The sequence below is a fragment of the Aegilops tauschii genome, chromosome 6 (assembly GCF_002575655.3).
Source record: "Aegilops tauschii subsp. strangulata cultivar AL8/78 chromosome 6, Aet v6.0, whole genome shotgun sequence".
Lineage (NCBI taxonomy): Eukaryota > Viridiplantae > Streptophyta > Magnoliopsida > Poales > Poaceae > Aegilops > Aegilops tauschii.
In genome coordinates this window covers 406,498,286-406,570,374 of record NC_053040.3, presented here as the reverse complement: position 1 = coordinate 406,570,374, position 72,089 = coordinate 406,498,286, and the positions used below count along the sequence as shown (strand labels likewise).

Sequence of the window (72,089 nt, the reverse complement as noted above, 5' to 3'; positions counted from 1 at the left end):
GACTCTAGTGCAAGTGGGAGACTGTTGGAAATATGCCCTAGAGGCAATAATAAATTGGTTATTATTATATTTCCTTATTCATGATAATCGTTTATTATCCATGCTAGAATTGTATTGATAGGAAACTCAGATACATGTGTGGATACATAGACAACACCATGTCCCTAGTAAGCCTCTAGTTGACTAGCTCGTTGATCAATAGATGGTTACGGTTTCCTGACCATGGACATTGGATGTCGTTGATAACGGGATCACATCATTAGGAGAATGATGTGATGGACAAGACCCAATCCTAAGCATAGCATAAAAGATCGTGTAGTTTCGTTTGCTAGAGCTTTTCCAATGTCAAGTATCTTTTCCTTAGACCATGAGATCGTGCAACTCCCGGATACCGTAGGAGTGCTTTGGGTGTGCCAAACGTCACAACGTAACTGGGTGACTATAAAGGTGCACTACGGGTATCTCCGAAAGTGTCTGTTGGGTTGGCACGGATCGAGACTGGGATTTGTCACTCCGTGTGACGGAGAGGTATCTCTGGGCCCACTCGGTAATGCATCATCATAATGAGCTCAATGTGACTAAGGCGTTAGTCACGGGATCATGCATTGCGGTACGAGTAAAGAGACTTGCCGGTAACGAGATTGAACAAGGTATTGGGATACCGACGATCGAATCTCGGGCAAGTAACATACCGTTTGACAAAGGGAATTGCATACGGGATTGATTGAATCCTCGACACCGTGGTTCATCCGATGAGATCATCGTGGAACATGTGGGAGCCAACATGGGTAGCCAGATCCCGCTGTTGGTTATTGACCGGAGAGGCGTCTCGGTCATGTCTGCATGTCTCCCGAACCCGTTGGGTCTACACACTTAAGGTTCGGTGACGCTAGGGTTGTAGAGATATATGTATGCGGAAACCAGAAAGTTGTTCGGAGTCCCGGATGAGATCCCGGACGTCACGAGAGGTTCCGGAATGGTCCGGAGGTGAAGAATTATATATAGGAAGTCAAGTTTCGGTCACCGGGAAAGTTTCGGGGGTTACCGGTATTGTACCGGGACCACCGGAAGGGTCCCGGGGGTCCACCGGGTGGGGCCACCTATCCCGGAGGGCCCCATGGGCTGAAAGTGGAAGGGAACCAGCCCCTAGTGGGCTGGGCGCCCCCCATGGGCCTCCCCCCATGCGCCTAGGGTTGGGAACCCTAGGGTGGGGGGACTTCCCCCTTGCCTTGGGGGGCAAGGCACCCCTTCCACCCCTTGGCCGCCGCACCCCCAACCCTAGATGGGTTTTGGCCGGCCCCTCCTCCCAAGGGGGCCTATATAAAGGGGGGGAGGGAGGGCAGCAACCTACAGCCTTGGGCGCCTCCCTCCTCCCCTGCAACACCTCTCTCTCTCTCTCGCAGAAGCTTGGCGAAGCCCTGCCGGAGACCCGCTACATCCACCACCACGCCGTCGTGCTGCTGGATCTCCATCAACCTTTCCTTCACCCTTGCTGGATCAAGAAGGAGGAGACGTCGCTGCACCGTACGTGTGTTGAACGCGGAGGTGCCGTCCGTTCGGCACTCGGTCATCGGTGATTTGGATCACGGCGAGTACGACTCCGTCATCCACGTTCATTGGAACGCTTACGCTCGCGATCTACAAGGGTATGTAGATGCACTCCTTTCCCCTCGTTGCTAGTAGATTCCATAGATGCATCTTGGTGAGCGTAGGAAAATTTTAAATTATGCTACGATTCCCAACAACACCAGCCCAGTAAGGGGCTGTGCGCCCCTCCCAACCCCTCTCACATAACGTGGAGAGGTGGGGGCGCCTCCCCTAGGGCAGCCACCCCTCCCGGCTTGAGGGGCAAGTTTCCTAGTGGTGGGGGCGCCCAAACCCATCTAGGGTTTCCCCTGTGGCCGCCGCCCCTCCCCTAGGGAACCCTAGGGCGCCTCCTCCACCCCCTTCCCCCTATATATAGTGAGGGAGAGAGAGGGCAGCGGCACCCCTTGCCTGGCGCAGCCCTCTCCTCCTCCAACTCCTCCTCCTCCTCCGTAGTGCTTAGCGAAGCTCTGCCGGAGAACCACGAGCTCCATCGCCACCACGCTGTCGTGCTGCTGGAGTTCTCCCTCAACTTCCCCTCTCCCCTTGCTGGATCAAGAAGGAGGAGACGTCCCCGGGCTGTACGTGTGTTGAACGCGGAGGCGCCGTCCGTTCGGCGCTAGATCGGATCTTCCGCGATTTGAATCGCCGCGAGTACGACTCCATCAACCACGTTCTACTAACGCTTCCGCTTAGCGATCTTCAAGGGTATGAAGATGCAGTCCCTCTCTCTCGTTGCTAGCATCTCCTAGATTGATCTTGGTGACACGTAGGAAAATTTTGAATTATTGCTACGTTACCCAACAGTGGCATCATGAGCTAGGTCTATGCGTAGATTCTATGCACGAGTAGAACACAAAGTAGTTGTGGGCGATGATTTGTTCAATTTGCTTGCCGTTACTAGTCTTATCTTGATTCGGCGGCATTGTGGGATGAAGCGGCCCGGACCGACCTTACACGTACTCTTACGTGAGACAGGTTCCACCGACTGACATGCACTTGATGCATAAGGTGGCTAGCGGGTGTCTGTCTCTCCCACTTTAGTCGGATCGGATTCGATGAAGAGAGTCCTTATGAAGGGTAAATAGCAATTGGCATATCACCGTTGTGGCTTTTGCGTAGGTAAGAAACGTTCTTGCTAGAAACCCATAGCACCCACGTAAAACATGCAACAACAATTAGAGGACGTCTAACTTGTTTTTGCAGGGTATGCTATGTGATGTGATATGGCCAAAAGGATGTGATGAATTATATATATGTGATGTATGAGACTGATCATGTTCTTGTAATAGGAATCACGACTTGTATATCGATGAGTATGACAACCGGCAGGAGCCATAGGAGTTGTCTTAATTTATTGTATGACCTGCGTGTCAATGAAAAATGTCATGTAATTACTTTACTTTATTGCTAACCGTTAGCCATAGTAGTAGAAGTAATAGTTGGCGAGACAACTTCATGAAGACACGATGATGGAGATCATGGTGTCATGCCGGTGACGAAGGTGATCATGCCGCGCCTCGAAGATGGAGGTCAAAAGGCGCAAGATGATATTGGCCATATCATGTCACTTTATGATTTGCATTTGATGTTTGTCATGTTTACATCTTATTTGCTTAGAACGACGGTAGCATAAATAAGATGATCCCTCACTAAAATTTCAAGAGATGTGTTCCCCCTAACTGTGCACCGTTGCGAAGGTTCGTTGTTTCGAAGCACCATGTGATGATCGGGTGTGATAGATGCTAACGTTCGCATACAACGGGTGTAAGCCAGATTTACACATGCGAAACACTTAGGTTGACTTGACGAGCCTAGCATGTACAGACATGGCCTCGGAACACAAGAGACCGAAAGGTCGAACATGAGTCGTATAGTAGATACGATCAACATGGAGATGTTCACCGTTGATGACTAGTCCATCTCACGTGATGATCGGACACGGTCTAGTCGATTCGGATCATGTATCACTTAGATGACTAGAGGGATATCTATCTAAGTGGGAGTTCATTAAATAATCAGACGAACTTAATTATCATGAAGATAGTCAAAAGGTCGCAAATTATGTCATAGCTTACGCTTTGGTTCTACTGTTTAAGATATGTTCCTAGAGAAAATTTAGTTGAAAGTTGATAGTAGAAATTATGCGGACTGGGTCCGTAAACTGAGGATTATCCTCATTGCTGCGCAGAAGGCTTATGTCCTTAATGCACCGCTCGGTGTGCTGAACCTCGAGCGTCGTCTGTGGATGTTGCGAACATCTGACATACACGTTTTCATGACTACGTGATAGTTCAGTGCGTAATGCTAACGGTTTAGAATTGAGGCGCCAAAGACGTTTTTGAAACATCGCAGAACATATGAGATGTTCCAAAGATTGAAATCGGGATTTCAGACTAGTGCCCACGTCAAGAGGTATGAGACCTCTGACAAGTTTCTTAAGCCTGCAAACTAAGGGAGAAAAGCTCAATCGTTGAGCATGTGCTCAGATTGTCTGAGTACTACAATCGCTTGAATCGAGTGGGAGTTAATCTTCCAGACGAGATAGTGATGGTTCTCCATAGGCACTGCCACCAAGCTATTAGAGCTTCGTGATGAACTATAACATATCAGGGATAGACATGATGATCCTTGAGCAACTCACGATGTTTGACGCCACGAAAGTGGAAATCAAGTAGGAGCATCAATTGTTGATGGTTAGTAAAACCACTAGTTTCAAGAAGGGCAAGGGAAAGAAGGGATACTTCATGAAACGGCAAATCAGTTGCTGCTCTAGTGAAGAAACCCAAGGTTGAACCCAAACCCGAGACTAAGTGCTTCTGTAATGAGGGGAACGGTCACTGAAGCAGAACTACCCTAGATACTTGGTAGATGAGAAGGCAGGCAAGGTCGACAGAAGTATATTGGATATACATTATATTAATGTGTATTTTACTAGTACTCCTAGTAGCACCAGGGTATTAGATACCGGTTCGGTTGCTAAGTGTTGGTAACTCGAAATAAAAGGCTACGGAATAAACGGAGACTAGCTAAAGGTGAGATGATGATATGTGTTGGAAGTGTTTCCAAGGTTGATGTGATCAAGCATCGCATGCTCCCTCTACCATCGAGATTGGTGTTAAACCTAAATAATTGTTATTTGGTGCGTTGAGCATAGACATGATTGGATTATGTTTATCGCAATACGGTTATTCATTTAAGGAGAATAATGGTTACTCTGTCTATTTGAATAATACCTTGAATGGTCTTGCACCTAAAATGAATGGTTTATCGAATCTCGATCGCAGTGATACACGTGTTCATGCCAAAAGATATAAGATAGTAATGATAGTACCACATACTTGTGGCACTGCCATTTGAGTCATATTGGTATAAAACGCATGAAGAAGCTCCATGTTGATGGATCTTCGGACTCACTCGTTTTGATTGAGACATGCGAACCATGTCTATTGGTAGATATGCATGAAGAAACTCCATACAGATGGATCGTTTGGACTCACTTGATTTTGAATCACTTGAGACATGCAAATCATAACACATGGGCAAGATGACTGAAAGGCCTCGTTTTCAGTAAGATGGAACAAGAGAGCAACTTGTTGGAAGTAATACATTTGATGTGTGCAGTCCAATGAGTGCTGAGGCACGCAGTGGATATCGTTATGTTCTTACTTCACAGATGATTTGAGTAGATGCTAAGAATATATTTACTTGATGAAACACAGGTCTGAATTATTGAAAGGTTCAAGTAATTTTAGAGTGAAGTTGAAGATCGTCGTGACAAGAGGATAAAATGTCTATGATATGATCATAGAGATATCTGAGTTACGAGTTTGGCACACAATTAAGACATTGTGGAAATTGTTTCACAACTAATACCGCCTGGAACACCATAGTGTGATGGTGTGTCCGAACATCATGACTGCTCCCTATTGGATATGGTGCATACCATGATGTCTCTTATCGAATTACCGCTATCATTTATGGGCTAGGCATTAGAGACAACCGCATTCACTTTAAATAGGGCACCACACAATTCCGTTGAGACGACACCGTATGAACTATGGTTTAGAGAAACCTAAGCTGTCGTTTCTTAAAAGTTTGGGGCTGCGACGCTTATGTGAAAAAGTTTCAGGCTGATAAGCTCGAACCCAAAGCGGATAAATGCATCTTCATAGAATACCCAAAATAGTTGGGTATACCTCCTATTTCAGATCTGGAAGCAAAAGTGATTGTTTCTAGAAACGGGTCCTTTCTCGAGGAAAAGTTTCTCTCGAAAGAATTGAGTGGGAGGATGGTGGAGACTTGATGAGGTTATTGAACCGTCACTTCAACTAGTGTGTAGCAGGGCACAGGAAGTTGTTCCTGTGGCACCTACACCAATTGAAGTGGAAGCTTATGAGAGTAATCATGAAACTTTGGATCAAGTCACTACCAAACCTCGTAGGTCGACAAGGATGCATACTACTTCAGAGTGGTACGTAATCCTGTCTTGGAAGTCATGTTGCTAGACAACAATGAACCTACGAGCTATGGAGAAGCGATGGTGGGCCCAGATTCCGACGAATGGCTCGAGGCCATAAAATCCGAGAGAGGATCCATGTATAAAAACAAAGTATAGACTTTGGAAGAACTACTTGATGGTCGTAAGGCTGTTGGGTGCAGAGCAGATGGATTTTAAAAGGAAGACGGACAATGGTGGTAAGTGTCACCATTAAGAAAGCTCGACTTGTCGTTAAGATGTTTTCCGACAAGTTCAAGGAGTTGACTGCGATGAGACTTTCTCACTCGTAGCGATGCTAAGAGTCTGTTGGAATTATATTAGCAGTTACTGCATTATTTATGAAATCTTGCAGATAGGATGTCAAAACATTGTTTCCTCGACGATTTTCTTGAGGAAAGGTTGTATGTGATACAACCAGAAGGTTTTGTCAATCCTGAAAGATGCTAACAAGTATGCAAAGCTCCAGCAATCCTTCTAAGGACTGGAGGAAGCATCTCGGAGTTGGAATGTACGCTTTGATGAGATGATCAAAGATTTTGGGTTTATACAAAGTTTATGAGAAACTTGTATTTCCAACGAAGTGAGTGGGAGCACTATAGATTTTTGATGAGTATATGTTGTTAACATATTGTTGATTAGAAATGATGTAGAATTTCTGAAAAGCATACATTGTTATTTGAAAAGTGTTTTTCAATGGAAAACCTGGATTAAGCTACTTGAATATTGAGCATCAAGATCTATAAGGATAGATCAAAAACGCTTAATAGTACTTTCAAAGTGAATACATACCGTGACAAGATTTTGAAGGAGTTCAAAATAGATCAACAAAGAAGGAGTTCTTGGCTGTGTTACAAGGTGTGAGTATTGAGTAAGACTCAAGACCTGACCACGGCAGAAGAGAGAGAAAGGACGAAGGTCGTCCCCTATGCTTTAAACGTAGGCTCTACAGTATGCTATGCGGTGTACCGCACCTGAAGTGTGCCTTGCCATGAGTTAGTCAAGGGGTACAATAGTGATCCAGGAATGGATCACATGACAGCGGTCGAACTTATCCTTAGTAACTAGTGGACTAGGGAATTTTCTCGATTATGGAGGTGGTAAAAGAGTTCGTCGTAAAGGGTTACGTCGATGCAAACTTTGACACTAATCCGGATGACTCTGACTAGTGAACCGGATTCGTATAGTAGAGCAGTTATTTGCAATAGCTCCAAGTAGCGCGTGGTAGCTGCATCTACAAGATGACATAGAGATTTGTAAAGCACACACGGATCTGAAAGGTTCAGACCCGTTGACTAATAACCTCTCTCACAAGCGAGATATGAACAAACCCCATGGGTGTTGGATTCATTACAATCACATATTGATGTGAACTAGATTATTGACTCTAGTGCAAGTGGGAGACTGTTGGAAATATGCCCTAGAGGCAATAATAAAATGGTTATTATTGTATTTCCTTGTTCATGATAATTGTCTATTGTTCATGCTATAATTGTATTAACTAGAAACCGTAATACATGTGGGAATACATAGACCACAACATGTCCCTAGTAAGCCTCTAGTTGACTAGCTCGTTGATCAATAGATGGTTATGGTTTCCTGACCATGGACATTGGATGTCATTGATAACGGGATCACATCATTAGGAGAATGCTGTGATGGACAAGACCCAATCCTAAGCATAGCACAAGATCGTGTAGTTCGTTTGCTAAGAGCTTTTCTAATGTCAAGTATCGTTTCCTTAGACCATGAGATTGTGCAACTCCCGGATACCGTAGGAATGCTTTGGGTGTACCAAACGTCGCAACGTAACTGGGTGGCTATAAAGGTGCACTACAGGTATCTCCGAAAGTGTCTGTTGGGTTGGCACGAATCGAGACTGGGATTTGTCACTCCGTATGACGGAGAGGTATCTCTGGGCCCACTCGGTAATGCATCATCATAATGAGCTCAATGTGACTAAGGAGTTAGCCACGGGATCATGCGTTACGGAACGAGTAAAGAGACTTGCTAGTAACGAGAGTGAACGAGGTATTGGGATACCGATGATCGAATCTCGGGCAAGTAACATACCGTTGGACAAAGGGAATTGTATACGGGATTGATTGAATCCCCGACATCGTGGTTCATCCGATGAGATCATCGTTGAACATGTGGGAGCCAACATGGGTATCCAGATCCCGCTGTTGGTTATTGGCCAGAGAACGTCTCGGTCATGTCTACATGGTTCCCGAATCCGTAGGGTCTACACACTTAAGGTTCAGTGACGCTAGAGTTGTTATGGGAAATAGTATGTGGTTACCGAAGGTTGTTCGGAGTCCCGGATGAGATCCCGGACATGACGAGGAGCTCCGGAATGGTCCAGAGGTGAAGATCGGTATATTGGACGAAGGGTATTGGAGTCCGGAATTGTTCCGGGGGTACCAGGCTATGACCAGCGTGACCGAAAGGTGTTTCGGAGGCCCCGGCAAGCGTTGGGGGGCCTTATGGGCCAAGGGGAGGGGGCACACCAGCCCACTAAGGGGCTGTGCGCCCCTCCCAACCCCTCTCACGTAACGTGGAGAGGTGGGGGCGCCTCCCCTAGGGCAGCCACCCCTCCCAGCTTGGAGGGCAAGTTTCCTAGGGGTGGGGGCGCCCAAACCCATCTAGGGTTTCCCCTGTGGCCGCCGCCCCTCCCCTAGGGAACCCTAGGGCGCCTCCTCCACCCCCTTCCCCCTATATATAGTGAGGGAGAGAGAGGGCAGCGGCACCCCTTGCCTGGCGCAGCCCTCTCCTCCTCCAACTCCTCCTCCTCCTCCGTAGTGCTTAGCGAATCTCTGCCGAAGAACCACGAGCTCCATCGCCACCACGCCGTCGTGCTGCTGGAGTTCTCCCTCAACTTCTCCTCTCCCCTTGCTGGATCAAGAAGGAGGAGACGTCCCCGGGCTGTACGTGTGTTGAACGCGGAGGTGCCGTCTGTTCGGCGCTAGATCGGATCTTCCGCGATTTGAATCGCCGCGAGTACGACTCCATCAACCGCGTTCTTGTAACGCTTCCGCTTAGCGATCTTCAAGGGTATGAAGATGCACTCCCTCTCTCTCGTTGCTAGCATCTCCTAGATTGATCTTGGTGACACGTAGGAAAATTTTGAATTATTGCTACGTTACCCAACACAATCTGCATTGACAAGGATTCTGTCCAGCTTGACGAGAGTTGGTTCTTCCCTTTTGTTAGACCAGGTGAAGCTGTGGTTGGCAATATCCACATCATCCAACGCATGTTCTCTTATCCAGGAGTTGAAAGTCTCCATGAGTGCCCAGTTTCTTCTGCCCCTTGATTTCTCATGTTCGAATCTGTACATGTTGAAATCTCCCAGTAAAATCCAGGGCCCAGTAATTGTGGCAGCCATCTCATTCATTGCTTCAAAAAAGAGAGGTCTTTCTCTGTCTTCACAAGGAGCGTAGATGGCAGAGAGAACAAAGCAATCATTGTTGGTCCTCGACTGGAGCTGTATGGTGATGCAGAACTTGTTCTTGGCAATCTCAACCCCTTGTAGATCATCATCGTTCCAGGCCACAATGATACCACCCGAAGAGCCTGATGCTGGCATATAAACAACACTCCACAAGCATTCTGGAAGAAATGTCGCAGCCTTTCTTCTGTCCACCTCTTGCAGCTTGGACTCCTACAAGCAAACCACACTCGATCTACTAGCCAAGAGAGCATCCTTGACGAGCGAGCATTTGTCAGAATCACCAAGTCCTCTAACATTCCAGCTAGAAATGCACATATGGGAAAGAGAGACATCTCATTACAATGATATAATAGTTGCGGTGCCCATTAGAGCTTACATGAGCTAAGAAGAAGGAAAGGTTCTGACTGAAAGGGAAACATGCACTACAATGCAGATACAAAGCCCTAGAGGGCCGTACACGCTGATGATTGACTAAAACATAGGTGGTACAGAGGGCTGCAAATTTAGCTAGCATGTTGTCACTTTGGACCTTCGAACGAACGATACCGACGGTGAATCTAGTCATGTGCGGACCTGCTGGACTCGGAGGAAGCAGAGGCGCCACCCGTGTCGTCCGTGTGGTACGCGTTAGAGAGGACGAGATCCACATTGAGGTCGCAGCATTGCGCGAGCAGCTTGGCCTTGCCCCTGGTGAGCGGCCGAGGGGTGTCTTGGAGTGGTAGCTCGACGATATCCGCCGCCCTCAGCATCTTGCTCTTCTTCTGATTTGGCGGGCGGCGACGAGAGGCAGTACTGTCAGATGCGCTTGAGCTGGCCTTCCGCTTGGAGGCGCGCTCCACAGAGCCCATCCGTGCCCCGTCGTAGAGCTTCTGAATGCGTGAGCTGCGGCGCGGGGAGGCAGCCGTGGCTTGCACAGCCTCGGCCGTGCCCCCCTCTCCCCCCGCGGCGGCAGCAGGGGCTGGATCGGCGGCCTCCTGAGCAGCCTCCTCATGCTCAGCAGCCGGTGCGGGCAAGTCGTCGGAGATGGAGATCACAGCCGGCTCCAGGAACTGAATGGTGGCTGGGGAGGAGCGCTTGTCGGCAGCCGTGGGTTCAGGTGGCGGCGTGCGGCAATGACAGAATCTGGAGGCGACCTGCGGCGGCGGGATTGCGGAAGCCCCATGTTCCATGTCAGTGCAGGAAACAGGGGATAAGAAGGTGGTGGGTAGCAGACCGACAAAAGGCCCAGGAACCGGCTGGATGGGCCTAGTGCAGATGGGCCGCGAGATGAGAACCTGATGGGCTTGGACCCTTATCTGGGCCAGAGGCATATTGAGTGTTGGGTAGGCTTGTGTTGAAGCGAGAGAGAGGAGCGGCCCAACATCCGGTACCAAGGAGTGTGGGACGAAAGATTTTGGTAGGTGTTTGCACTCGATGGAGGGGAGCAGGGGCAGCGTGCGGGAGCAGAATTCTCCTGTGAGGGTTTTAGGCCAAAGCTTGAAGAGGATAGAGCGGCAGCTGTGATGCTCAGTGCGCTCAAGGTTGAGGTCGAAACAAGGTTGGGTGACAAATGCATATTGGACTTTGGAGGGCAAATTCTCTTGATAAACAAGACAATTAATAGGTTGGCTACGCCACAGCAAGTTCGTGGGTCTCCTCACCAAACAACAACACACGCTACTGAACTACAAAAACGTCAAATTGCTCTTGAAAAGTCCAAGCCGCAAGCCTGTAGCATAATCTATCTATCTATCCATCTCTGCAAGAGCATCAGACTGTCAGCAATACACAAAATAGTGCACCCCATACTGGCCAAGACTCTAGCCAGCTCAAAGCTACTCCGACACACCGTGATTCCTGGATTACACACGGGCTAATAAAGAAATAAACCCTAGCATCATCATTGCACGTCGCTCGCTCGCATCCAGGTCGATCCAAGTATCCAATGAAATGATAACGCCGGGGTTCGCGTCAATCGGCATCAACGGGTTAATAACTACGCGCGTCGAGCCCAGCCAAACCGAGACAGGGAGAGGACTCGCACTGTGGACTACCACACAGATAGAGTAGGTTTTTGTCCGCGACCGGCCATGCGCGGGTGCATGCACTGCATCGGCGGTCGATCGGCGCGGCCTATAATATACTCGGGTGCGCTTTTCATATACGCAAAGGAGGGTCGGGTCGGGTCGGGTCGCGTCTCTCACCGTCACCGTCCATGGCCATGGGGGCGCGTACGCGTGGTGCTTAATTTGAGTCCCGGAAGAATCTGCTGGTTAGTAATCTAATTAGCCTTTCTTATCGCCGCTAACCTAGGCTGATTAGTGCACTAACGAAAGCAAGGGTTGAGGCGAGGGTGACAGCGCCGGCGAGGGAAAGCAACTCCGGCGGACGGATCCAAAAGTTGTGGAAAAATAACACGCCGCTACGCGTACTACCGGTGGATTGGAACACGCACGCATGCGATATGAGCTCAGTCGCCGGTGGAACTAAACAATTCGTTCAAGTGGCCACCACTTTGCCAGTCTAATCAGCTTGGGTTTGAAATTGCGCTATGTTTGGAAGGAAATGCATTCGCTTTCCAACAAGTTATGGGCTATCGCCGTATCACGCCAGTGTCTTTCTCCGGATAATAATATTTGTGACAACCATGGAGCCGTAGCTCTAGGGTCCACGCCGTTGGATAGATACTATACAATGGGGAAAAGAGGAAGATGGAGGATGCATTATAAAACTAGCTACTACGCTGAAATCTATATGTTGCGACATACTATTTTTTTTATATGGTTGAAGTGATACTAGTAGAAAATATGCCTTTAGTCCCGGTTCGCAAAGGCCATTAATCCCGGCTGTGCAACCGGGACTAAATATGCGCGACTAAAGGCTCCCCTTTAGTCGCGCCTCTTACGAACCGCGACTAAAGGCCCGTCCACGTGGGCGCCAGGAGTCCGTCGGGGCGGAGGACCTTTAGTCCCGGTTCTCGTGGCTAACCGGGACTAAAGGCCTCCTCCGCAGGTTTAGGGTTTTAGCCCCCCTAAACCTGGTTTCTTTTTAATTTGTAGTGTTTTATTTCTTTTATATTTTATTTTGTGTTTTATTTTAATTTTGATGAAGTTTCAGTACACATATTCTACGCTACTATATACATGCATATGAAATTTCAAACAAGAAGAATTTAAGAGGAATATATAATATATATTCAATCTCGGGTGACCATATACAACTTCGAACAAGTTTCCATACACAATTAGGATGGATGACCATATACAACTTCGAACAAGTTTCAATCTCGGGTATGCATATAAATTTCTTCGTCCTCGGTATAGTGTTCTCCTTTAGGATTGATGACTTCCCTCATGAAAAATCCTGCTAATTCATTTTGAATTGGTCGGAAGCGAGCTTCTGGACTAAGCCTCCTCCGCAAGTTATCCGTCGCCTTCCGCACGCTATCCGATGCCTTCCGCTCAGAGGTGTGTCTCCAGATGTTCTCACAAACATAGTATCCACATAGATTGGTCCCCGGTGGCTGCTTATCCACATTAACTAACCTTCTAAAATCTAGCTCATGTTTGAATTCACCGACAATTTCTTCTGAGAACCGTCTCCAAACCCTACAGGGCAAAGAAAATTAAATGAACAAGGGAGTTATTAGTTACTTGATATTACGAAATGAACGAAAGAGACCGATCGATATAGAGCTCAAATGATTAAAAATAATTACTTTTGCAGCATTTTTCTCATGTCGGCCCAACGCTTTGAATCCGAATCCATAGAGTCCATGATTAGAACTCTGGAGGTGTGAAGTTCAATATTTAGCAGAATCCAGTGGAACCTGCGGACACGTTAGATGCACAGTCATGCATAACTCATCGATTAGATATACCATGCATGGAGTAAACAAAAGAGAATGGACACAAGAGAGAAACACTCACCCAAAATGGTAAGGAAATAGAATATGACTTTTGAGTTGATGCTTTCTAAGAAACTTGTACAAGTCTTTCTCCACGTCTTTGGGGTGATTTTGTAACACATGTTCATTAACGATATGTGGGTCAATGAACCCAACATCATGGATGTTTCTTATTTTGCATTCCCAAATCTTCAATCTGCATAATAGCGTACGCAACAATATAGTTAGGACAATATATATATATATATATATATATATATATATATATATATATATATATAGTGCAGGCAATGAAGAACGAGATGAGGTAGAAATAAATCACTTACAGAACGTAGCAACTCAGGATAGATTTGTCGAGCTCGCGCAGATTGAACAGCTGGAACAATTCACTCATATGAATTTGTACAGAGTACCGTTTGGTGTGATGCTCCTCTGTAACATCTGCATAAACATATTCTTTGTCGGCCCATGTTATGAAATGCTTGTACCAACGTAGCAGATTTCGCATTTGTGGTGGTAGACTCTTTTCCCGCGCAGGCTCGACGAGAGGACCATTCCGCACATATTGTAATGCTACTCACATACTGGCGCATCCTCAAGGCCTAACAAGGCACGAAGAGTCAAACCCATCTCGGACGCTTGTTTCATGGCACTCGCTACAGTCAATCCAAGTGCTGCCGCAGCTGCTATGATCTCGGGGTCCTCTTCCGGACCGGCTTTCACTATGAGCGGGGGGATCGATTGTTTATTCTGCATCCCGAGCTGGTCAACTTGTTTCCTGCTTTTTTTACTTTCTTCTTTCTCCTCCTTCAATATTTTTGCTTGCCTACGAAGTTCATGTCCATAGTCGTCAGGCATATTCAGCTCGGCTTGGGACGGTGTCGTCAAAAAATCCTTAGCCCACTTCTTTTGCTTCTCAGTGAATACTTGCTTGGGCTCAGGCTCTTTTATCGCCTTCGTATCCGCCTTCCATTTCTCATAATGAGCAGACGCGGCCAATTTGGTTTCAGCTTCACTAAGTTCCCAAGGCCTTGGGAGGAGAGGCTTCAGTGATGGCTCCGGTACCCTTGTGGTCTTAGGTACATAAGGGTCCGGGTTAATAGTCCAGGAGCGGGTTTCCTTGCTGTCCGCCTGCTTCTGCTTCTTCGCCGGAGGTGGATTGGGGGCGTCATACCCGCCGGAGGAGGATTGGGGGGCGTCGTACCCGCCGGAGGAGGATTGGGGGGCGGCGGCTGCTTACCCGCCGGAGGTTGTGGATCGGGGGACGGCGTCGAATGGCGTGAAGGAGGTGTAGGTGAACCACCACGACCGCCACCACCGCCACCACCACCACCACCACCATCGGAGGGGGGTGGACTTGTTAGCCTTGGCGCCTCGCCTGGAAACACTATGTACTTCTTTTTCCATAGAATGATCTGGCGCTTGACATCTCCAAGTCTTCTCTCCCCTTCGGGTGTAGCTTTGTCAATCTCTAGGTCCTCAAACTCTTGGACTATGTCTTCCACCGTGACACGAGCATAGCCATATGCAATGGGGTTGTTGTGGTGGAGTGCTCCAGGTGTACAGGGTAAAGCACTGCCGGTAGCTACCTTCGTGGAAACGTTCCCCATGGGATAATGCAGATCACATTCTTTCATCTCCTTTACATCATCCACGGGGTAGTGAGGCTCCGGTGCACGAATCTCGATCGTCGGTGCATTAGCACCAAGCGGGGCATCCGTGGAAGCCACGCTGCTTCTCCGCTGCTGGCTTCCGCGATCCGCTTCATGATCTTCATGCGGCCCTGCAACCGATTTTTCTTTTACTAGTTCATGCACGGTCTGCTTCAACTCATGGAGTTCCGATGCAAACTTCGCCAAAAGATCTGCATCCCGGTCCGTCTTTCTCTTACGGCTTCTGTAACAGTACGGGTCATTGTCCTGGGAAAACCCTACTTTCCACGGAATTCTGCCTTTGCCTCGTACACGTCCTCCGTGTTCATCATTCCCGAGGGCTGTTGTCAGTGCGTCTTTCTCTCTGTTGAACTTGATCAAGCCCTCTTGAGCTTGGGTCATTGCGTCAATAAGGGCTTGCGTGGGAGCAAACTTTTTCTTCCGGTGAACACACACCCCTGTCTCCGGGTCTAGCGATCCCCCATGCCCGTACCACCAGCTTTTGGCCCTTGGGTCCCATCCCTCTGTACCTAGAGGGATTCCTCGCACCCTCAGGTCCTCCTCCATCTTTTGCCACTTAGTCTCCGAAAGGCGGTATCCTCCTGGCCCCATAATATGATGGAACTTTTTCTTACTCGCATTATCCTTATTTTTTTCGATATTTCCTTGAAATGCTCCGATTTCTTTTGCCTCACAAATTCTGGCCAATCATCTTTCAGTTTCTCATGTTGTCCATTGAAATCCGGAGTCTTGCCCTTGTTGACATAGTCACGGGTTAAATTTTTCTTGAAGTTCCGGAATGCTTCGGCCATCTTCTGAAGAGCGAACTCTTTAACTAGCCTCCTCCTCTCACGTCCACCCGCAACCTCGTTACCGAATTCATCGACTTTGTTGTATTCCGGAGGTAGAATGAAATGTTCCATAAGCTTTCTCCAGCAATCCTTTTTCGTTCTCTTGTCGACAAAACTAAAACCAAGACATGCCTTCTTTGGCTCCTTCCATTCCTGGACGGTGATCGGGACGTTGTCTCTAACAACGACTCCGCATTGGTTGATAAACTTTGAGGTGTGCTGTAGGGGCTTGCCGGTTTCACTGACAAAATCAATGGCATATGTTTCTCCTGTTTTCATCGCCTTGGATTTGCCACGCTTTGTCGTACTCGATCTGGCCGAGGGCTAAAAAAAGAAAGAGAGTCGCGCGCGTTAATACATATGTATTCACATTTCAGCAAGTTTGTATCACGAGAGGCTCAATGTATATATATACCTCGCCGGAGGTGGTTGCTACTTGCAATTCGAGATCGTCGTTTGTTGACGGTTGACCTCCGTCGACAATGTCCGTTCCTTCAACTTCTTGATCATCGACAATGTCTGTTCCACCGTCAAGGTTCAGAAAAGAAGAGACTACATCCTCTTCTTGCTCATATTCTGAGCCCGGCACATAAGGAATCTCGTTGTTTATGATGCCCATTAAATAACGTTCAGCCTCCGGATCCCTAAGCGGCTCGGCTCTATCGTGCGCCATATGTCACTCCTGCATGTAGTAAAAATTAATTAAGTATAAAGGAATTAAAAAATAAGATTAAGGGGACATAGAGGAGGAGCAGCGACGGTTGAATGATTAAGAGCTATTAATTTTTGCTTTCATTTCAACCATTTTTGGAAAACAACAAAAACAGAAATACTTTAGATGTCCAACTGCATGTATAAGGTTGAAAACATGTGCCAAATGTTTCACTGAACATTTTGAGGTTTAAACATAATTTTTGGATAATTATTTAATTAGTTATGCCATTTTCTTTTTCCTTTTCTTTTATGACCAGAACAGAAAATTGATGTTTTTCCTTTTCTTTTAATTAGTTATGCCATTTTCTTTTTCCTTTTCTTTTAATTAGGGGCGGTGGCGGCGGCAACTCGCAGGGCAGTTGCGGTGGCGGTGGCAGCGCAGGGAAGGGGCGGCAGCATGCGGCGGCGCAGGGGGAAGGGGAGCGGCGGCGGCAGCGCGCAGGGGCAGGGGCAGCGGTGGCGGCGGCGCGCAGGGCAGGGCAGGGGCGGCGGCGGCAGTGCAGGGCAAGGGCGGCGGCGTAGGGCAGGGGAAGTGGGGGCAGAGCTCACTGGGGGAGCGTGCAGGCTCGGGGAAGGGCGGCGCAGCAGTAGCCTGGCGGCGTCGGCGTCGATCGGCGTCGGGGCAGGGCGTCGGCGTCGAGAGGAGAATGGGAGGTGGGGGGAAATTTACTAAGTGTTGTATATATAGACAGAGCATTGGTCTCGGTTCGTGGCACCAACCGGGACCAATGCCCCCCTTTAGTCCCGATTGGGGAAACCAACCGCGACTAAAGGTACCCTTTAGTCGCGGTTGGTGTCCCCAACCGGGACTAAAGGTACCCTTTAGTCGCGGTTGGTGTCCCCAACCGGGACTAAAGGTTCTTTCGCGCCGTTTTCGTTCCCGCGCGGAAAGAGCCTTTAGTCGCGGTTCGTGTCACGAACCGCGACTAAAGGTCCTTTTTCAAATACTTTTCATTTTAAAATCTTAAAAATACAAATAATATATCAAAAAAATCAGAAAAATAAAACTAATTCATTTTAAAAATACAAATAATATATCAAAAAAATCAGAAAAATAAAACTAATTCATTTTAAAATCTTAAAAATAGAAATAATATATCAAAAAATTCAAAAATATAAAACTAATTCATTTTAAAATCTTAAAAATACAAATAATAATCAAAAAATTCAGAAAAATAAAACTAATTCATTTTAAAATCTTAAAAATAGAAATAATATATCAAAAAATTCAAAAATATAAAACTAATTCATTTTAAAATCTTAAAAATACAAATAATAATCAAAAAATTCAGAAAAATAAAACTAATTCATTTTAAAATCTTAAAAATAGAAATAATATATCAAAAAATTCAAAAAAATAAAACTAATTCATTTGAAAATCTTAAAAATACAAATAATATATAAAAAATTCAAAAAAATAAAACTAATTCATTTGAAAATCTTAAAAATACAAATAATATATCAAAAAATTCAAAAAAATAAAACTAATTCATTTTAAAATCTTAAGAATACAAATAATATATCAAAAAATCCAGAAAAATAAAACTAATTCATTTTAAAAATTCAGACCGATTGTTTTGTTCTACATCCTCGATCCCTTGAAGGTTTGACAAAAGGTTTGATACATCATTCAGTTCATCGACCAAATACAAATCATCCGGATTCGCCATCATACGTCCTGCCGTGCATTTGGTATGCATATATGCACTCAGTAGCCACGACAGGGCTGTATGATGGCGATACCGATTGTTTTGTTCTACATCCTCGATCCCTTGAAGGTTTGACAAAAGGTTTGATACATCATTCAGTTCATCGACCAAATACAAATCATCTGGATTCGCCATCGTACGTTTTAATTCACATGATCCATTCAACAAAGTTTGGTACAATAAATTATTACACATCAATTCTTCCCTTGTGTCCCTGCTTGCTTACGATTGTGCCGTATCCATGGAGCATCCTCATCATTTAACTTAATGCTTGGGTCAGTGTTCACTTTGAAGGGCGGAATTTCACCAAACATATTATAATCTTCTGACATGTCTGTCTTGTCCTCCACTCCCACGATGTTTCTTTTCCCTGAAAGAACAATGTGGCGCTTTGGATCATCGCATGATGTACTGATCGTTTTCTTATCTTTCCGTTTCCTCGGTTTGCTACTCATGTCCTTCAAATAGAAAACCCGAGCGACATCTTTGGCAAGGACGAATGGTTCGTCAAGGTAACCAAGATTGTTGAAATCCACCATTGTCATTCCGTATTGCTCGTCCACCTTTACCCCACCTCCTGTTAGCTTGAACCATTTGCACCGGAACAAAGGGACCTTAAAGGAGGGTCCATAGTCAAGTTTCCATATCTCCTCTATGTAACCATAATATGTGACCTTTTGCCCATTCTCGGTTATTGCATCAAAGCGGACACCACTGTTTTGGTTGGTGCTCTTTTTATCTTGGGCGATGGTGTAAAATGTATTCTCATTTATCTCGTACCCTTGGAAAGTCGTTATAGTCGAAGATGGTGTCTTGGCCAACATGTACAGCTGATCTCCAACATCATTGTCATTCATTAAATGTTTTCGCAACCAACTGCCGAAAGTCTCCATGTGGGCCTTTCTAATCCAGGATTCAGGCTTCCCCGGGTTGTCCGAGCGTAAAATATTCTTGTGTTGCTCGAAGTACGGAGCCACCAAGCTGGAATTTTACAGAACTGTGTGGTGTGCTTCAGTCATAGAATGACCGTCCATACATATCGTTGATTTCCTTCCGATCGTGCATTTTCCACTTAGTCTCCCCTCGTGCCGCGATTGAGGAATACCAATCGGCTTAAGGTCAGGAACATGGTCAATACAGAACTCAATTACCTCCTCATTTCCATAGCCCTTGACGATGCTTCCTTCTGGCCTAGCACGGTTACGAACATATTTCTTTAATACTCCCATGAACCTCTCAAAGGGGAACATATTGTGTAGAAATACAAGACCGAGAATGGAAATCTCTTCGACTAGGTGGAGCAGGAGGTGCGTCATAATATCGAAGAAGGATGGTGGGAACACCAACTCGAAACTGACAAGGCATTGGACCACATCGTTCTGTAACCGTGGTAGATCTTCTGGATTGATTACCTTCTGAGAGATTGCATTGAGGAATGCACATAGCTTCACAATGGCTACTCGAACATTTTCCGGTAGGAGCCCCCTCAAAGCAATCGGAAGCAATTGCGTCATAATCACGTGGCAGTCGTGGGACTTCAGGTTTAGGAACTTTTTGTCCGCCATGTTTATTATTCCCTTTATATTCGACGAGAAGCCAGACGGGACCTTCATACTGCTCAGGCATTAAAAAAATGACCTTCTCTTCTTTGGTAAGAGCGTAGCTGGCACGACCTTGAAACCATTCCGGATGCCGGTCATCTGGGTCTTTCAAAAGTTGCTGGTCCTGCCGTGCTTCCTTTGTATCATTTGTCTTCCCATACACGCCCAAGAAGCTTAGCAGGTTCACGTAAATATTCTTCGTAACATGCATCACGTCGATTGCAGAGCGGACATCTAGGACTTTCCAATATTCTAGCTCCCAAAATATAGATTTCTTCTTCCACATGGGTGCGTGCCCGTCAACTCCCCGTGGAACTGATTGTCCGCCAGGACCCTTTCCAAAGATGACTTTCAAATCCTTGACCATATCAAATATCTCAGCACCAGTACGTTCCGCAGGCTTCGGCCGGTGATCTGCCTTGCCGTTGAAATGCTTGCCTTTCTTTCTTACGTTATGATTTCGGGGAAGAAATCGATGATGACCCAGGTACACGTTCTTCTTACAATTACCCAAACGTACACTTTCAGTCTCATGTAAGCAGTGCGTGCATGCATTGTATCCCTTATTTGTCTGTCCCGAAAGGTTACTGAGAGCAGGCCAATCGTTGATGGTTACAAAAAGCAACGCTCGTATGTCAAATTCCTCTTCTTTGTGCTCATCCCAGACACGTACACCAGGTCTGCCCCACAACTGTAAAAGTTCATCAACTAATGGCCTTAGGTACACATCAATGTCGTTCCCGGGTTGCTTTGGACCTTGGATGAGCACTGGCATCATAATGAACTTCCGCTTCATGCACAACCAAGGAGGAAGGTTGTAGATGCATAGAGTCACGGGCTAGGTGCTATGGCTGGAGCTCTGCTCGCCAAAAGGATTCATGCCATCAGTACTTAGACCAAATCTTATGTTCCTTGCGTCAGCTGCAAAATCTTTGAACACTCTGTCGATCTTTCTCCATTGCGTTCCATCAGCGGGGTGTCTCAACTCCCCGTCGGACTTACGGTCCTCTTTGTGCCATCGCAACGACTTGGCATGCTTTTTGTCCCTGAACAGACGTTTTAACCGTGGTATTATAGGAGCATACCACATCACCTTGGCGGGAACCCTCTTCCTGGGTTTCTCGCCCTCAACATCGTCACCAGGGTCATCGCCTCTGATCTTATAACGCAATGCAGTGCATACATGGCATTCATTCAAATTCTCGTATTCACCGCGGTAGAGGATGCAGTCGTTAATGCATGCATGTATCTTCAGAACCTCTAAACCTAGAGGGCAGACAACCTTCTTTGCTTCGTACGTACTGGCGGGCAACTCGTTATTCTTCGGAAACATATTCTTCAACATTTTCAGCAAATTTTCAAATGATGAGTCAGCTACACCTTCCCGTGCCTTCCATTTTAGCAAATCCAGTGTGCAGCCCAGCTTTTTCAGACTATTATCGCATCCTGGGTACAACGACTTTTTGTGATTCTCTAACATGCGATCCAAATTCTCCCTCTCCTTGTCAGTTTCGCAGCGTCTCCGTGCATCAGCAATGGTCCGACCAAGATCATCAGTGGGCTCATCATGTGCCTCTTCTTCACCTTCACCTAACCCTTCCCCACCTTCAGCATCATCCTCCATGAAAGTATCACCGAAATGATCATGATAGTTGTCATCGATATCATCCCCTTCTTCATCTTCTTCCATTCTAACCCCTCTTTCTCCATGCTTGGTCCAACAATTATAGCTTCGCATGAAACCGTGCCGAAGCAGGTGCATGTGAACGTCTCTTGAGGAGGAGTAACCCTTCTGATTCTTACAGACAGCACATGGACAGATAATAAAACCTCGCTGCTTGTTCGCATTTGCCACTACGAGGAAATCTTTCAAACCCGTAGTGAACTCGCCGGAGAGTCGGGGACCGTACATCCATTGCCGATTCATCTGCATTATTATTATATAAAGTATATAATTAACCATCATGCATTTGTTAAACTAACTAGCTAGAAATAATACAAATTAAACAATGAACTACACACATGCATATTTTATCAATGACACATGAAAGGTTCAAGTTGCTAACCGCGATCGCGGAGGAAAAATAAATGAGAAAGCTCAAGTGTGGCTCGGACACTTCATATCATGTTTGTTTCATGCTCTCGGGCATTTCATCGAACACCTTGTGTGCATAGGAGGAACCAAAAGCAAACCCACCACCCCCCTTCTGAATTGTGGCTAAGTGAAGTGAGCTGAGTCCTATATATAGGGATGGGCCTTTAGTCCCGGTTGGCCTGGCCAACCGCGACTAAAGGCCTTCGGGCCAGCCTGAGGACCTTTAGTCCCGGTTGGCCAGGCCAACCGGGACTAAAGCCCCTCCCGTCCGCCAGCTGTCGACCGAGCGCGCTGGGCCCAGATAGTTGGTCGCGGGTCTCCTCCCGAACCGCGACTAAAGACCCCTTTGGTCGCGGTTCGATTATTTTAGGGACTAATGGGGGCGTATGGAAGCCTCTTTTTCTACTAGTGTGACGGGAGTATGACAGAAAATGGGATTGTCTATTACTCTCTCTATGTATAGTATATCTACAAGATATGGGCCAAAATTTTCTAAATGCACGTACATCTGAACCCTATGGTCGTATATGCGACTGAGAAATAGAATTTTTATTGAGCAAAAAAATAAAGGAGAAATGCTTCAAGCTGAAATATGTTAAAAGAATCTTGCTTCGGTACGCCCCCCTCATGTACGAAAACAACCGGTGCACGCAGAGGATAGATACAAATATTGGCATGCAAAATTTAAATCTTAAACATCCATGCATGCAGTGACCCGTAAAAATTTGATGAAGTGAACAAGGAACGGTGCAAGTCAGCCACCGCATCTTTGCGCTGTTTTATTATGGGGGCCGCAGTGAGCATTCCACCGACATAATAAAGGTTCCCAGAATCGAGCCATAATGGCATTAAAAAAAAGGTTCCCAGAATCGAAATTGCACGAGCGGCATGCACTCCCAGCTCCGGTCGCTGCAGCATGATTCCACGAAGAGTTGAGCCCGACCAGGTGCATGCGTCGCATGTTCCTCGGTGGACGTGGCATATCTCTGACGCGCGACACACCCGCCCACTAGCCGCGCGCAGCCGTCCGCGCCCCTTGATCCGGACGGAAGGGCCACCAAAAGGGAGGTAGAGCACGGGCCATGGAGCCATGGAGGGCCGGCCGCATGCAGCAAGGTCAACCAACACAAGTCACCATCCATGGAACTCACAAAATCGGCACAAAGCGCAGCCTGCACCCGCGGCGGTTGCGCCTATGCCTCTCTGCGTCTGCGTGCAAGGGCACTAGCCACCCACCGAATCCATCTAGCCCTAGCCAGCCCCGTATGGTGCGGCGGGCACCGTGCCACTGTGGCGACGCGAGCACGGAGAGCACCTCCATTGACCCGGCCAGCCAGCTCCGGCCCCCCGTGTTGAGTATATTGTGTATAGGGCCCACCTTCTGTTTTCTCTGTATAATTGAGGATGTGGCCCCTCTCTGTACTTATATATACGTGTCTGGTGCACCGATTAATACATTGCAATTGCACAGCCCATAACTTGTCTCTCTACATTGTATCTATCGCAGCACGATTCCAAACCCTAAGCCGCCAACGCGCCTCTACGCGCCGCCGCCGCTTCGCTTCCGCTCCATCTCACCCGCGCCGCACCATCCCGCGTCGCCAACGCCGCTTCGCTCCATCGCTCCCTCGCCAACATCGCCGCATCGCTCCAAGCCGCGTCGTTCCAACCCAGCGTCGCGTGCCTTTGTTTTTCCTAGATCGCACCAACACCTAGCCACGCCGCTGCTTGTCTTTCCGGCCACGCCCGCCGCTGCCTTTTCTTTTTTCCTAGCCACGCACGCCGCGCGCCTCCGCGTAGCAGCACGCCAGCCATCGCCACGCCGCATCGCTCCAGCCACGCCGCGTCGCTTTCTGCACTGCCAGCGCCGCGTCGCTTTTCTGCCATCACCTCTCCCGCGTCGCAGCCCCTCGCAACCCTAACCCTAGTCATGAGTTCCTCCTCCTCCACCGTCTTCAACCCGTTCGCCGGTCCCGATGTCACTCTCGTCCGCGATCTCAACATTCACGAGCGCGTCCCGGTGAAACTTGATCAATCCACCGCCTCTTACTCCGCTTGGAAGCGGTATTTTTCGCTGGTGTTCCGCGAGTACCTCCTTCATGGCCACGTCGACGGCACCGTGGACTCGGCCCTCATGATCCATGACGAGGAGTGGATGATCCTCGACGCCACCATCATCCGCTGGTTCTACCTCATCATCTCCACCGACCACTTCCACACCGTGGTGGATGACGACGACGCCTACGCCGTCTGGACCAAGCTCAACGGTCTCTTCACCGACAACAAGCTGCAGCGCAAGGTCCTTCTCCACAGCGAGTTTTACGGGTGCCAGCAGCTTGACTCGTCCATCGACGATTTTTGCATGCGCCTGAAAAAGCTTGCCGATGAGCTCCGCGATCTCGGGGAGACGGTTGGCGACGAGCTCCTCATCAGCACCCTCACCGCCGATCTCAACGAGGATTTCGGGAACGCCGCCTCCAACCTCACCCTCATCCCGGAGCCTACTTTCGCTAAGGTGGTGGCGTACCTCAAGCTGGAGGAGCGTCGGATGAGGATGGCACGGACTCGGGCGACCCACACCGCCCTCGTCGCCGGCACCCGCGGGGTCAAGCCCCCCACCTCCGCGCCCGACGCCGCCTCAGCCGGTGGCGCCCGCTTTCCCGCCCGGCTTCCCGCCCGCCCCGACTACTCCCTTCCCGCCGCCCCAGCAGGCGGCCAATGGGGGGGGGGGGTCGTCGCGGCGGTCGTCGCGGCGGCCGCAAGCAGGGGGGCGCGGGCGCTCAGGGAGGAGCACCCTGCCCACCGCAGCAGGCCTACCAGCCAGCCCCGTGGTACACCGGCAAGAACCCATGGACCGGTGTTGTGCACGCCTACTCCATGCCGGTTCCTCGTGCCCCTGCCCCGGGTATTCTCGGCGCCCGGCCACCGTTGCACCAGGCGTTCTACGCCGCGCCGCAGCCCTATGCGGCGCCCTATGGGCCTCTCTCTTACGGCCAGCAGCCGCAGCCAGGTGGGCTGCCGCTGCTGCCCCTGACGGCCCCGCAGCAGCCTCTCCCGCCGGCGCCGTGGGACCCGGCTCTTCTGGCGGTTCTTCACACCGCCCCCTCACCGTCCACCTACACCGGCGGCGGCGACTGGTATATGGACACTGGAGCTACCGCGCATATGGATGCCTATCCCGATAACCTCCACACCTCCTATCCCATCCACACTTCCAACCGCATCACCGTCGGTGACGGCTCCTCTCTTCCTATTACTCACATTGGTCATGCATATTTTCCGTCTAACTCCACCCCAATATCCATGTCTAATGTCTTAGTTTCTCCTGAACTTATTAAAAATCTTGTTTCTGTTCGTTCTCTTACACGTGAAAATCCTGTCACCGTTGAATTTGACGAATGTGGTTTTTCTGTTAAGGACGCTCGCACCCGGATGGTACTCCACCGATGTGACAGCCCCGACGAGCTCTACCCGGTTCACTCCGCCACCTCCGCCACTTCCGCCGCCCCTGTCGCTCTCGCCACCGGAGTGGATCTTTGGCGCGCTCGCTTGGGTCATCCCAATCCCGCCACCCTTCGTAATATACTTCGGAGTTTTTCTTTCACGTGTAGTAAGCACGAGGATCACTCGTGTCATGCATGTCGCCTCGGCAAACATGCTCGTCTCCCGTTTAGTGCTTCTTCTCATGTTGCATCGTACCCGTTTGAGTTAATTCATAGTGATGTTTGGACCTCTCCTGTTGCCAGTAATACGGGCTATCTTTATTATCTTGTCATACTTGATGATTTCTCGCATTATGTGTGGACCTTCCCGTTGCGCCGCAAGTCGGATGCTATATCCACTCTTGCCGCTTTCTACCCCTATGTTCTCACGCAGTTTGGTCGTCCCATTCTCGCGTTGCAGACAGATAACGGGAAGGAGTTCGACAACCTCGCTGTTCGCACTCTTCTCACCACACATGGCACGACTTTTCGTCTCACCTGCCCGTACACCTCGCAGCAGAACGGTCGCGCTGAGCGTATCCTTCGCACTCTTAATGACTGCGTTCGGACACTCCTTTTTCACGCCAATGTGCCTCCGCGCTTTTGGCCTGACGCTCTCGCCACCGCTTCACTCCTCATTAACATCCGTCCCTGTCGCACTCGCGGGAACTTTGCACCTCATCACCTCCTCTTCGGTGCACCACCCTCTTATGATGAGCTTCGCATCTTCGGCTGTCTCTGCTACCCTAGCATCGCCGCTACTGCACCTCATAAGCTTGCACCCCGCTCCGTCGCCTGCATCTTTCTCGGCTACCCACCTAACACTAAGGGCGACCGCTGCTATGATCCTGTCTCCCATCGTGTTTTCACCTCCCGACACGTTTACTTTGATGAGATGGTGTTTCCGTTTCAGCAGCAGGTACCCCTTGTCGCCTCATCACCGCCGGCCACCGCCGGCCCCTCGGCGACTCCGTCTGGTGGACGGCCCCGCCCGGCTCTCGGACCGCCTCCGGGCTTTGGCGGTCCTCGCGCCGTGGGACGAGTTGCGCCTCGCGCCCCCACGCCAGCGCCTGCCCTCTCGGCCTCCTCGGCCGACCACAACGCCTCGGCTGGTGCCCCCCCTTCACCCGCCGCCCCGACTCTGGCGCCGCGGGCTCGGCCGTCCCTTCGGCCGCCTCGGCCCTGTCGCCGGCCCCTTCCCCGGCCCCGTCGCCGGCCGCCTCGCCGGTCCAGTCGCTGGCCCCGTCGCTGGCCGCCTCGCCGACTGCTTCGCCGCCCGCCTCGCCGCCCGCTCCGGTGTTGCCGTCTGGCCCTGTTACATGGGCTAGGATAGGCGTTCACCGTCCGAGCCTGCGGTACTCGAGCAATGAGTACCTCCTCGCCGCCTCCACCGCGGAGCCGTCTCCTCTTCCCGCGTCCGCTCGCGCAGCCCTCCGTGATCCTCACTGGCTCGCGGCGATGCAGGAAGAGTTCGACGCTCTTCAGCGGAACCATACCTGGACACTGGTTCCCCGGCCTCCTCGCGCCAATGTCATCACCGGCAAGTGGGTTTTTCGCCACAAGACCCGCTCGGATGGTACACTTGAGCGCTACAAGGCTCGCTGGGTGGTTCGTGGTTTTCGACAACGCGCTGGAGTTGACTTCACTGAGACGTTTGCCCCGGTTGTTAAACCGGGCACGATCCGCACCGTCCTCCAGCTTGCGGTGTCCCGAGGCTGGCCCGTTCATCAGATGGATGTCTCCAACGCCTTCCTCCACGGCCATCTACAGGAGTTGGTTTATTGTGAGCAGCCCACCGGCTTCATCGACGCATCTCTTTCTGGCCATGTGTGTTTGCTGTCCCGGTCTCTCTACGGGCTCAAGCAAGCACCCCGAGCCTGGTACCAGCGGATCGCCGGGTTTCTCCAGACACTGGGCTTCAGCGTCACTCGCTCGGATGCCTCCCTGTTTGTCTATCGCCACGGTGACACGACTGCATATTTGCTCCTCTACGTCGACGACATAATCCTGACGGCCTCCTCCGGAGCTCTACTTCAGCATATTACTCTTCGACTGCGTAACGAGTTTGCCATCAAGGACTTGGGTGCTCTACATTATTTCCTTGGCATTGAGGTCGTTCGGCGACCGGACGGCTTCTTTCTTCATCAGCAGAAGTATGCGCACGAGCTTCTTGAGCGTGCAGGCATGCTCAACTGTCACCCTGTTGCTACTCCTGTTGACACGAAGGCCAAGGTTTCCGCTCTTGAGGGCTCGCCAGCGTCGGATGCTCCTTTCTACCGGTCCATCGTTGGTGCTCTTCAGTATCTGACTCTCACCAGACCGGATCTTCAGTATGCCGTTCAGCAGGTGTGTCTCCACATGCACGCCCCTCGTGACTCCCATTGGACTCTCGTGAAGCGGATCCTCCGTTACATCCGCGGCACGATGACCCTCGGGCTCACCCTCACGGCGTCCACTTCTCTGGAGATGATGGCCTACTCTGACGCGGACTGGGCTGGCTGCCCAGACACTCATCGGTCCACCTCTGGCTACTGCGTCTACCTCGGTCCTTCACTCGTCTCGTGGTCGTCCAAGCGACTACCTACGGTTTCGCGCTCCAGCGCGGAGGCTGAGTACCGAGCTGTGGCTAACGCTGTTGCTGAGTGCACCTGGCTACGACAGTTACTTCAGGAGCTGCATCATGACGTCTCCCAGGCTACGGTTGTTTACTGCGACAACGTTTCTGCGGTGTACCTCTCCGCCAACCCCGTTCATCATCGCCGGACGAAGCACATTGAGCTGGATATTCACTTTGTGCGCGAGCAGGTGGCCCTTGGACGTATTCGGGTTCTCCATGTTCCGACTGCGCAACAGTTGGCCGATGTGATGACGAAGGGACTGCCGACTTCCACCTTCGAGGAGTTTCGTTCCAGTCTCTGCGTCACTGGCGCCGCTTCGACTGCGGGGGGGGGGGGGGGGGGGGGGGTTTGAGTATATTTTGTATGCGTATATAGGGCCCACCTCCTGTTTCCTCTGTATAGTTGACGATGTGGCCCCCCTCTTTACTTATATATACATGCCTGATGCACCGATCAATACATTGCGATTGCACCGTCCATGACTTGTCTCTCTACACCCCGCTCTCTAAATCGCCGCTCACATGCGTGCGCTCGTCCTCCCGGGGCACTGCACCTGCGCCTACCCTAAAATACAAGGTCGATGGATGGGGAGGTAGATGCAGCAGCAGGTGGCAGAGGCACATGCAAGAGGCCGACAGGGAATCCGGATCGATCGGAGCAGGTGGATATTTCGCTTACGCCCAGCCAAAGCAAGCCGGACGCTTGTGTACATACATGTACGCTACGCTACGCGTCAACGCGTACAGATAGCGATAGGCGCTGGCTGGCTGGCTGGCAGGCAGCGTGCTCGCTGACGATTCCTTCTGCTCATCTCATGCACGGTCGCTCTCGCTCGTATCACTATTAGTTTTTTTTTCTCCTCCGTCAGACGAGATGCTCGATCGGGCAGGCTTGTGCTGTAGTACTAAGTAGATGCATCAGCAACCTAATTCGCCTAAAAAATCGCCTTAAAACAATCAATCTAATCGTTGCCGTCAGTACTTGCTTGCTTGAGTGGCTTAGCGTCCGTTAAAGGAAATCTCACACGGGGAAACCCTGCGCAAATCAGAAGCAGAATCGGGCAGAACGGAGTGGGCGATCGTGCCCATTTCCGAGAGAAAATTGACCAGAGATCGAAAGCAGGGTGGGGGCGAAAGGCGCCCGCCTAGTGCACGGCGCACCGGCGAGAAAGGACGACGAGTCCATGTCGAGCGAGGTGGTCAGAGCACCGGCCGCTGCCGCTGCCATGCATGCCAGTGATGCCTGCCACTGCCGGTCGATGATGATTCTGGTATTATTAACGAAACAGCGAGTCCCAGCAACAAACAGAGGCACATGCTCTCCGGAAGGTGCACGGAGCGGCGACCACGCGCACGCGTACGGTGGATCCTGACGCGGGATTTTGTTGCGTTCATCGATGATCGGCGCGAAATGTTTTCCGTGGCTGTGGATCGTGTGTGTACTACGTACGTGTGAATACTGAGAACATTGATGCATATATGCAACCAGGGTTTTGTTTTTCAAGCAGGATTGCTTTTTTTTTGAGAATCTTCAAGTTGTTGGGGAACGTAGTAATTTCAAAATTTTCCTACGCACACGCAAAATCATGATGATGCATAGCAACGAGAGGGGAGAGTGTCGTTCACGTACCCTCGTAGACCGTAAGCGGAAGCGTTATTAGAACGCGGTTGATGTAGTCGTACGTCTTCACGATCCGACCGATCCACACCTCCGAGTTCAGCACACGTTCAGCTCGATGACGTCCCACGAACTCCGATCCAGCAGAGCTTCGCGGGAGAGTTCCGTCAGCACGACGGCGTGATGACGGTGATGATGTTGCTACCAACGCAGGGCTTCGCCTAAGCACCGCTACGATATGATCGAGGTGGATTATGGTGAGGGGGGCACCGCACACGGCTTGGAACAATCAACTTGTGTGTCTTTGGGTGCCCCCCCGCCCCCGTATATAAAGGAGCAAGGGGGAGGCCGGCCGGCCTTGGTGCGCCCCAAGGAGAGGAGGAATCCTCCTAGTAGGAGTAGGATTTATCCTTTCCTAGTCCTACTAGGAAGGGGGAAGGGGGAAGGAAAGAGAGAGAGGGAGAGGGAAAGAGGGGCCGCGCCCCCCTCCCCTAGTCCAATTCGGACTCCTCATGGGAGGGGGCGCGCCACCTCCTGGGCTGCGCCCCTCTCTCTCCCCTCAGGCCCACTAAGGCCCAATACTTCCCCGGGGGTTCCGGTAACCCCTCCGGCACTCCGGTTTTCTCCGAAACCACCCGAAACACTTCCGGTGTCTGAATATAGCCGTCCAATATATCAATCTTTACGTCTCGACCATTTCGAGACTCCTCGTCATGTCTGTGATCACATCCGGGACTCCGAACTACCTTCGATACATCAAAACACATAAACTCATAATACCGATCGTCACCGAACTTTAAGCGTGCGGGCCCTACGGATTCGAGAACTATGTAGACATGACCGAGACACGTCTGCAGTCAATAAGAAATAGCGGAAACTGGATGCTCATATTGGCTCCTACATATTCTACGAAGATCTTTATCGGTCAAACCGCGTAACAACATACGTTGTTCCCTTTGTCATCGGTATGTTACTTGCCCGAGATGCGATCGTCGGTATCTCAATACCTAGTTCAATCTCGTTACCGGCAAGTCTCTTTACTCGTTCCGTAATACATCATGCTGCAACTAACTCATTAGTTGTATTGCTTGCAAGGCTTATAGTGATGTGCATTACCGAGAGGGCCCAGAGATACCTCTCTGACAATCGGAGTGACAAATTCTAATCTCGATCTGTGCCAACCCAACAAGTACCTTCGGAGACACCTGTAGAGCACCTTTATAATCACCCAGTTACGTTGTGACGTTTGGTAGCACACAAAGTGTTCCTCCGGTATTCAGGAGTTGCATAATCTCATAGTCATAGGAACATGTATAAGTCATGAAGAAAGCAATAGCAATATACTAAACAATGAAATGCTAAGCTAACGGAATGGGTCAAGTCAATCACATCATTTTCTAATGATGTGATCCCGTTAATCAAATGACAACTCATGTCTATGGCTAGGAAACTTAACCATCTTTGATTCAACGAGCTAGTCAAGTAGAGGCATACTAGTGACACTTAGTTTGTCTATATATTCACACATGTACTAAGTTTCCGGTTAATACAATTCTAGCATGAATAATAAACATTTATCATGATATAAGAAAATATAAATAACAACTTTATTGTTGCCTCTAGGGCATATTTCCTTCACAAGCAGGATTGCTGATTACGAAGTAGAAGACCAAAGAAAAAAGACGAGGGAAAGGGTTATCCACCAGAAGATGGCCCAGAAAATATACTGACTGGACTCTGATGATGGCCCAGAAAATATTCCAGTTGGACTAAAGCCCAGTTTATGGGTACTACCAGGCCATCATTCGGCCTACTCATAGTTCCTGTTAATAATCCAGGCCCATTATCACATTCCATGTGTCTTCTCTCGAAATCACGAATTGAGGAGTACTCCTTTCAAAAATTACTTTTCACCTCCTCAGATTACGACAAGTGGCACACTGAATGTGCGTCACTTGTTGCAACCTGTTAGTTTTCCCTTTTTTCATAGATCTATTTATTCAAAATGTTTTATCTCTTAAACTGTGTGTTCAAATTTCGAACCATTTTCAACGTTGGATTCCTCGCGTCGAGATCTTCAAAACTAGATCTCATGTCGATAGGTTTTGGTGAACTTTTTTTTCAGAAAAATACCGGAAAAAACCACACCGGGAGCGTGTTTTGTTTTCTTTCCGAAAGCCCTTTCCAAGAGGCATGGCCGTGCCTCTCGCGAAAAGGAAAAAAACGTGTTTTTTTGGTTTTCGAGAGGCACGTGCCTATCGCGGAAGCATAAAAAAAGAAAATGCATTCTTTTTTCCCTTTTCAAGAGGCACGGTCGTGCCTCTCGCGGAAGCAAAACTGTGCCTCTCGCGAAAGCCAAAAAAGCGTTTTTTTCATAAAAATATGGTCGAAAAGCTAGTAAAAGACTCATGAAAAACCGAAAAGCCAAAAAATCAAAAAAAGTATCTAAAAAGCCAAAAACAAGTGCGAAAAATTAAAAATTAAAAATCTGAAAGGGTGCGCCCTGAGCGCGACACGTGGCGGCGGCTGAGAGCACATCAAGTGACGTGCTCTCGGCGCACCCCAAATGACCCTTGGAGAGGCTCCCGAACAAGCGATCCTCAGTTAGTTGCCCTCACCTTCTCCCGTCTACGATTTAGCATCCTAATTACATACCACACATCGGCATCTATTTATGCGCAAAAGATATAACTGGCTTTACGTGGAGACACTCTCTGTTAGAGTGTACTATGTCCAAGTGTGTTTGGACATTGTTTGACGTTGAAGCATTTTCTTACTGCACTCGTAGGAACTCCACGCCCGAGATTGGTTTTTCATCCTGTTCGACCACCTGAAACATGAAGAGCTGGTAAGGGTTGCTAGTTGTTCTAAGGATGTTATTAATAGCTCGTTGTCAACGAAATGTTTCGTGGATAGTTCCATTGTTGATCAAGAGCTGACTGCTTGCCCAGATGTTCACAGAGACTCGCAAAGGGATGCTTATGAGTACCCTCGATGGATAGCGCTATCTTCGAAGTTTGCAATGATCAACGGTGATGCAGTGGTAGCAAAGAACACTAGCTCTAGAGCTGTTGGTGTGGTAGTGCGGGATATAAATGGAACACACCTTGGAGCTTCTACGTTCCTGTTTGAGGGGCTAGATGATCCGGAGACACTCGAAGCACTTGCATGTAGGGAGGCTCTAGATCTAGCATGCGATTTGAGCTTACGTAAAGTGATGTTCGCGAGTGATTGTGTCACAGTCATGAAAAACTTGAGGTCCAAAGGTAAATGTCCTGGTGGACACATAGAGCTGAAGATTGAAGAAAGAGCAAAATCCATCGAGGAGGTTTGCTTTGCTTATGAAAACATGGCTTCAAACACCAAATCACATAACCTGGCTTGCTATGCGTTATCTTTGCCTGCCGGTCGACATTTATCTTGCAGTTCCGCCCACAGGGCTTTGTATTCATCTCCATTTTATTAGTTAATAAAGTGCAGATTATACCTAAAAAAAGATATATATCGCTTACTGTGATACGTACTATAGAATGATCCTACATTCGTTGTTCAACTAGCCATTAGATCCTATGACGGTAGACTAGTATCGGACATGAATCATACAAAAACCATCTGACACCCAATTGGAGTCAATTTTGTACTATTGTTTGACGATGGAACTAATAATTACACTTCACTTGCGTTCATGGATGCATTGGTCTTTAGTTGCTACATGAAAACTGTAGCAGGCCAATTACTTACGTGACAAGCAAGTTTTAACACCTTACTAGTACACACAAAGTTACTACATGCATACTTGTCGCCCTCAACGAGCAAGAAGAGGACAAGATGAGAATTTCTTGCTCGATAGCTTTATCTACACGGAGTGTCCTAAAGCGTCGGAGTGGGACGACCGAAGAAGCGGTTCCGGGAAGCTTAGCCGAGGGATTGCACTGACCCGTGCCAATTAAGTTTTGACAGTACCATTGAAACAAGTTCTATCAATCTTTTGTTTCAAGTTTATTGAGCAGAGTTTGTTAGAACTTCAGGCAAGTAGCTTAGCCTAGTTTGTAGTGTAGTAGTTCTTCCATGACATGTTCAGTAGACATTCTCTGAGTGTACGCTCATGTATCTGAGTCGTACTCAACATTTAAAAAAGCAACATGCATAATTAAGTATAGTACCTACATCATTAGTGCGCATATACAGAAAGCTAGACTAAATTACTTAAAAGTATCAATCAACACAAGGCAAGATATATGCAGTTTAATCTCTTTTAAAGGTATGCAATTTAACTTTCTTTCCTGTCTTCTTCTTAGCCGCCTAGGCACAGATAGGAACGCACAACAAGAATTGCACAATTTAACATTTATTACGAGAAAGTTATAGGTAGTTAGCCTTGGTCAAGGCAAACAATTGACCTTGTGATTTGTTTGGATGACCTTGTTCATGTTAACTTGCCACACTTGAGTGTCATGTTCGCAGATATTAACACTAAACCACGTTCTTCAGTCAGACTTTTATACGGTGATTGGACTTAATATGTGATACAACCTTCTCTCTGGTTGGAAGGCCTCCACATATCCCTAGATTGATAATTTGACCAACGTAATACGGATTATATATCACAAAAATAATATCGTTAGAAACTACAAATGCCAAATTTTCTAACGGTATAACTTTTGTGATATACAGCTTGTATTATATTGGTCGAATTGTCTATCTATGGATATGTGTGGGCCTTATAAACCGTAAAGGATGGAGTATATAAATAGATAATGCATGCTGCATATAGAGATTAAAGGACTATAGTGACCAGTGATCACTTGTCAAACCAACATCCATTTCCTTGATTATTAGTTGATGAAAAATAAAAAAAAGTCAAATGTGGATAATCATTCCTTTTGTGTCGAAATTAATTGATGAAATCGATTGTGGGGGACAACAAGATTTAAAGTTTGCTGAACAGTACGGCGATCGATCTATTGCACAAATATTCTTGCAAAAAGAAGCCCTTTTTTTGTCACAATCTCATCCACTCAGAGAAAATAAAAACCGTGTGTAGCCCCTTCTCCCACTCCGTCTTCCATACCGCTAGCTTTTCACTGTTTCTAAGGTGATGCATCGCTTTCACGCCGGCTTCACCCACCTTTCGCCAGGATTTTCCCTAGAATATCAGAGTCAGCTTACCCAGGCTGTACTTAATTAGGAGCAGACACACAAACATGAGTACTTCTGTAAGTGGTAAATAATACTCCCTCCGTTCCAAAATGTATATATATGGAGTAACAAAGTGCATGCGGAAGCCTAATTCTTTTGCACCTGTTGATGAATTGTTGTTATGCGTTGAATTGGCATCAAGCTAGCTAGCCCATGACCGGATTATCTCAGGGATAAACTAAGTGTCCTCACGAGCATGAGTGGTTAATTGGCCAAGTCTAACAGGCACATGACAAGAGCATTTCTCCCTAGCGTGGCCTTGATTGATTGGACGCGGGAGCACCTTTTGTCCTGCGCAGCCCCCACTCACAAAGCAAAGCCAAGATTCCACCTCTCCTCGACGGGGACGTCGCATGCAGGAAAGATTACAGGTGCTACCAAAGCTAGCGCTCGTAATGGCGTGTCAATGTGTGCCATACACCGGGTCGGTCGTGCTGCTGCTCTATTTTTGCGTATCTTTTGTGCGCTCCTCGCTTTGGAAGAGAAAAATCTAGCTAGCCTGGGGATGTAGGTTGGCCTCAGGGTCGATCCGAAAGCATCTGCCGCGGTCGCGATCGGTCGTGTCCGTGTCGCGGGAAGAAAGGAAGAGAAGGAAGGGGAAATGAAATTCATTTCTGACGGCGACTGGAAATACGGCAGGGCGGCAAGCGAAGCGTCTGCTGGCTAGGAAATTCATACTGCGCGTATCAGAAATTCAGACCGGGCAGGAGGGGGGCAGGCTATCTAGCGCGGTGATTTGTGTGCATGAAAATTGAAGCGCGGCTGGGCTGAGTCGGACGTGGATTGGTACGGCTGTGGTGGGTGATAAGCGATCTCTTGATTACGTGATGTGTTGTTGGTGTCGTTGTGTGGACGGACGTGGGAAGGGGCAGATGTGATGAGATGAGATGATGAGACGAGGCGACCGGAGCGGCAAGAGAAGAAAAACTTGCTTGCATCCTCGGGCTGTCGAGGTTTCCAAGTCGTATTCCCACCAGTGCAGTTTTGGCGCATTGCCGCGCCGCGCTCGCTGTCCGCCTGGCGTGCGGTGGCAACGCAGGCAGGATCATTCATCATCCCGTGGACGCAACCGCGCGCGCCGGCAGCCGCAGCGGCGCGTCGTGCCGGTGAAAGACAGATCGGTAGAAGTGAAAACGTTTTCTAGTCTCTACTACCAGTGCTCTACCAATGGTGGTAGTTTGGGCTGGTGGTAGGTGCGGAGCGTGTCGTGGTTCGCAGCGAATCGGGTGACGAAAGCGAAGCGGCACCCAGAGCCAGAGCCATGGGGTCCGGCGGGCGGAGCAACAGGAGCAGATGGTGGGGGCTTGGATCGAGTGGGCCAGCATCCAGCAAGCAAGCGGTGCGTAGGCCGATCGGCGCTTTCCACCAGGGCTGCTTCGCCCATGTTCCGTGTCCCCCCATCCGACGCCCGCACCTGCGTAGGCCGGTCCAGCCTCGCATTGCATCGCTGGCTGCACCGAGCCCCGGACGCCGCAGTGGCGGCCCCATGAGCCCGCCCCCGTGCCGTGTGATGTGATGTGATCTGACCCAACCACCCCACGTTTCGGACTCCGATCATCCACCACCGCACGCGTGGTCTGTCTCTCGCCGCTTCTTCACGCACTGTTCTACCACCTTCCCTGCGAAAACTGTTTCGTCGGGAGGAGCCCATCTTTCCAACGGCTGACCTACAGCCATGCCCATGCGGACAAAATTTCTGTTCTAACCTTTTTGCCAAACTTAATCACAAATTAACCTCATTTTGAAAAGAATTTCGTATTTGACTTTTTTTGGTGACGCCAACATCTATGACGTTTGGATTGCACAGGAGACGCCAGAGTTCCTGGCGTTTGCTTCGTAGCCCATATCCAGCTGGTCAGCTGGCGTTTGTCTCCTACGTGACAGATGTCCGATCTCCCACAAAGTTCCCCTGGTTTTCTGTCGGTTTACGGGAGAACTGATGCGTGGACCGGTTCGCAGACTAATAAGGACTCGTTGGATGGCTTCCAGCATCCGAACAGTTCGATCCAGACATTTGCAGACGATTTGATGGTCCGCATGAGACATGCCCTAAATATTAACATTCACTTATGCATAGATGGTTTTGGACTTGGTCCGTACCGGGCCGAGTAGCTCAACAGGTATGCAGAGATTTGTGAAGGATGTGTTATAGCTAGCGCTCTCTGAAACCATCGTACTTGATTTTTGAGATGGATCGATTTGTCTACGTAACTTAGCATTCCACAGTGTGAATTACAGCTTGCAAATGTTAAACAATTTACTTGTTGTAGAGATCTTGATCCAACACTACACCGGCAATGGTAAACAATTTCAGTGGTCAAACACCTAGCTTAATGGCGTGTCCTTCCTGTCCCAAACGCCGGGATGCATGGCGTTTCCATCTACGCCCAGACGCCATGAAGCTTGGCGTTTCGACCTTCCACGTCAGCTGACCAGCTGGATATGCGCTACGAAGCAAACGCCAGGAACTCTGGCGTCTCCTGTGCAATCCAAACGCCGTAGATGTTGGCGTCGCCAAAAAAGGTCAAATACGAAATTCTTTTCAAAACGAGGTTAATTTGTGATTAAGTTTGGCAAAAAGGTTAGAACAGAAATTTTGTCCTGCCCATGCCTTGTTCTCTTCTCGTACTACTCCTACTGCTGGAAAGATGGCTCTTATCATCACCATCAATAGTCCACCTTGAGGCAGCCCTTTTCTTTTCTTTTTTAGGTTTTTTATACCAGTTTTTTTGGGGGGAGCTGGAGGCAGCTTTTTTTTTTTTTTTGAGTTTTTTGGGGGAGCTGGAGGCAGCTTTGCTTCGACAAATTCGAATGCCTTATATTTGTCTCTGCTAGTAGGCCAGGCCCATCCTCAGACTCCACCGGTCTTCTTTAACTATCCATTTGCAAGCCATAATAGGCTCAGGATGGGAATGGCCGGCCTGCTCCAGCCCAGACTTGGTCCTTGCTGGCACCTCTGTTCTGTTCAGCGGCATGGACCCGGCCCAATGGTCCAATACCAAGTGGCTTCTTGTTTTGTTGGACAACATGGTCAGACCCATTTTAATAAACTATCCGTCTAAAATATAAGATCATTTTTGACACTATGATCCATCCGTCCCAAAGTATAAGATCATTTTTTACACTATCATAGTGTGATAAATGGTCCTATATTTTGGGACGGAGGGAGTACTATATTGCACAAGAACGAGAAGCATTCGCACAACAACATTGTTTAAACTAGCATCGTTTAGCCGAAGAGAATTTTAGCAAGTTATTAAGATATTTAAAATCTATTTGTTCAAATAAAACAAAGAAACATAGGCAACTTGTTTCTATTTCTACCATGGATCATTTGCATCACAAGGTAGCATATTTGTAACTCCGAAACAAAAGCAATCTTAGCTCAATAGATTAAAAAATTCATATAAGCACAAGGGTAACAACCTTGCAAAGGTATGTGGATTGTAACGGTAGACTATAGCCTTGGGCAACTAAATTAGGAGTCGACCATTTGTCCTCTGTGGATCAATGGTCACCGGCTTCCCTGTCCCAATTTTTTTTATGAAGCCGACTCAAAAGACCCAGTGGCCTTGAAATTAAAGGCGTCCCATTCCCACCATGAAATGATATCAATTTATGATTCACCAACGGGGAGAAAAATTCTACTAAAAAAACATGAAGAAAATAAAGAAAGGAGAAAATGGAAACTAGAAGAAACAACCACGGGAATTATGTCTCACTTATTGCAAGACCTAGCTCCATCTCGTCCGAAGCCCTCGACTCTAAGCTAGACTTAGGGGGCCAGCCTAGTATAGCGTATCGGTTTTGGGGAGGTTCTACTGGTACGAACCCGTTTTAGAACCTTTCATGCATTTTCTTGCCTTTTCCTTTTCTGTCTTTTTCTTTATCGGATGTTCAACATTTTTCAAACACGTGTTGATCATTTTTTAATACATGCTGAACATTTTTTGACACACATTGAACGTTTCTGTAGCGACCAGACCTCAAATAGTCTGTGCTTCTGTGCACCAGTGTCATCCCTGAATCAATAATGCTGACACGCACAGTGCAAATGGAGGATTTATAACAGAGTAGCAATCACACACTTATTACATCGAATATCTCAAAAGAGAATAGGTATGATAAATATGGCTTAAGGCCATCTAAATACGATAACAGCGGAAGACTTGGAAGATAAGTGAGTCCATCAACTCCAACGGCATCACTGAGTATAAGACCACGACCTAAGGCACCTTACTCGTCGTCTGAAAAGTCTGCAACATGAAACGTTGCAGCCCGAAAATGGGTCAGCACATGGAATATGCTGGCAATAACACATAGAGAATAATGAACATAATAATGCTATACTACATGCATATATGGCTGGTGGAAAGCTCTATGGTATAGTTTTGCGAAAAGCCAATTTTTTCCTACTGCAAAGGAATAAGTTATGTTTAACTATCATGGTGGTTGTGAAACATTGAGAAGGTACCCCCAACTCAATCCCAATTAAGTGTCATCATTAATCCAACAAATTAATTAAAGTAACATGGTGATGAGATTCACATGATAATCCAGGTACTAGATACTCAAGTTGTCCATAACCGGGGACACGGCTAACCATGATTAGTTTATACACTCTGCAGAGGTTTGTGCACTTTTCCCCACAAGACTCGATCGCCTCCGCTTGATTCTCGCACTGCATGATGTTTGAGAAACGGATGACCGAGACACAGTCTTTCAGAAACAATCACCCTTTACTCCGGATGGACAGTTACACCTACTTTCTCCTACATCTGCTAGCCCACCTCTTCAAGAGATCATGTAACCTACTCAACTATGCTAGAGCCCATAATAGCTTGTGGCTGCACACGGAAGTTTCTAGCATGAATAATCTTATGATCCCTTTGAGCCTGGGTGACAGTCCATAGGATGATCACACGGGTACCCCGGGATATCCAAAAATACAGGCAGCACTGGGTTCCCCAGGTGCCTCAATCCACCCAGATGTGAGTTTTAGTTGCCACCTTAAGTAAACCATTAATTAACAATCTCACATCTGTCATGAATATCTGTCAAACCCAATCCACGTCTACGAGCATAGCATGGCAATATAATAGCAAACGTAGAAGTAACTCCCAAGGGTTTGATAAATAACACAGGTAATAGGTACTACCTCAACTACATCCCAATACCCACAGTTTAATTAGATCCTAACCATGCAATGTTCGAGGATTGATCTAATGCAAATAAAACTGGGTATGGAAAAGTATGATCAAAGTGTTACTTGCCTTGCTGATGATCCGCGAAACCTAGAGATTCGAAGTAACAAGCGTCGCACTCCGGGTACTCTATCGCAAACAAACAAGCAAACAATAAGTACTCATCTAATGCACAGGTAAAACTCGAATGAAAGATCCAACCAGAAAGTTCAACTTAAGAACTCCGGTTTGCAAAAAGAATCAACTCGAATGAAGCAACGAAAGTCAAACGGCGAAAGAAACAAGCTTCGTTTACTAATCTGGATCTAGGTCAAATTTTACAGTAGCAAAAACTTGTTTGAGTAGGTTAAATGGAAAGAGAATTTCGAGACGAAACTAGGCGCTTGAATCGCCTGATTCCGATAAACGAGCGAAAAGTTAAACGAAAACGAAGATCTGATCTGAAATCGAGATATGGAATAATCGCGGACGAAAAATATAAAACTGACGAACGGTTAAACGAACGAACGTTCGTTAACAGCGAAAATCCGACGAACACGTTCATTAAAACGAACGGATCGGTGAACGTTCACTAAATAATAAAACCGAAGAAAAATAAACCGATCTAGGGTTTAGAAAAAACAAACGGTTTTTTTTCTTCAGAAAAACCGGCAAGCGGCGGCGGCTCGGTACCTCGTCGGGACGGGCTCTGGTGGGGGTCGGCGAGGGCGGCAGGGTGGCGGGGCTCGGGCGGCGGCTCGGGGCGGCGTCGGCGGCGGCGCACGGCGAGCGGGCGGCGAGCTCCTCGGGCGGCGGCGCTGTGGCTCCGACGGGGCGGGCTCGGGGTGAGGGAGGGGGCGGCGGCGGCGGGTATATAAGAGGGGGGGCTGCTTGGAGGTGGGGGCAAGGCGGCGGCGATGGCGTGTCCGAGCCGGACACCGGCGGCGGCGCAGGCGTGCGTGCGAGGGAGACGGCGCGGGATGGGCCGGCCGGCTCGGCTGGGCCTCGGGCCGGTCGGGCGCGGTGGTTTTTTTTTTAAATAGTCCGCCAAAAAAATCACAGAAAAATAAATAAAAATCCAAAAATGATAAAACAAATTTTCCCCGTCTAATTAAAATAATTAGAACAAGGTGAACATTTTTTTGACACAAAAATACAGTTTCGAAAACGTGCAATTTTTTTAATGCAATTAAAATTGCAAATAAAATCCAATATATGATTTTAATATTTTTCCTCCAATATTTCACTTGTTTTGGAGAAGTCATATTTTCTCCTCTCATTTATTTTAATGTGAAATATTTTTCCGGAGAGAAAATAATTAAAACCAAAATCCTCGTTTTATTATTTGATGAAAATCAAATATGATAAATCGGGAAAATCCCCAACTCTCTCCGAGGGTCCTTGAGTTGCTTAGGATTTATCGAGGATTTGCCAAAATGCAATAAAATATGCTATGCAATGATGATCTATGTATAACATTTCAAATTGAAAATTTGGGATGTTACAGTTTCTCATAAATTGCATGAATATTTTTCTCAAACGCGCAAAACATTTGTTAAATGTGAGAACATTTTATTAACTATCAATTTATTTTTTAAATAGTATGAAACATTTTCTAATTATGCAAACATTTTTACATTGTATACACATTTTCTAGAATTGGTGAACCTTTTCAAATCTTATTGCTTCAAAAAATTTGGAAGCCCTATCTTCATTTTAACAAATAGGCTAGGCCCATCGACACACTCTATGGGTCTCCTCTCGTGAAGCGAGTTATTGATACCTCCTATACAGCGCCTTAGGCGCCGGTCACTTGGCTGGCGCTCGTAGCAGCCTCGCGTGGGCCAGCCCATCGGCGCACTCGCTCTTTCCCTTTGGTTCGACGCAGGTGTTCGTCCCTTCACTCACAAATCTGAAACACATGGATTAAAAAATTATGAATTCGCAAACAGTTCACAATTTTGAAAAAGTCCACCAATTCTTAAAAAAACGCTCATCAATTTTGAAACATATTTCACAAAAATTGAAAAAAGTTCATCGAACTTGGAAAAAGCTCATCGATTTTGCAAAAAAGAAAATCATGGATTTTAGAAATGTTCATCAAAAATAAAAAAACAGTTCACCAAACTTGAAAAAAGATCATCAGAAATTTGAAAAAAGTTCATCAAAAATGAAAATAGTTCATCGAAATTCAGTAAAGAATCATCACTTTTGAAAAAGTTCATCGAAATTTGAAAAACGTTCTTCAAAATTTTAAAAAGGTTCATCTATTTTGCAGAAAAAATGCATGAAGAAAGAAAGTTTCTCGAATTAGGAAAAAGAAATAAAAAAAGGACAAAAAAATAAAAAAAGAAAGGAGAAAGAAGAAATAAGAAAAGAAAATAAAACAAAACATGTAACTTGTAAGTAAACCCAACAAATGAAGTGGTCGGGGTGTTTGTCGCGTCTTACACTACTCCCGCTCGTCGCGGGATCGAATCGCAGTTGTCACAGTTTTTCGGAGATTAGAAACAGAAAAAATAATTCAAAATGGGCCGGCCCAGCGCAGAGGAGGGGGTGTGCGCCCGTTTGCGAGAATGGAAGAAAGTGGGGCATAAGGCGCCGAATAACATTCGGCCCAATTATCGCGCCTGGTAAACTTATGGATACCAAACAAATGGAAACAGTTTCTTCCCGGATTTTTGTATTAACTCCCTCTTCTATCATTTTTTAAGAAAATTTACAGTTTCTTATAAACACTAGTAAATGCGAACGTGCAACGCACGCGTAATCTTAGGATTTGTTTTTGTTTATTCGTGTAACGGTCATATATTTATCGCCATGTTTTAGTAGGTGTAATAATGCACCATGCATCATCTTGGGGGGTCTGTTGATGTACAATGCAACAAAGTCCAACGGACCCATATTCTTGCAAATATAACATACATAGACATACAATTGTCAATGTAAATTTACAAATATATATATAGTACGCGGGCTACTATAGAAAACACAGGTAAGTTTAAACAGCGGATATTTACTTGTACATGCATAGTTAATTGTAGAGACAAGTAACCAGGGGAGGGGGCACATACCTCGTCCCCAGCTTTTTTTTTTTAATTTAGAAAAGGAGGAGGACCCCCGGCCTCTGCATCTGGACGATGCATGCAGCCACTTTATTAATTATTCACACAAGACCTTACAAAGTCATACAACAGTAAGACTAAATCCACCGTCTAGGCAACCTTTTTCGCTACTCTATCCATTTGATGTAGGGATGCTGATAGTCTGGGCCTAATACCAAACAGACATCGCAGCCAAACCTAACATCTAAGACCTGAGATCCCAACCAGGACGCCTGCCGGGTATGGGGCACCCACCAGTCCGACGCACTCCTCAACCAGGACGCCTGCCGGGTATGAGGCTGCCGCAGCCACCTGCCACCAATCCATCTTCAGTGATGTACTGCTGCATCTACCTTACCCGGTCTAGCTGCCGTCGACGCCACCATGACGCCAGACAACGCACGCCCACCGGCGAGACCCCGCTGCTCCATGCCGCCGAGACCCACCGTCGTCAACGCGAGAAAGGGCACGCCACACCACCTCACGCCTCTTCCACCCGGCGCCGCTCCACAGACGATGCCCCCAATAGGGAACACGACACCGTAGCGCCGCTATCATCCGATGCGGTGATCTTAGGATTTCTCCCGGATCGGCACAAGCAGGTTGACGATAGTTGCTTGACGATGCCTTCATCAAGGTAACGACGTAGACGCCGCCATCGCCCGCCATGACCGGAGTCGGCTCGGATTTCACCGGCGACTATGTCTCCCCAACTCGCCGCCGGTGCTAATAGTGGATCCAAGATCCGTCACTACCAGCCTGGCCAACCGCCTTCGGTGAAGAAGGCAGCCACCACCACCATGCCCGGGCCAAGAGACCCGGACGTCCTCGCGCCGCAAAGATTACCCAAGGGGATCTCCTCTTGCCGTTGTCGAGACGAGGCGCAGCCGCTGTGGATCTCGATCTAAACCCCTCGGGCCCAGATCAGATCTCATCGCAGCAAAAATCTCATCCGCCAAACGGCCGCCGAAGATCTCCTGGCCACCGCCAACCCGCTGCACACTGCCGTTGGAGGAGGAGGGAGATGGACGCCGCTGCCCCCACGTGTTACCACCGGCTGAAAACTGCGCCGCCGCCGCCACCTCACAACAGGGGCTTCGTCCCGCGATGTCCTCAGCAACGGCGGCGGTAGTGAGAGGCGGTGAAGGGGGAGGGCTGAGGGCGGTGTGGACGGGGACTCCCCAGGGGCGGCGCGGCACCGCCCCCTCGGGGAAGAGAGGTCCAGATCCTTTTACCAGGTCCAGATCCCGTTGGCGGGGGTGATTGTTCTCGTTCCGTCTGCTATGTTGTACAACCTCTAGAGGACAATTCCGAAAATCTAAGCACAATCGGATCCATTCGAATCAGGTCAACTGATGCATTACCCAGCTGTGACCAGAAGTTCCAATTCACTGTGTAACTTTGTTGTTTCATAGCGCATCATAGGATAAGCATCGAGACTACTCAAGGAGCTGGGGACGTATTCAGAATAGAAAACTTGTTTGAGCTCCACTGGGACGTCCGCGATCAGGAGTAAATCTTCTCTTGTTGTGGCTCTGGCTGCAAGCAAATGAGCCAAGTTATTCGGATCTCTCCGGACACACTGAACCTGTACATCAGAAAATGATTTTTGGAAGCGCTTACTTAATGTCGCATATGACATGGAAACAGGCTGATCGATTACTCGCTTCCGGGATAAATTGTTGTGCTAAGAAGGCACAATCTATTTCAGCAATTGGTGGCCGCATGCACATGCCTGATAGAGCGATCAATCCATTCAGTAGTGCTCTGGCTTCAGCTTCTTCCACGTCCGCTCACGCCTCTATTTTCTTCGACAGCGAGCAAAAAACAAAGCCTCTATGGTCGCTAGCAACTGCCCCGACAGTGCTTTGACCGATGGAAACAATGAACGACGCGTCTGCATTGATTTTAACAACTCCCTTGGCAGGCGCGCTTCATCGACTGATTCCCAGCTCCAGCGAATCCTGTCTCTGTTCTTTCTGTCCACTGACTGTACCAGTTTCATGGCGTCCTTGTTCAGAATGTCTGGTACTCGCCGCCAGTATAGGATTCTTCTCGGATGCCTCCATCGTCATTGTACACAAGATACGATTCAGAAGAGTTTTATGGTGCCCATTCGCTGCAACCATCTTGATTTGGGCCGCCTAACCCAAAGTTTGCCGGCAACACGGGCTTCGTTCCCCTTGCGATACTTGGGGCTGCCCCTCTCCGTTTGGAAGCTCAAGTTGATGGACCTTCAATTTCTCGTGGACAAAGTTGCGAGCAAGTTATCAACTTATGATGGTCAAAACATCATCACCATCGGGCGAACGACCCTTGTCAAGTCCGTGATCACATCCCAAGTGGTCTACCCCGCCACCCCGCTGGTCATTCCACCAACCATCCTTCTCAATGTGAACAAGCTCGAGAGAGCTTTCTTATGGTCTGGTTCGGACAAAACGACGGGGGCAAAATGCAAGGTGAATTGGGAGATTGTTTGCCGGCCTCTTGAGTATCTTGAGTATGGGGGGCTTGGGGTTCTCAACACCGACAAGTTCACTCGGGCTCTCAGGTTGCGGTGGCCGTGGTATGAATGGAAGGATGCCACCAAGATGTGGGCGGGGATGGGAAACCCATGCGACGAGGAGGACCTCAACTTTTTCTATGCTTCCACCGCCATCATCGTTGGTAACGGCGCGAAGACCCCCTTCTGCGACTCTCCTTGGCTCCTTGGGCGCAAGCCTAAGGACATTGCTTCGCTCATCTATGAGGCCTCCAAGAGAAAAAATTGGAAGGTGCGGGAGGCGGTCAAGCACAATGCGTGGATCCTCAAGATCAAACCCCCCACCGCTGTTTCTGTTGAGCACGTCACACAGTTCTTCGCTCTTTGGATGCTCCTCCTTGAGGTCCATCTCGACGATCTCACCGAGGACGACATCCTTTGAAAACATACGGCAAGTGGGCAATACTCGGCGGCCTCCGCATACAAGGCGCAATACCTAGGGATGGTCCTCTCACCCATGGATAAGATGGTTTGGAAGGCTTGGGCACCTTCAAAAATCAAATTCTTTGCTTGGTTGGCGCTCCAAGATAGAATTTGGACCGCCGATAGGTTGGCAAAGCGTGGGTGGCGAAATTGTGATCTTTGCCCTTTTTGCAAGAGGGTGCAAGAATGCGGACCTCACCTCTTCTACAAATGCCGCTATACTCGAAAGCTTTGGTCATTGGTCATCGAGAAATTCCTCATTCTCGGGCTAGACACTTCCACTTGGCCCTTCTTTGACTCGGTTAAAGATTGGTGGGCGAGTACTTGCGCCGACGGCACGCCAAACCGACAAGCCAATGCATCCCTCACCATGCTCGTGTCATGGACAATTTGGAACGAGCGTAACGCAAGAGTTTTCAAACATAAGAGTGCTCCACCAACAATCTTGCTCTCCTCCATCTCTACCGAGGCCAACCTTTGGATCGTCGCCGGTGCAAAAAAGCTAGGGTCTTTAATTTTGCGAGAATAATCCGCATGCCGTGTAATTGGGTGACTTGTAACAAACTCTTTTCTCTCTTATTTAATGGATGAGGCAAAGCTTTTGCCTCCGGTTCAAAAAAAAAAAAGGATACGATTCAGATCAAATCTGCACATGCTAAACTAAAACTGAGCATACCTCTAGATCAATCCACTCATCCAGTCATATACAGTACTACCCAAATATGCTTCTAGAGAAGTCATGCATAAAGCAAAATATTTGGAGTTGCATCTTCTTGCAAAATAAAGCGAAAAAATATCAACTGGTCCTATTTCAATGAGTATCTAGTAGCCTACCTTGACAAAGCAAATTAACTGAATCATAGGTGGCGTCGAACTGCTGAGGCGACGACGACGTCCAAATCTTGGCATCCAAGCGAGTAGGTCACCACGTCCGCGTGTGGAGTGGACCGACAGTGGCCGCGTCCAGGCGGTGGATGCCATGCGAGGAGTGGAGCCGCCGAGGCGGCTTAGGCAATCTAGATCGAGTGGATCCGGCCGGTGAGGCGGCTCGCAGCGTCGGAGTGAGGGGAGGCAGTAGACGTTGGATGGTGAAGAGGCAACGATGACTGGCCTGGATGCTGCCGGCGAGGCGAGGCGCGTCCCGGCCCATGTCGAAGATGAGGTGAGGCAAAGGCTGGAGTCTGTAGCGGTTTCCTATTCCACGATCGTGATGACTCGCGGGTGGAATAGGGGTCGTGGCCCAAGCACCTGCTCGTTTCTACGCCACCGGGAATATCTCGTACGTTAATAATTATAGGGATTAAGGGCCACGATTAGAGCACTAAACGTGTTGAGGTGCTCACCATTGAAGCGATGTGAGCTGTTAGATTAGCGTGGACTGATGGTCAAGATTAATTAGATCTGCCTCTCTGGGTCTTTTTATATTGGTATAGATAGATGTGAACATTTAAAAATATAGATTTTTAAAATACATGATTTTTTCTATAAAGACATGAACACTTTCTAAATCGACATGGATATTTTTAAATGCATGAACATATTGTAAACGTACTCGTGTTTGAACATACTTTAAAGGTACTCGTGTTTGAAAATGTTCGTATAATTTTAGAAAAAGTGTTCACCTGTTTAAAAAAATTATGCATTTTAAGAAAAAAAATTGACACCTTTTAAATTTTTAATGTAATTTTAAAATTATTCACATATTGGAAAAAATAGTCATTTCATAAAGATGTTAACCTATTTTCTAAAAAAATATTTTTTTAGGAAAAAATTGGAAACCGAGTGAAACTGAAAACTCGCAGAGAAATTAGACATTACTGGAAATTTGAAGTAGGAGCGCTTGGTAATGAAAAAACATACACACCACAACTATGCCAACTGGCCGGCCATGAAGCAATCGTGTGATGCGTTCGGGCGACCAAACAACGAACTAAGCGTCAAATTGGATGTCTCATGGATCATGTTGTTAATGTCTTTTTAATGATGTTCATACCCTTTTTTAACCGGGCAACCGTTCATTCATTTACATAGTGACCTGCAAAACGGGAGAAGAAAGGTAGTTGTGCGAGTTGGGGGCACTGGCATAAAAACCTGTCACAAAAGCTCGTTATCAGATCCCCTGCTACAAGTCGAAAACCTGTTACCACCAATAGTTTTCGCACGGGATTACATTAACACAACCAAAACTAGACATAAGAGACTAACAAACCGCTTCTGAGGAAGAGTTAAAAGGACTTGCCATTCACCGCAAATAACTTCAAGTATCAGCAATGTGAAAGCGCCGAGGCGTGATCGTAGCGAAAACCTTCAGGAGATCCGTCAACATCACAGTTTCACCCATCAGTACCCGAACTTCTCTATGAAGAATAGAATTGTCTTCTTCCCACAACAAACTTGATCAATACAACGAAGAAACTGTGAACATAATGTCAACAAGGGACCATACTACTTGCCCTTGGAAAGTGTTTTTTAATATATTTTTTAGTGAACTTTTTCAAAGTGATGAGTGGCCTAATCTTGTTTTTGAGACTAAACATGCTGCCACTTTGTTGATCAATCAAAACATAGGGAGTTGAAAAAGTCAAAGATGGCGCCCTTTAGGAAGATCTAAAGTGATATAAGCCAGGCTATGGGCTTCGATGTTTGTCTCCTGTCCCTCAAAGATGAAAGAACATGATTGGAACTCCTCCATTGTCAGTGTAATCTCTCTGATCACACTCCCATAACTTCCTCCTCCTAAGCCTGAGTTGATGTCATTCATAACTTCCTTGCAATCTGACGCTATGATGACCCTAGCAATAGAAAGAACTCTCGCAAGAGCAAGGGCCTCCATGCACGCCAAAGCTTCAAGTGTAGCTGAATCTTGTATGCCCATGATTCTTATAGCACATGCTCTCAGATACGTGCCTTCCCCATCCCTGCAAACTGCCCGGTATGGTCCAAAGGTTTAATTCTTTGGACAGGCTCCATCAACCTTTAACTTGGGCGAATCCCGAATGGGGAGCAGTCCGGCGTCTATTCATCGGTGGTGGAGCACCCTGTCACCCCTGGTTCTGCTTTTCGGCTTTGAACTCTCCAAATCATGTAGATGTTGGAGGCTCAAATGATGTGTAGCTTGCAGACTCTGATTTTTTTCATGAATAGTTTTCCTCTTAGCATACCACACAACCGACAGAGTGACGAGGACATGAATAAAATCAATTTGAGGCAACCTGCCCAGTAGAGAGAATATCCAACGCTTTGCTTCCGGTTCATTCACTGGATGTATAAATTGAAATAGGCCGGGTCGGCCAGCGCCCACACGCATCTCGACATCGTGCACTTGAGCAATGAATGGCACCATGTATCTTCACATCCGCATAGCATGCAACTGTTGACTGGTGACATCTTACGATGATGCACTATGTCGGATGTTGGTAGCAATTGCCTTGCCAAACGCCAAAGAAAACCCTTTAGTTCGGAAGGAACCTGGACTTTCCACATATTGCACCAAAAGTTTGCCTCGGTCTTGACATTTGATGATTCATACCATCCTTCAAGGCACGCTTCTCTCCTTTACTTAATATTTACTAAGATTCCACAGGCTGATCTTACTGAAATAGACATTTTTTCTTGAAGTTCAATGCTTAGACATCTTGAACATGTCGCGTATAGATAGGCATAGCTATCGGTATCCACTCTGATGAAGGAACTTTCAATCTTCACTCTATCCCAAGCAACTGAGTTTGAAAACATCAAGTCACTTACAAGATGTGGTGGGTTGTTTGAGATTCATGCACAAGGCCTCATAGCATGGGCTGTCGGCAGCCAATTGTCCTCTCTGACCCGTGTTGATCCTTCAAGCACGACTCTCCTTATCTGCGAAGGTTAGTGCACAGTCTAGCTTCCAACAAAGTACAGTTTGGGAAAGCGCCAACATCACCAAATTGAGAATCCTTCCAACAAAGAGTGGCCTAATCTTGTTTTTTCATTTTCTTTTGAGGCTTAGTTTTTTCTGTTCTTTTTGAGGCTTAGTCGCCTAATCTTGTTGCCTCGATAGGTTCGAATGCGAGCGCTATATCTCGCATTAAGCAAGGTAGAAGGAACCTTCGCGTGGAACGCTACAGTAACGGGCTAGCCCAATAGGCGGACACTTCAAAGAAAAACAGAGCGCCGGGGGGGGGGGGGGGATGGTCGACCCAGGATTCGAACATGGGTCTCGTCGATGAGGAGTAGCGAAGCTAACCACTGGGTAAGCATTGCTTCCGGTTCATTCACTTGATGTATAAATTGAAATAGGTCGGGTCGGCCAACGCCCACACGCATCTCGACATCGTGCACTTGAGAAATGAATGGCACCATGTATCTTCACATCCGCATAGCATGCAGCTGTTGACTGGTGACATCTTACGATGATGCACTATGTCGTATGTTGGTAGCAATTGCCTTGCCAAACGCCAAAGAAAAACCTTTAGTTCGAAAAGAACCTGGACTTTCCACATATTGCACCAAAAGTTCGCCTCGGCCTTGACATTTGATGATTCATACCATCCTTCAAGGCACGCTTCTCTCCTTTACTTAATATTTACTAAGATTCTACAGGCCGATCTTACTGAAATAGACATCTTTCTTGAAGTTCAATGCTTAGACATCTTGAACGTGTCGCGTATAGATAGGCATAGCTATCGGTATCCACTCTGATGAAGGAACTTTCAATCTTCACTCTATCCCAAGCAACTAAGTTTGAAAACATCAAGTCACTTACAAGATGTGGTGGGTTGTTTGAGATTCATGCACAAGGCCTCATAGCATGGGCTGTCGGCAGCCAATTGTCCTCTCTGACCCGTGTTGATCCTTCAAGCACGACTCTCCATATCTGCGAAGGTTAGTGCACAGTCTAGCTTCCAACAAAGTACAGTTTGGGAAAGCGCCAACATCACCAAATTGAGAATCCTTCCAACAAAGAGTGGCCTAATCTTGTTTTTTCATTTTCTTTTGAGGCTTAGTTTTTTCTGTTCTTTTTGAGGCTTAGTGGCCTAATCTTGTTGCCTCGATAGGTTCGAATGCGAGCCCTATATCTCGCATTAAGCAAGGTAGAAGGAACCCTCGCGTGGAATGCTACAGTAACGGGATAGCCCAATAGGCGGACACTTAAAAGAAAAACAGAGCGCCGAGGGGGGGGGGGTGGTCGACCCAGGATTCGAACATGGGTCTCGTCGATGAGGAGTAGCGAAGCTAACCACTGGGTAAGCACTGCGTTCGTGTTGAATACTAGGGCACAACCTACTATAGGGAAAAAGAACTGGGTTTTCATTGTTTTTCCGGGTTTTTTGTTGTTTGTTTTCCTTTGTTTTTCATCGGGTTTCCTTCATTTCTTTGTTCATTTCTACTATTTTTTCTTTCTCCATTTTCTTCTTCGGTTTCTTTTTTCTTTTTATTTTCTATATTTTCTTTTTCTTCTCTGCCTTTTTCATTCTTTTTGCATCTGTTTCTTTGATTTTATTTTTTCTTTGCTTTATTCTTGTTTCTTTTTTGGTTTTCATTCTACATTTTCCGTATATGTCAACAACATTTTTATAATACACGTTTAACATTTCCAATACAAAATTCAAATATGTGGTCAACATTTTTTCTATACACTTTTTTAAGTGCTTGATTAACATCTTTTGTAATCAAGATCAACATTTTTTCTATATATTTTTTAAAATCTTGATAACTACTCCCACCCTTCCTAAATATAAGTCTTTTTAGAGATTCCATGTCACGCCCACGATGCGGCTATATCTCCCACGTGTCGAGGCACGACTTAGAGGCATAACCGCATTGTGGTATTGTCGCAGGAAGGGTTATCTTCACACAATCCCATGTAATGAACAAGAATGGGATAACGAGAGTTGGCTTACAATCGCCACTTCACACAATACATAAATTAATTCATACATCAACCAAAATTCACACATAGACCGACTACGGTCAAAACCAAATGAAAATAAGATAACCCCAAATGCTAGATCCCCGATCGTCCCAACTGGGCTCCACTACTGATCATCAGGAAACGAAACATAGTAACGACCACGTTTCTCGTCGAACTCCCACTTGAGCTCGGTTGCGTCATCTGCACTGGTATCGTCGGCACCTGCAACTGTTTTGGTATAATCTGTGAGTCACGAGGACTCAGCAATCTCACACCCGCGAGATCAAGACTATTTAAGCTTATAGGAAAGGATGGTGTAATGAGGTGGAGCTGCAGCAGGCACTAAGCATATATGGTGACTAACATACGCAAACGAGAGCGAGAAGAGAAGCAACACAACGGTCGCGAAGCTAGAAATGATCAAGAAGTGATCCTGAAACTACTTACATTCATGCATAACTCAAACCGTGTTCACTTCCCGGACTCCGCCGAGAAGAGACCATCCGGCTACACACACGGTTGATGTATTTTAATTAAGTCAAGTGACAAGTTCTCTACAACCGGACATTAACAAATTCCCATCTGCCTCATAACCGCGGGCACGGCTTTCGACAGATAATACCCTGCAGGGGTGTCCCAACTTAGCCCATTATAAGCTCTCACGGTCAACGAAGGATAAACCTTCTCCCGGGAAGACCCGACCAGTCTCAGAATCCCGGTTTACAAGACATTTCGACAATGGTAAAACAAGACCAGCAAAGCCGCCCGAATGTGCCGAAAAATCCCGATAGGAGTTGCACATATCTCGTTCTTAGGGCACACCGGATGAGCCAGACGTCGGGTTGGCATAGACCCTGGTTGCCCAGGGGGCGCCGGACATCGCCCGGTTTGGGCCAGCACTCGAAGGAGCACTGGTCCGGGGGTTTAAATAAAGATGACCCTCGGGCTCGCGAAAACCCAAGGGAAAAAGGCTTAGGTGGAAAATGGTAAAACCAAGGTTGGGCCTTGCTGGAGGAGTTTTATTCAAGGCGAACTGTCAAGGGGGTCCCATAAATCACCCAACCGCGTAAGGAACGCAAACTCAAGGAACATAATACCGGTATGACGGAAACTAGGGCGGCAAGAGTGGAACAAAACACCAGGCATAAGGCCGAGCCTTCCACCCTTTACCAAATATATAGATGCATTAATTAGATAAGAGATATTGTGATATTCTAAAATATCCATGTTCCAACATGGAACCAACTTCTACTTCACCTGCAACTAGCAACGCTATAAGGGCTGAGCAAAAGCGGTAACTTAGCCAAACAACGGTTTGCTAGGAAAGGATGGTTAGAGGCTTGACATGGCAATATGGGAGGCATGATATAGCAAGTGGTAGGTAGCGCAGCATGGCAATAGAACGAACAACTAGCAAGGCAAAGATAGAAGTGATTTCGAGGGTATGGTCATCTTGCCTGCAAGGTTCTCAGAGTTGTCGAAAGCTTGATCCTCGTAAGCGTACTCAACAGGTTCCTCGTTCACGAACTCGTCTCCCGGCTCTACCCACAGCAAGAACACAAGCAATGGAACCACAATCAATCACGGGAAATGCACATGCAACATGATGCAAAACATGCATGATATGCGAGACAAGATATGCGATGCATATGCGTGCTCCGGAAGAAAAAGGATGAACAAGGCAGTAACTTGGCAAACCAAGTATGCCTCTGGAAAGAAGAGATGATTTCGGTTGAAATCGATATAAAGATCACCGGAAACGGATGCACGGTTTGCAAATGGCAAGCAAAACAAGAATGACACGATTCTGCGATTAACAGCATGATAGCACTTAGAATACATCAAGTAACTATGCTACAACACCCCAACATAGTAACAAAGCATATGACAGTAATCTACCGGAGATGCTTGACAAAAGATGAACACTGAGCTACGGCTAGATCACACAATAACAGGTTCAAACAAGTATGGCAAAAGTGCAAAGGATATCAGGTTCACAGACTTAAGTGAAATTACTGGACATGGCATAAACAGCATCAGGTAGCAATGTTCAGAGCAAGCAAAACACATGCTACAGGAACTTAATATAGCAAAACAAGGCATGGAATGAATCTACTAAATGCATAGAACAAAAGTCCCTTACTGACCATGAGCCAAAAAGAATCAGAAGATATGATGGCACCCATGTAAACATAGCAAGTTTCGTTAACAGGTTTCAGACTTGGCAGAAAACAGAGCATGGCATTAACAGCATTATGAAGGCATCTTGGTGAGCTTGATTCACTCATCACAAATCAATGCATGACAAAACAAGCATACCTACAGCAAGATGACATGTTTATTAAGCTAACCATGGCAAGAGTAAGTTCATAGCATGTATGGATCAACTACAACAACCTTGGCAAATTTGAATATCATGTTAACATTCTGCCAGGAACATTTTATAGCAAAACTAGAGCAAGATTAAGACATGCTAGGACCCTCCATAATTGCAAACAGGGGCATGGATGGATAGAGCACAACTATATCTACAAAACATCCTTACTGAACATACTCAAAATAAGCATGTATCTCTCTATAGCCACATGGATACGTGGCAACAAAATAACAGCAGCCACAGACCGCAAAATTCTGAGTCCCTGAAAACAGAAACATCACGAAGCCTAGTTTGCATGCTTGTGCTAGTCACCACATAGATCACGAAAAATACATGGAATACATCCCTGTAAAGATGGCATGGCATAGATCAAAACACCTGTAGAGCTCATGCCCATAAGATGCACACATCAAATGCAACAAAAATAACAAAAGACCAAGTTCTGATAAGTAACAGCAGTAAACATCATATAGCACTCTGGCACCAGAAATTTGGGCATCAAGATGGACTCAAACGAGCATGGCACAATGGAACAAAATGAATAGAATCTCGTGGCGAACATTTCGATATATCATGCATGCAAAACAAAGCAGTATGCAAAGAGTTATGAGGTGATGAACAGGGCTCAAGAATATGAGTAAATCGGGACTTAGCAGAAAATGAGGGGGGGAAGTCAACCTTCAGATCTGGATCGGGGGGGGGGGGGGGGGTTTGTCGGCGCGGTCGCCGAGGATGGCCGGAGAAGAGGGAGGAGAGGCGCCGGCGGGGACGAGGACGGTCGCCGGAGAGGCGGATCCGGCGCGGAGGGTCGGCGGGGTCGCCGGCGGAGACGGTCGGCGGGGAGTCGCGCGGGCATGGGCAAACGGCGGCGACCGGCGGGCGGCTGGGCGGCGGGGAAGGACGGCGAGGACAGCGGCCCAGGCGCGGGCGACGGGGAAGGAGGCGGAGGCGCGCGGGCGGCGGGGGAGCCTCGGGTGCGGGCGGCGGCGGTCGGGCCCCGCGGGCCAGACGCGGGCCTCGCGGGCCGGCGGCGTTGGGACGGCGGCGCTGCCACGTGGCGCACGCCGATTGGTCGGGCGCGGCGGCGGGATTTGTCCGGCGGCAGCGGACGTGTCCGGTGGCGCGAGGAGGACGAAGTCAAGGGTTTGGACCCGGGATTTCGGAGGGGGAGGTGTTTATATAGGCATAGGGAGCTAGGAGAGTCCAAATGAGGCACGGTTTTCGCCCACACGATCGTGATCGAACGACCGAGAGCATGGAAGTGACTTAGGTGGGTTATTGGGCTGTTTGGAGGGGGGTTTTGCTGCAACACACAAAAAGCCTTTGCGGTTACCCGGTTAACCGTTGGAGCATCAAACGACCTTCAAATGGAACGAAACTTGACAGGTGGTCTATCGGTGGTATACTAAGGCTACTTGACAAACCTCGGTCCATTCCGAAAACGTTTAACACCCGCTCATGAAAAGAAACAAGAGGGGTGCGCCGGTGCATGTGGGAGTGTCGGATTGCAAAACGGACAACGGGGAAAATGCTCGAATGTATAAGACGAACACGTTTGCAAATGAGATGCACATAATGACATGATATGAGATGCATGACATGAACAAAATGCAAAACGAAAGACAAAACCCGACCACGAAGGGAATATCATAACACATAGCCAAAAATGGCAAGAGTTGGAGTTACAAATATGGAAAGTTACATCCGGGGTGTTACATTCCACTATAGACTACATAAGGAGCATAATGAGTGAACATATATTCTAGAAGGCGTCTATATACATCCGAATGTAGTCTCCATAGTGAAATCTCTAAAGGACTTATATTTAGGAATTGAGGGAGTAGTTTTCACATTTAAAGGTTAACATTTTTTAATGCATGGTCAACATTATTTCCATGCTGCCGCAATTTTTTTTTATTTCTATACACATTTGACATTTTCCAAACGCTTGATTAATATTTTTTGAACTCTTGTTCAACATTTTTTTAAATGATTGATTAACAATTTTTATATAGATGATCAATTGTTTCATCATTTTTATAATACATGGTGAACATTTTGTCTATACACATTTAACATTTTTCAAATGCTTGTCCAACATTTTTTCAAATGTTTGTCCAACATTTTTTCAAATGCTTGATTAATATTTTTATATACATTATAAAAAATTCATCATTTCTTAATATGTGGTCAACATTTTTTCTATACACATTTTACATTTTCAAAATGCTTGATTAACCTTTTTGAATAGTTGTTCAACTTTTTGTTTTTCAAAATGATTGATTACATTTTTATATACATGATAATAAATTCATCATTTTTTAGACATGATAAAAAAATTCTGTACACATTCTAAAATTTTGAAATACTTGTTCAACATTTTTCAAATGTATTTTTGTAGAGTGATTTTTGTAATACCAGAAATACTTGTCAGAGAGATGTATCTAGACGTATTTTAGTTCTAGACACATCCATATTTATCCATTTCTCTGACAAGTATTTCCGTACGGAGGGAGTATATATTTAGAATATTTTAAAGTAGAAACAAAAGGACAAAGATAAAGCAAAAAGAATAACCCAGAAAAAAGAGGCTGTGGCATGCCGCGCTCGTGAGTCGGCTCATTTAGGCTCTAGCTCGCCCCTTCAGCAAGAAGCTGGACTCGCTGAAGGCGAGATATATGGGCGCCCAGATTCGAGGGGCCTACTTTCGTTTCTGCTAATAAGACAGGCCCATGTCACTCTCCATGGGCCTTGTCCTGTCTACAATTTAACAGCCCAATTTACAAGCGATATACCGTTCCCAAAAAAAAAAAAAAAAAAAAAACAAGCGATATACTACCGCGCATCGGCATCAATTTATGGACACCAATTACGAGACAGTCCGATGGCCGACGGCCGATAGCGTCGTCTCCTTGCCACACAAACGGAAAATGAGCCAAAGAAGTCTCAGCCATAGACACTGCCGTCGCTGCGGCTGCGCGCGCTTGTGTGGCCGGGAGAGCAGCGCTGGTGGGTAGACTGTACGGTGAGCAAGCCGGAGCCATGGCCTTTACCCCCACGTCGGCGTCGGCCACCCTGCCGCCGTCGGCCCCTCCTCCTCCGGCGGCCACCAAGGGCACGCCCCGCCGCGCGCCATGGAATGCCGCGCCGCTGGCCGCGGCGGCCGCCTCGTCGACGGCTGCATTGCTGGCCGCGACGCCGGCCGCGCGCGCCGCGGCGTTGTCCAAGGAGGACGTCGCCGGCTCGTTCACCAAGGTAACGCGCGCGGACGCCGATTCGTAAGCCCCTGTTTGAGCTCCGGATTGTATTTCTGCCGTGGCATTGCGGCTGAGTGCTCGATTGGGTTGGTGATTGGGCAGGTGGTGGACACGGTGGATGTGGTGATCGGCGTCGGCGGCAAGGTGGCCGAGCAGTCCTTCGTTGTGCTCAGGGCGCTGGGCGAGGCCGCTAAGCCGGCGCTGCCGGTGCTGCAGAGCGCCGGCGAGCAGGCCCTGAAGCTCGCCTCGCCGGTGGTCTCCGACGCCTCCAGGCAGGCCACGGAGGCGCTCCAGGGCGCCGGCGTCGACCTTGCCCGCTTCCAGTCTGCTTTTAAGGTACGGTCACTCGCAGTCTCCGGCGACTCCGTAATCAGCATCGAGGTTCACACAATGACGCCGCTCTCCTCAGTAGACGGTCGCAGATGCGGCGCAGCCGGCCATCGGCGCCGCGAAGCCGATCGCCTCCGAGACCGTCCAGACCATCGGGTCCCTGGAAGGCACGGACTACGTCGTGGCCGCCGGAGCCGCGTTCCTCGCGTACCTGCTCCTGCCGCCGGCCTGGTCCCTGCTCTCATACGGCCTACGCGGCTACAAAGGTAGCGACATTTTGTGCAACTTTGGCTTTCAACGGTATTGTTAAGAATGTTCTGCCATTGCTCACTCTGCTGCTGCTGCATTGCATCTGCATCCTGTGATTCAGGTGACCTGAGCCCAGCTCAAGCTCTGGACATGGTCACCTCTCAAGGTTACCTTATCATCGACGTGCGAAGCGAGAACGACAAGGCCAAAGCCGGCGTGCCGCAGCTCCCCTCCAACGCAAAGAACAAGATCATCGCTCTGCCGTGCGCATTCTTTCCTTTCATCCCAAATAACCCCAAAATTACATAGTAGAAGCAGCCATACGACTCGGGTTTCATCCATTGCAAATGATGAAAAAATCCCACCATTTTTACTCTGTCAGGCTTGAAGAGCTTCCGAACAAGATAAAGGGAATGGTGCGCAATGCGAAGCGAGCCGAGGCGGAGATCGCCGCGCTGAAGATCTCCTACCTCAAGAGGATCGGCAAGGGCTCCAACATCGTCGTCATGGACTCGTCTGTACACCCAAGACAACGCTCTGCATTTCTTTCTGAAGATGAACTCACACTAACCTCTCTGACATTTAACCATGTCTGTCTGGGAAATGCAGGTACGGTGACAACTCCAAGATTGTGGCCAAGACACTCAACAGCGTGGGGTTCAAGAACTGCTGGGTCATGGCCGGCGGCTTCTCCGGCCGAAAAGGGTGGGCGCAGAGCCGCCTTGGGACGGACTCCTACAACCTCTCCGTGGTCGAAGTCGTGAAGCCGTCACGGGTGATTCCGGCGGCCGCTGAACGGTTCGTGACGGTCTCGTCGACTTCGACTCCCTCCAGGACGAGTCGCAAGCTTCTCCCTGGCAGTGTGGACAGCTGAGAAAAGATTTGAACTCTGTAGAAATCCAATGTCCATTTCACTGAATTTCCAGCTTTTTGTTCTGTAACCTGTACAATGTTAGTGCTGCAAGCTGCTTATAAGCATCCTCAGAAAAAAACGCCGCAAACATCCAGGGCATATAACCATTGGTGGAAAATTAGAAACTGTTTTAGAGGACTAATGTTAATAAGGTTTAGTTACTGGAAGGAATCAAACTTGCCACAAAAAATCACTGTTTGTGGGACTGAATTTGCAATATCCAGTTGACTGAACTCATACAGTCCACTGAGGCCAACTCCAACGCACGACTCCAAACGGACGTCCGTTTTATCCGGATTTCATCCGTTTGAGGATGGCAATGGGCCCGTGTCCGTCCGGATTTGGGTTTGCGTCGGCCGGGCGCCCAACGTGCGGCCATATCTTGTCCCCGTGCATGCAAATGTGAGAAACCAAGGATTTAGCCGCGGCCACGGTTCGCACTAGTTGACGCCGGCCGGCAACACAGCCGGTGGCCTACAGTCTCATGCCGGCAACAAAACCGGCGGCCAGCATAGGAGCCAGCTTTCAAAAAGGACATGTTTCACGCCGGCAACAAAGTCAGCGGCAGACACACGAGCCAGCCTTCAAAATGGACAAGTTTTGTCGCCGGCAACAAAGCCAACGGCCGACACACCAGTTAGCCTTCAAAAAGGACCGCCATCGCGGCCGAAGTCTCACCTAGTTCAGGCTGTCGCGGGCGAACATCTCCTTCTACCGGTTCGTGAACCAAGCCTTCCTCTCCGGTGACATGTTGTTCTTGTCGACACTCATCAACGCCAGTGCCACCTCCTTGGCTTTTGTGTCGTCATTGGTGGCCTCGATCTCTAGCTTCTTGAGTTGAGCGGCCTCCTCGATGTCAAGCTTCCTCTTCTTCACGGCCTCCTCCATGTCAAGCTTCTTCGTTTGAAGATCTAGGTATATCTTCATTTGCTACTCCTTCCCTTTGCTCCTCCTCTCCTCCCGCACTTCCTTTTGGCTCATCATGTTCTCCAAAGTTCCTTGCAAGGCTATAGAAGACGCATCACGCTTCTCGTCGGCCTTCGAGCTTGTCTTGCCCCTCGGCCTCTTGAGCACGTCTCCCTCATCAGCCACGGCCGCCTTCTGTCCTCCCTTCTTCTTAAAGCGTTGTATCGGTCTTTGAACTTGGGGCAATGAGCACCCAACAATGCGTGAGAGTGAATGTCTTGTCTTTGTGCCGGGCCTTGAAGGCTTCCAAAGATTGGAATGCCTAAACAATCAAACTAAAAAGCGGCCACAATTGTAACATGAAAGGACGTACAATGCATAAAACTTAAATGGCATGCCAACATGAATGGACGCATGATGAAAAAGCAAGAGGTTCATACCAAGTCATCAAGGCTTAGACCGCTCACGGGACGGGCTTTGACGCTCTCAAGCGCAGCACAATATTTGTTACACTCTTGTTGGATGAATCCCCACCTTTTTTGGGGGTTTTTGATTATTTGCCACCACTTATTTTGCACTTTGACATTTTGCCGCTAGTTACTTTGTAATTGATCATTTGCCACTCTTTAGTTTGGACTTTGATATTTTTCCCTCTGTCAGGTGGGTCCCACGTGAAATGACCAACTTATCCCTGCCGACGACATTGACCAGGAAAGGGAGAGGTGCTCGTTCGCTCTCATTCTCGCCCGCAGCAAGGCTAGGAGACGGCGGGGGCGGGGGCTACCTTCCAGGAGCCCACGGTGGTCCTCGTCGGCGGTGGCCTAGGTCAGTCGTTTCTCTCCTTCTCCCCTTCCCCGGCCACCTAGGGTTAGGGATACGACTCGACTCGTTGGTCCTCGCGCCCGTGCGTGGCCATCGCCGCTGTCGCTTATGCCCGTGCGCGACTGCCCCCGCTGCTCCTGCTCGTGCACGGTCGCCGCCGCTGCTCCTCGCACCCATGCGCGACCGCCGCCGCTGCTTGCGCTCGTGCACGGCCGCTGCTGCTACTCCTCGCGCCCATGCGCGACCGCCGCCGCTGCTTGCGCTCGTGCACGGCCGCTGCTGCTGCTCCTCGCGCCCGTGCGAGGCGGCTGCCGCCACTGCTCCTCCACGCGCCCCTGCGCAGCCGCCGCTGCCGCTGCACGCGCCCCTGCGCGGCCGCTGCACGTGCCCGTGCGTGGTGGGGAGAAGCAAAGGGGCGGTGGCGGCGGGGCACCTGGGGGCACTGGGGAGCAGCGAGAGGAGGGGGAGGAGCGGGGTGCGGCGGGGCAGCAGGGGCGGCGGCTGGCTTGTCAGCTCAAGTTCATCCTCGGTTGGGCTGAGCTCAAGGGTAAATTTGTCCATGGTTTTCTGCATATATTTTGTCTATGATTCGCAAGTATTTTTTGTGTTAAGAAGTGGCAAAAGATCAAAGTGCAAAGTAAGAAGTGGCAATAGATCAATTACAATGTAATGAGTGGCAAAATGTCAAAGTCCAAAGTAAGTGGTGGCAAATAATCAAATCCCCCCCTTTTTGGATTGAATTGATGCCGCGGGTGCTTGTGAATTGGTAGGGGGCAAACTTTCTTCGCTCATGAAAGTTCTTGTGAACTCTTGTCCAGAAGATGGCTCCTTTTTTACTCGGCACCTTTGATTGGATCTTGGCCGATTTCCTTCCAACTCTCTCAAATCAAAGTGTCCCACTAGTACGCGTCGGTGCTATACAAACAGTTTTAAACCCCTTTCCGGGATGGCATTTGGAACCGTCACCTAGTGAGTGATGGCGATAGGGGGTCCTTCCCACACGACCCAGAAACCGTCAGGGATATGCCCTCCTGGCACACACGCTCGGCAAAATGAGGTCGTGTGCGACCGGTGAGCGTTCAAATACGGAAATACGTACAGTAGAGCTAAAAAATACAATTATACAGACGAAATTGTTTCCGGTCGCAAGTACATCCCACACAGTCAGTCCCTGCTAGACGTTTCCGTTCGTATGTACATCCCATACAGTCGCTCCAAGGAAAACGTTTCCGTTCACACGTACATCACACACAATTTTTCCCGTTAAATCGTTTGTGATAGCGTTGCCATTGCACACGATATTAATAATTTTATCGTTTGCGTTATTGAATGCATCACACACGGTGCGTAGAAAAACTGTGTGGCAAAGGCTGTCCATCACACACAGTTTTTATGTGGTAAACGTTTGCGCAAGGTGGCCTAACGCAAACAGTTTTCAAGAGGATGTCGTGTGTGTAGTGGAGATTGATCGCACACGTAGTGGATCCTAGAAACGTTTCTAATCTCCACGTCTATCGCAGACGTTTCGCTTTCGCAAACCGTGTGCAATGTAATCCCTAATTAATGCCTAATTTAAAAATCACATGTTTTGAATTTGAAAGTAGGAAATCACTTATTTCATATCCAACCATGTTTATTACAAATATAGGTTCAACCGTGAATGCATAATTCGATGCACATGTATATATACTGAAGAACTACAGAAGTACCAAGTAAAGAATGATGAACCACAGTTGTACTAAAGACTGTAAAGAGAGAGATGAAAGACATTCTGGTTGCTGGAGAAGGTGAAGCGGAATGCCCATATTGTTCCCTCCTCCATGCGTAATGCGTGCACGACTCTAGGACAATCCCTTGTGATGGCTGCCCATCCATCCTTCACTGTCTTTATTACGACTTCTCGATGCTCATTGTAGTCTGGATGTCATGTACTTTGCGAGGTAATCTTGAGTGAACTGCTTTGGGAACCACTGGGAACGAAAAAGATTTAGACATTATTGTCTAACAACTCATTATGGGCAGTAAAAACAGAAGGCTGCACAGTTTGTAGTTACCATCCTACAACTCACTGTTGTGTTGGATAGAGCATAAACAAATAATTTGCTTGCCACCATTCGTATCTTTTTGCTAATAATCCTTATTAATTAGTTTCCTCACTTGATGCTTGTTCATGAATATATCATTGCGCCATACGCAAAAAGGGTCGATGCGTGGATCCTTGCCAAGGGCATATGTACCTGCAAGCAACAAGTCAATATTAGAAGCTAACAAGTGTCCAGGCCTAGATCTATATGCACTACATTTTGGAACGACGGGGGGAGTAGAAGCCGAGGGATGAAGCTAATCTCGGCTGAAAATGGTGGCCACTCCCGTTGTTGTCATGCATAAGTAGTGGAAAGGCATGATAAGTACAACAACTTTAACATCAAACAAATATAGCAAAGGTAAACAACATCATCTCTGAATGATAGCTTGAATGTGTTGGTTTCAGCATGCTGTTAAAGCAGATATAAAATGGAAGGCAATGTTACCGACAGCAGGCTTAACGGCCATCAAATATTGCAATTCAAACTGGTATTGTTGAAAATGAATAGAATGTAGGTAATGCTTAAACATCACACTGGATAAATGTGTAAAACTGAAACAAAGGGCATGTATTAACTACACCAGGAATAACTGGAACCAAATATAGCCGTTCAAACTGGTATTGATGTAGTCGAGCGGCACAGTTTTGACTTGCACATAATGAACAACACATTGTGAATGACTGAAATAAACAAGGCATAAATGACCAGTATAACAACCAAATATAGCCATTGAAAACTGGACAGAGTCTCACTGGAACCAACCTAACAAGCAAATACAGATAAACAGGGCATATGCTTGAAAACTGGACAAATGCTCACTGCAACCAACCTAACAAGTAGATAAAGATAAACAAGGCATCTGCTTGATAACTAGACAAATGCTAAAAAAAACAACCTAACAAACAAATACAGATAAACAAGGCATCTGCTTGATAACTGGACAAATGCTAAAAAAGCAACCTAACAACCAAATACAGATAAACAAGGCATCTGCTTGATAACTGGACAAATGCGCACTGCAACCAAACTAAGAACCAAATACATATAACACAAGCCATCTGCTCGATAACTGGAAAAATGCTCACTCCAACCAACCTAACAACCAAATACAGATAAACAAGGCATCTACTCACTATAAACAACCAAGTATAGCTATTCGTGAAACTGAAGTGGACAATTCATACTTAAACATCACATAGCCTTATTGAACAATACATTTTTGCATAATTGAAATAATTAAACACGACACAGTTAAAGCACCGCACGGAAAATGCTACTACAACAAAGGGTACGGGTTGGCAAACTAGAAAAGGTAAGATTTGCTGATAGAATGTTGCCTCACATTTCATGGACGGGATCCTTCCAGTTGGAAGAGCACAGACCCATGATGCTCTCTCTGATGTCACAGATGGGCTGTTTCACCTTGGAAGAACCTTCGTGGGTGCCCTCCTCGTGGTCGTGGTCGATGAGATCTGACTTGGCAATTGAGGATCCCAAGCCGCCGCCGTAGAACGTGTCCTTCATAAATGACAAAATGGGCTCGATGGCGTATAAAGCTCGCAAATCCGTACCGCTTGGCGGAGGAGATCAGCGGCAGGGTCGTCGAAGAGATCGACGGCGGTTGAACCAGAGGGGTTGGGATGGACCACTTAACCTGTGACATGGCCTGCGTGAAGCCGTCGCTGTGGACGAGCTTGATGTCGTAGCCAGCTTTCCCGAGATACAGTAATACGCTAGTCCGCTGACATGAAGCCTTCGACATGGCAACATAGTCAACATCTTCATCGGCTTCCGCGGTGAAGTGTTGCTCCGGGATCGACAGGTCATGGCGAATGGCGGCCACCTCGCCAACGTCCGCCGAAGAGGCCATGATAAACCTCTTCCTGGCCGAACGCTCGTCGGGCTCCCCAGGATACGTGGTCGAGCTTAGGCTGCGACATTCTGGAGCAGGGGATGTGGAGAGGGACACCACAGGCCTCATCTAAAAACTCAGGGGAGTGGGGCGATGGTATGGGGATCGCTGGGTAACCTGAACTTTATTATCTAAGCTAGGAGGAACGACCAGACCGGCAGGGGTTGGCGGCAGCGCCGACGGCGACTGTGAGCTAGGGTTCGAGGGGGGAGGGGGCGGGTGGGGGACTGTGGAGGGGGGGGGGTTGGTGTTTGAGGATACGTCGCGGCTACTGAAAATTTTAGTAATGGTGGGTGGAGATGGTGGTGGACGAGGGAGGGCGACGGTTCAAATGCCTCGGCTACTGCAATTCTACTACAAGGTCGGTGCTGGAGGAGTGTGGGCGACGGTTGAAGTACGACGACTACTAAAATTTGGGTAAAGGAATTGATGCGGGGCGGGAGTGCCCAAGATCGCGCATGGTCCAATAACAACATGCGTGTATGATAATAAGGAAAAGTGGCGTGGAACCGCCAACTTTTGCAACGCTCAAGGCGGGTAGTTTGTTTTTATATTTCTAGCTAGATGGTCTATCGCACACGGTTCGTCCTAATTTCCAAATAAACTTACCCGCCTTTAGCTTGCACAAGTGGTGGTTTTACAGCGCACTTGCATCGCACACGGTTAAGCCAGTTCCTCCACCCTTTGCTCGCACTTCCACAGTCGTGGTGATTTTACAGTGCACTTGCATCGCACACGGTTGAGCCAGTACCTCCACCTTTGCTCGCGCTTGCGCAGGCGTGGTGATTCACAACACACTTGTATCGCACACGGTTAAGATATTATACCCGTGTCCGTTGAGCGTCATCAGAGTCTTTGCAGCAAAAAATAACGTTAGAGAGGGTCAGAAGACAGCCACACCAGCATGTGGCCCAAATATATATGAGTGAAAATGGTGGTCTGTGATGTTCAAATTTCCAATGCACAACTTTAACCGCACGGGCCCACGGTTGGGCGCGTCGTCGAAGATTGATGAGAGGGGCCAGAAGTCAAGAACCACCTGGAAGTGGCCCTAACAAGAACTAGGAGGAATCCATTCATGGCCAACACATACCCCTCATTATCGGTCAAAGGGATGATATATATACACTCGGGGAGCCCACAGATATGCGTGTCGTCACAAAAAACCACACAAGGGAGACGTGGTCGATCAGAATACCCCGTATACACTGCATGCGGCCCGAAAATATGTATGGGTACGGTGGTGTGTGATGTGTTTAAATCCCAAATGCACAACTTTGATGGGCCACCAACTACATTACAAACCGAACACCGTACCTGACTCCAAGCCTGGTTCAATACGTACGATGTCAGTTTCCCAACTTCGAGGCGGGGGGGGGGGGGGTCGTCCCACGCATGCGCTCAAACTTTATTTGGTCTAGCATGAGACACATCTGTATATATCTATACATCTATACACCTATATAGTGTGCGAATAACTTTGAAAGTTGGTCGTTGGATGAAGCCAATCCGACGGTACAGAGATGGCAAATCCGAGCACTACTGGCCGTTGGATGTCATCTACATTCCACCAGATTCTGCCACATGTACAATCTAGAAGACTCCATGGTTGAACTTAAGCATAATGCACAAACCTCAAAACACAAGCACTTCTCCTTTGTTCTCTAGAATCTTCCATATCTTAATTGCCCAACCTTTTTTTAAATGAATTATCACTTTTTGTTTTTACCTTTACAATGCACAATTCCATGAATCCTAAAATAGATTTTTTTATAAAACTAATTGATTTTGGATGAGATGAACTATAATAATTAAACGAACATCTACATCATGCATATATTACTCAAAGCTTACATGCTATAGTGTGGTATTTATTCATAATTTGGTTACCAAATCTCATGCGTGCAATGCACGTGTACCTTACTATTATCAATAGGAAACCATCATGGTCAAACCCTTCTCGTTGTTGGGTCAAAGGGATAGATTGTGGGGGCCCCCCCTAATTGTCGGTAAAGGATAGTATATATATACCTCAGGGAGCGCACAGATATGTGTCACGTCTATAAGCCGCACAAGGGAGACATGCTCGAGAAGAACACCCTGCCCCCTATACCCTGCATGCAACCTGAAAAAGGTTTATATAGGTCAAGTCAATCATTCTTTAATTTTTCAGAGGAAAAAATAACCCATAAAAACATAGTAGGTTTATATAATCACCATGACAGGTCCAGTCAATCATTCTTTAATTTTTTAGAGAGAAAAATAACCCATAAAAACATAGTCTACAAATTAGCAAAACAAGGATCCCAAGGTTTATATAATTGCCATGATAAGTCACTATAGAGATATAATATATATCTATAATGACCGTGTCATGGCATTTAAATGAAGCTTGAGATATGCAACTTCCCACCGGGTCACCCATCCTTGGACTACTCTAGCCCGAGCATGCTTAACTTCTGCGTTCTATTCGATTAGGCTAGCGGATGGGAAGCCGACCCTTGCTGATAAGAATTGCCTCCTTGCCATTAAGGCATTTCACGTTGGTCACCCTATGGGACCTACTCCCTCCTATCACAGACATTTGTGCTTTTAGAAACTATGTGGGATATTTTACATGGCCGGTGTGTCGCCGCTAGCCTTCAATGAGCACTGACACTGGTAGTGGGAAAGCGATGGGAGAAGAGTCGGGAAACCAATGAGAGGAGTGGCGAGAAATGGTAGTCTGTTTTGAAAACCTAGTAGAGAAGGAAGCGTGAGCTAGCACGACGCATGCACACAGTGCTTACCCATGTACTGCATGTGCTGTCGAAAGGGCTCAGGGTTGCTATTCAATCTGGGAGCATCCAATGGTGCACACGTATGATCCATGGGATTTGGGTTCTGGCCAATCTGAACGCACGACTCAGATCGCGCGCGCAGCAGGGGGAAGAATATCATACGGAGACCAACATTCGGTGGAAACCATGAGAAAAAGATCTTTGGAAGTATCAAATTTTTTTTGAAAAAAATGCGGGATGTTAAGAGGATGATGTTTTATTGCCACACAAAATTTCAAGTTGAAACGCATTATGAGATGTGAGCTATGGAAAAGACAAAATCAGCGTTGAATAGTGCCAAATAGTAATGTCACTATTCAGGGCTGAATTTGTCTTTTTCATAGCTCACATCTCGTAATGTTTTTCAACTTGAAATTTTGTGTCGCAATAAAACATCACCTTCTTAACATCCCACATTTTTTTTTTCAGATTTTTATGAAACTTTAAAATATGGTTTCCACGAAGTTTTCATTGAATACTGGCTTTCGTGAGTGAATCGTGTGCTATTTGAAAACATTTCGTGAGAAGAATCTCGGTTTTTAAATCCCCGTAAATCCAAAACTAAGCCGAAAATCGTGAAACCTGGCATGGTGTCATGACATGGCAGTTATATGTCGAGGAATTTTTTCGTCCATTGTGGCGCAAGTTTTATTACAAGCCTCTTACAAACCGGAGCTTCTCTCAAAGAAGCCCCGTGGTTCCGATAGGGAAATGTGTCCTCCTAGTGGGCGAAACGTAATCATTGCCTCTTTTCGCCTTGTATTTTCTTCTACGGGGCACATGGAAGGACAGGATATCCGTGCTGAAATTTAAACTTATTCAGGGTTCATTTGGCCTTTTTATACACTAATTGAGTTTCCTAGGCATTTAATCTCCAAAGTTCAAATCTGAACTTCAAATACATGCTCTAGTTCACCAAAATGGCTAGAAAATTTATACATGTGTCCTTGGGTGCATGTTTAGGTCCCATGCCAGGAATGGGAACGAATTACAACCGTACCCGCATCCTGGCTCGTCCTCAAACATTTGGAATCTCGGTTTTTAAATCCTCGTAAATCCTAAACTCACCAGAAAGTCATCAAAGGTGGCATGGTGTCACGTCATGGCACATATATGTCGTGGTAAAAATATTTTCCAATTTGGGCCAAGCTTTATTACAAACCTCTTACAAAAACTGGAGCTTCTCTCAAAGAAACCTCGTGGTTCCGATAGGGAAACATGTTCCCCTTGTGGGCGAAACATAATCACTACCTCTTTTCGCCTTGTATTTCTTCCATGGGCAACATGGAACGGACATGATATCCGTGCTGAAATTTAAACTTATTCAGTGTTCGTTTGGCCTTTTTATACACTAACTGAGTTTCCTAGGTATTTAATGTCCATAATTCAAATCTGAACTACAAATACATGCTCAAGTTCACCAAAATGGCTAGAAAAATTATACATGTGTCATTGGGTGCATGTTTAGGTCCCATGCCAGGAATAGGAACGAATTACAACCGTACCGGTGTCCTGGCTCGTCCTCAAACATTTCGAATCTCGGTTTTTAAGTCCCCATAAATCCAAAACTCACCAGAAAGTTATCAAAGGTAGCATGGTGTCACGTCATGGCACATATATGTCGTGGTAAAAACATTGCCAATTTGGGCCAAGCTTTATTACAAACCCCTTACAAACCGGAGCCTGTCGCAAGAACCCTCGTGGTTTCAATAGGGAAACGTGTCCCCTTGTGGGCCAAACAATAATCACTCCCTCTTCTAGCCTCGTATTTTCTTCTACACGCGACACGGAACAACAGGAGATTCGCGCTGAACTTTGAAATTATCCAGGGTTCGTTTGACATTTTTTATTCATTAATTGAGTTTTCTAGGCATTTAATGTCCATAATTCAAATCCGAACTACAAATACATGCTCCAGTGCACCAAAATGGCTAGAAAAAACGTACATGTTTCCTTGGGGTGCATGTTTAGGTCCCATGGAACGAATGGGAACGAATTCAACCGTCTCGCCGTCCTGGATTGACCATAAACATTGCGAATCTCAGTTTTTAAATCTCTGTAAGTCCAAAACTCACCAGGAAATCATGAAACTTGTCATGGTGTCACTACATGGTACATATAATTGTCCAATTTGGGCAAAGCTATATTACAAGCCTCTTACAAACCGGAGCCTGTCGCAACCCTCATGGTTCCGGTAGGGAAACATGCCCCTCTTGTGGGCGAAACGATAATCACTGCCTCTTCTCGCCTTGAACTTTGTTTTCTACAGGCAACATAGAATAACAGGAGTGTCGGGCTGAAATTTGAAACTGTTCAGGGTTCGTTTGGCCATTGTATATATATTACTAATTACTAAGTTTTCTACGCATTTAATGTAGTCCATAATTCAAATTTGAACTATAAGCACATGCTCCAGTGAAGCAAAATGGGTGGGAAATCGTACATGTGTCATTGCGTACATGTTTAGGTCTCATTTAAGGAATGGGAATCAATTACAAACTTGTCGTCGTCCTGAAACATTGAGAATCTCTGTTTTGAAGTCCCAGTAGATCAAAAACTCACCCAAAAAACATGAAACTTGGCATGGTTTCATGACATGGCACATATATGCCATGGTAAAAAAATCGTCCAGTTTGAGAAGAGGCGCACACATTAGTAGCCTGCGAAGTCCTTTTTGAAACAAAAAGCTGACACGTTAATATCGTAAACAGTTGTATTATATTAACCATGTCGAAATTTAACCATACTCGGTGGCGTGCGTGCAGCTGTTTGATTAGACGGGACGAGCGCGAGAAGTCCGCCATGCAGGCTCGACGGGACGCGTGCGAGCAGTCCGCCGCGCAGGCTCGACGGGACACGTGCGAGCAGCAAGGCTGCCCACGCTCACCGGGAAGCGAGCTCTTTGACCTCCATGCACTAGCCGACGCCCGCCTCGCTCACAAATTCTCCATTAATGGGTTAATTAAAGCACCTGGACGGAGGGTGTTTGCTTGTGATCCCATGGCAGCATTTGCTTTGTTCGTGTTTTCAACTCATATTCCGCCCTAATTTAAATTGCCACATAGGGCAACGGATAATACGACCACAAATAAAATGGCAACGGATAATAAGATGACAAATTTACAATGGCGCAGATAATAATTGTCTTACATATTCCGGATAATTTAAAATGCCACATGCGACAAAGCCCGGAAGACACGGGGGCAAGAGAAGAAGGAAATTGCAGACAATGATCTGGGTCGCTACTGTCTCTACTCGTCGATGGATCGCCAGGCGACGAAATCCTCCAGCTCCTTCAATTCCTCATGACTTTGCTTTAAAGTAGCCACGGATTCCTCCATCTCCTCCTCCACCTCGGAGATTCCTCAAGCCACCCATCAGTTCCTCGACGATCGCTTTCAGCGTCATCTCCGAGGCACTGCTCTGCTCATGCAACATCTTCCGGCCGGCAGCCTCCTCCTCCTTCTCGGCGACCAACTTGAGGAGCTTCGCGTTGTCACCCATGAGTTGCTCGATGAGGCCGGTCGCCTTGTCAACCGAGGCATCGTAGATCTTGAGCAGCTTCATCAAGCCGTTGACCAGCTCCTGCTGTGTAGTGACGCCAGTGAGAATGTCGTCGTCACCGGCGAAGGACTTCAGGAACGCCGGCTCGTCGCGATGGCCGACGCCGCGAATGCGCTTGTGAGAGCCCTCGCGTGCCCGTGAGAGCTCATTCGAGGGCTCCGTGGCGCGCTGGGACATCTCTGCTGCGGATGCAGCTTCACGGCGGGACCTCTCTAGTGCTTCCGCGGCCTTGGTCTTTGCTGCCTGGTTATATGTCCACCCTAAACACCTCCTACCGGTCATGGCGGAACGACTTGACAGGAAAGACCAGTTTTGTGGGTGATGAGGAGAGGAACTGTGAAGTAATTTTCGAGTGGGTAGTTTTTATAGCCCGGTTCTAACTGTGAACACATATTAGTTTGATAGGTGTGAACAGATTTGCAATTACTTATTGCATTGTAATCTGCAATGTGATGAGAAACAAGGTCAAAATTTATTGATGGCAGAAGGTTGACCACGTGGTTGCTCGCCATTGAGTCGGCTGTTTGCCATGTATCACACACATCTTGTCAAGTTGAACCGTTTCTGTTGTGTTCGCTAATCGAAAACAGTTCGTCCGAGTGAACCGTATGCCCTATATCACACACACCTTAATCTGGCTAACCGTTTCTGTTGCACTCCCTAATAGCAAACAATTCATCGGAGCAAACTGTATGCCGTATATCGCACACACATTGATATGGCTGCCCATTTCTGTTGTTCTGCCTCA

The 72,089-nt window shown here is 47.6% G+C and overlaps 2 protein-coding genes across 2 annotated transcripts; both read left to right on the top strand.

Moving 5' to 3' along the window:
• The first annotated feature begins 23,974 nt into the window (after nucleotides 1-23,974).
• On the top strand, nucleotides 23,975-45,294 carry LOC141026121 (uncharacterized). The gene is made up of 6 exons (XM_073502099.1): nucleotides 23,975-24,883; nucleotides 24,982-25,479; nucleotides 25,921-26,062; nucleotides 26,440-28,352; nucleotides 32,550-33,089; nucleotides 45,247-45,294. Exons 1-6 carry the CDS (start codon nucleotides 23,975-23,977, stop codon nucleotides 45,292-45,294), a joined length of 4,050 nt encoding a protein of 1,349 aa, XP_073358200.1.
• An 11,989-nt stretch (nucleotides 45,295-57,283) lies between these two features.
• On the top strand, nucleotides 57,284-59,487 carry LOC109740974 (calcium sensing receptor, chloroplastic). The gene is made up of 6 exons (XM_020300041.4): nucleotides 57,284-57,737; nucleotides 57,842-58,075; nucleotides 58,152-58,335; nucleotides 58,440-58,581; nucleotides 58,701-58,832; nucleotides 58,928-59,487. Exons 1-6 carry the CDS (start codon nucleotides 57,525-57,527, stop codon nucleotides 59,190-59,192), a joined length of 1,170 nt encoding a protein of 389 aa, XP_020155630.1. The 5' UTR covers nucleotides 57,284-57,524; the 3' UTR covers nucleotides 59,193-59,487.
• The last annotated feature ends 12,602 nt before the right edge of the window (nucleotides 59,488-72,089 follow it).

Coding starts and splice junctions, on each gene's coding strand:
- LOC141026121 (XM_073502099.1), top strand. CDS start 23,975: ATGAGTTCCTCCTCCTCCACCGTCTTCAACCCGTTCGCCGGTCCCGAT. Junction 25,480..25,920: donor AGGACGCTCGCACCCGGATG/GTACTCCACCGA, acceptor GTTCTCACGCAG/TTTGGTCGTCCCATTCTCGC. Junction 33,090..45,246: donor GAGCAAAATCCATCGAGGAG/GTTTGCTTTGCT, acceptor TGACTGTACCAG/TTTCATGGCGTCCTTGTTCA.
- LOC109740974 (XM_020300041.4), top strand. CDS start 57,525: ATGGCCTTTACCCCCACGTCGGCGTCGGCCACCCTGCCGCCGTCGGCC. Junction 58,336..58,439: donor CGGCCTACGCGGCTACAAAG/GTAGCGACATTT, acceptor CCTGTGATTCAG/GTGACCTGAGCCCAGCTCAA. Junction 58,833..58,927: donor AACATCGTCGTCATGGACTC/GTCTGTACACCC, acceptor TGGGAAATGCAG/GTACGGTGACAACTCCAAGA.